We start from the raw sequence: 72,089 nt of genomic DNA, 5'->3' as shown, positions 1-72,089 counted from the left end.
GAGTGGACATGACTTTAGAGCTGCAGTCAAGTGGGCCTTTTAATTTTCTTTAATTCTCTGCCCTGAATTAGAGAGACTTAACTCACCTGGTTGGGCAACCTAGGCCACCCTCACAGAGAGCAAATCAGAATGCACCCTCTCTATAGGCAGGATGGCTTCAAAAGTGGGAACTCAGGAAGAGCAGAGCCAGACATACCCAGTACCTTCTCTCAAAATCATTAGTCAGGTTAGTCAGTTTTCTTCCTAGAGAGGAGTAGTGAGGAGGCAGAAAGAGAAAAGAGGTTCACTCTCTAACAGTAGACATCTGCCTGCTCTGACCTGTGGAGACCTGCCCCTTTCTGTCACATACAGTCCCCTTGGGACTGTGCAGAAGAGTTCCACTCCACCCCTGAGTGCAGAGATGGGCACAGGACCCAGACTTGACCACTCATGGTAGCCCATTAGCCTGGGCTGGGTACAGGTCTCAAATAGGGCCAGCCAGAGACCTCATATGAGATTGATATGTGGACAAAGATACTGGGTCTTCAGAGTTTTTCTTAGATTACAAGTTGTAAGGATATCTCTATCTCAATCTCTACCTCCCCACCACAAGCTGCCACACGGAGGGGACCCGTGGCAGGAGATGAGCAGAGAGAAACAGGGCCTAGAAGGAGGGAGCCTGGTGGCATTGTTTGCATCTCACTGTTCCTAAAGTGAGATCTTTCCTTGCACTTCCCATTTATATGAGCCAATATATTCCCTTTTTTGCCTATACTAGTTTGAGTTGGATTTCTGTATTAAAAAAAAAAGGCCTGTGTAATACAGTCTTGAAACATGAGTAGGCATTTCTAAGCTAAGAAGAGGAGGGACATTTTAGATAAGAGACACAGCCTAGGCAAAAGCTTAGAGGTTTGAAATGTTCAGTGTGGCTAATATAATGCCAAACAAAAGAGAGAATTGAAAATGAAAGGAAACATCTTATGTGGAACAATGTGGTAAACATCTCTTCCTAATAAAATAACTTTAAAAAATAGAAATAAGACTTCCCTGGTGGTGCAGTGGTTAAGAATCTGCCTGCCAGTGCAGGGGACACAGGTTCGTGCCCTGGTCCCAGAAGATCCCACATGCCGTGGAGCAACTAAGCCCGTGCGCCACGACTACTGAGCCTGCGCTCTAGAGCCTGCAGGCCACAACTACTGAGCCCGTGTGCCTAGAGCCTGTGCTCTGCAACAAGAGAAGCCACCGCAGAAGTGCGCACTGCAATGAAGAGTAGCCCCCACTCGCTGCAACTAGAGAAAGCCCCCGCACAGCAACGAAGACCCAACACAGCCAAAAATAAATAAATAAATAAATTTATTTAAAAAAATAGAAATAGAAGGACATTTTCTTAATGCAGTAAAGGAAATCCCAAACCAACAGTCATCATACTTACTCGCCTCGTAAATTGAAAATAAAACAAGGATGCCTGTTATTGCCATTATTCTTTAATATTGTCTTGGGTGTTCTGGCTAGTGCAATAAGATTTGAAACAGAAATAAGAGGAATCAATATTTGAAAAGAAGAGACAAAAATATGACTTGCAGATAATGTGGTTGTATGCCTGAGTATTCCCCAGATAAGAGGAATATCCAAAAATCAGTAGCAATCTTGTATGCCATAAATAACCAGTTAGAAAATACAGCAAAAGAGATCCTATGACATGTAAGAAATATATATATATAATGTTTTAAAATAAACTCAATGAGAGATACATATGACCTAAGAAAAACTATAAAACTTAATTGAAAAATATAAAATGAGTTTAATAAAGAGACATCTTTTGTTTCTGGATAGAAAAACTAAATATATCAGAATATTCTCTTAAAATGGATTTATGGATTTATTATCATTCCATTCAGAACCTCGACAAAGTTTTTCTTGAAACTCAATACAGTCAGTTCTGCTATAGGCAACATACGCATTTCTGAAAATCACCCAGCTATGCAAAATTGTGCAATAAAAGCCACATGGCTTATGGGTAAGATGGGGTTAGAGGCACAATACTACAAATCTTTGTCAGTGACACAAAAAAGATAGGAGATTAATCAAAATGGTATCACAGTTTTACACCAATTAAATGATAAGAAATGCGTGAATACTACAGTAAATATGGCACTTTACCTTGAAAAAGACCTAAAGTTTGCTTGTGGAAGTGGGCACTGAATGTTTTTAGCTTGTGAATTACTGTAAAGTGGTGGAAAGAGAGTTATCCGAAATTTGATGCAAAGTTGTGACACCAGAAGGATAGGTGGGACTGAAGTTCTCGTGGTGAACTGATGTAGCTGGTAGATGTCTGCAGAGTATGCATGTGTCCTGCATGTGTATTCCTGCACAGCCTGGTTTATCTGGGTGCAGTTTTCTGCATTCGTTTACTGTTTCCCATAGACCAAACTGCACATAAGCAAAGGCGAAATTTGCATTCTGCTAAAATTGTCGCCTCGGTGTATCAATCGCTTTGGAACAAAATCTCATTTTCAAAACAAGCAAGATAGCAGAAATGACTGTGAAATGACTGTTTCACTTTGAAAAATAAACTGCTTGGAGTACTTTGTAAAAGGAGTAAGTCTTGCCTTAACAAATGTTAAAATATGGTAAAGCACCCATTATTTAAAATGTGCTGGGAAAATAAACTAGAAACCACATAAATGTGCATAAATAGGGGAGTGGTTAAATAAATTATGGACCACCCCTACTGTGGAACACTAGACAGCCGTTTTAAAAAGTGAGGGGGGGCCCATGAATACTGATCTGGAAAGCAGTTCAAAATATATTTTCAAGAAAAAAAAAAACAGAAGAACATGTATAGTATAATCATATTTGTATTTTAAAAGGCTATCTGGGGACTTCCCTGGTGGCGCAGTGGTTGAGAATCTGCCTGCTAATGCAGGGGACACGGGTTCGAGCCCTGGTCTGGGAGGATCCCACATGCCGCGGAGCAACTAGGCCCGTGAGCCACAACTACTGAGCCTGTGCTCTAGAGCCTGCGAGCCACAACGACTGAGCCCGCGTGCTGCAACGACTGAAGCCCACGCGCCTAGAGCCCGTGCTCCACAACAAGAGAAGCCACCACAATAAGCCCACATGCCCCAATGAAGAGTAGCCCCCGCTCGCCGCAACTAGAGAAAGCCCGCGCACAGCAATTAAGACCCAACACAGCCAAAAATAAATAAATAAATAAATAAATAAGTTAACTAAAAAAAAGCTATCTGTATTTAAATTATGTGTCTATTTTCCTGTATAGGCACGGAATCTAGAAGAAAGCAAAACAAACTGTTAACAGGGGAGATCTCACAGTGGGTGGAAGTGGATTTTTATTTTCTCTCTCTCTTACATGTTTTGCTTTCGTAATTTTTAAATTAAAAACTAAATTTAATGTGCTGGCATAAAAGCAGACATAGATCAATGAAAAATAGAGAATCCAGAGCTATATGCTAGTATATTTGAGAATTTACTACATGATAAAGTAGACATAATCAGACAGTCGAGAAAAAATGACTAATGAATTGTATTAGGCCGACTGATTTGTATTTTGACAAAACTTCAAATTATTTATATACATAATATATATAATATCACATTTCATACACCAAAGTAAATTCCAGATGGATTACAGGGTTAAGTAGAAAAAGTGAGATATCATCTATAAGAGGGTGATCATTTAAAACTTTTAATTAAAAAAAATTCAAGCCTATGGATAATTTTAGTAGTGTAATGAATACCCATATACTGTTTACCTAAATTCACCAATTGTCAGTGTTTGCCACATTTGCTTTCTTTCTCTCCCTCTACACACACTCTCATGTGCATGCACGTGCATACACACATATGCACATTATTTTTGCTGACCCATTTGTGACACTTCATCCCTAAATACTCAGCACGTGTCTCCTAAGAACAAGGACATTCTCCTACATAACCTCAATACCATTATCATGCACAGGAAACTAGTACTGATACACTATCATCATCTAACACATAGTCCACATTCAAATTTCCCCAATAGCCCCAATAATGTCCTTTATAGTTGTTTTTTTAAAAATTAATTAATTAATTAATTAATTAATTAATTTATGGCTGTGTTGGGTCTTCGTTTCTGTGCGAGGGCTTTCTCTAGTTGTGGCAAGCGGGGGCCACTCTTCATCGCGGTGCGCGGGACTCTCACTATCGCGGCCTCTCTTGTTGTGGAGCACAGGCTCCAGACGTGCAGGCTCAGTAATTGTGGCTCATGGGCCTAGCTGCTCTGCGGCATGTGGAATCTTCCCAGACCAGGGCTCGAACCCGTGTCCCCTGCATTGGCAGGCAGATTCTCAACCACTGCGCCACCAGGGAAGCCCTATAGTTGTTTTTAAAAAATATCAAAGTTCCAACTGAGAAATATGCACTTTATAATGTCATGTCTCCTTTTTAAAAAATTTTTATTTATTAGTTATTTATTTTATTTATTTTTTGGCTGCGTTGGGTCTTCGTTGCTGCGCGCGGGCTTTCTCTAGTTGCGGCGAGCAGGGGCTGCTCTTCATTGGGGTGCATGGGCTTCTCATTGTGGTGGCTTCTCTTGTTGCAGAGCACAGACTCCAGGCGCTCGGGCTTCAGTAGTTGTGGCATGTGGGCTCAGTAGTTGTGGCACATGGGCTCAGTAGTTGTGGTGCATGGGCTTACTCTGTGGCATGTGGGATCTTCCTGGACCAGGGCTTGAACCCGTGTCCCCTGCATTGGCAGGCGGATTCGTAACCACTGCACCACCAGGGAAGTCCCAATGTCTCTTTAATCTAAAATAATCCCCCTGAATAAAGACGCAGACCTACTAGAGAATGGACTTGAGGATATGGGGAGGGGGAAGGGTAAGCTGGGATGAAGTGAGAGAATGGCATGGACATATATACACTACCAAATGTAAAATAGATAGCTAGTGGGAAGCAACCGCATAGCACAGGGAGATAAGCTAGGTGCTTTGTGACCACCTAGAGGGGTGGGATAGGGAGGGTGGGAGGCAGACGCAAGAGGGAAGAGATGTGGGGACATATGTATATGTATAACTGATTCACTTTGTTATAAAGCAGAAACTAAACACCATTGTAAAGCAATTATACTCTAATAAAGATGTTAAAAAATAATAGAAAAAAAATAATCCCCCTGCTTTTGTTTTTCTTTTGTCTTTCAAGACAGTTGCAGACTTCTGGCTAGTTGTCTTTTGTCTTGTCAAATGTCTGACAATCTGGATTGTCTGATTATTTCCTCATGACTAGATTCAGGTTAAAATTTTTTGGCAAAAATATGTCATGGATGATATGTATTGCTCATTACATCACATCTGGAGTGACAGAATGTCAATTTGTCCCATTATTTGTGAAGCTAACTTTGATCATTTGGTTAAGGTAGTTCCCCCTAGATCTCTTCACTGTACAGGTTCTGTTGTAGGCAGAATTTTGGCTCCCATGACCTTCTCTCCCTGTGAATGTGTTATATTACATGGCAAAAAGGACTTTGCAAATATAATTAAGGTTACCAATCCAAAGCAGGGAGACTGTCTTGGATTACCTCAGCGGGCTCAGTGTAATCACAGAAGCCCTTAAAAGTAGAAGAGGGGAGGTCAGAGAGATTCAAAGCAGAAGGATTTGATGCTTTAGAGCTTGGAAATGGAGAAGATCATATGTTAAGGAAATGGGACTTCAGTCCTACAATTGCATGGAACTAAATTCTACGAACAACGTGAATGAGCTTGGAAGTGAATTTTAGATGCTCTTCCCCAGAGCATCTAAAAAGGAATGCAGATACTTTGATTTTATCCCTGTGAGACCCTGAGCAAAGAATCCAGCCATGCAGTGCTGGACTTCTGACCTATATAAAGTGTGGAATAATAAATTTGTGTTGTTTTAAGCCTATAAATTTGTAGTAATTTGTTACAGCAGAAATAGAAAACTAATGTAGGTACCTTTCCTTTTGTAATTAATATGTAAACTGTGGGGTGCTATTTTGAGATCATGTGAATATCTTGTTTTCCATCACTCAAGGATCATCTATTGATTATGCTTATCTGAATCAGTTATTACTTTGGTGAGTACAAAATGGTGAGTTTTGAATTCTAGCATTTCTTGTAGATTTATTAGCTGGTGTTCTTCTATAAAGAAGAGCTTCCCCCTGCCATTTAAAAGCATCACTATGAACTTATGAAGTCTCTTAAAATTCAGTGTATTATCCAATACTATTAATGTTCTTTTGAAATTAAGTTTGGCAACTTCGAACATAAAATTTCAAAATTAAATATACTCACATTCTATGCTCAGCAAGTCCACTGATAGGTTTATACTCAATAGGAATGTACACATGTGTTCAGCAAATGATATCTACTAGAATGTTCATAGCAGTACTGCTTGTAGTAGCTAAAACCTGGAAAATAACCAAAAGTTGATCAACAAGGTAGAAGGAATAAATTGTGATATATTCCCACAAAGGAATACCATACAACTAAGAATGAATGGTCTACAATGACACACAACAATATGGATGAAACTCAAAAAGTTAATGTTGAATGAATTTCCTCAGTCTGGTAAAGGGTATATACAAAAAACCCACAGGGACTTCCCTGGTGGCACAGTGGTTAAGAATCCGCCTGCCAATGCAGGGGACATGGGTTCAAGCCCTGGTCCAGGAAGATCCCACATGCCGCAGAGCAACAAAGCCAGTGCGCCACAACTACTGAGCCTGCGCTCTAGAGCTCGTGAGCCACAACGACTGAGCCTGCGTGCCACAACTACTGAAGCCCGTGTGCCTAGAGCCCGTGCTCCACAACAAGAGAAGCCACCACAGTGAGAAGCCCACACACTGCAACAAAGAGTAGCCCCCACTTGCCTCAACTAGAGAGAAAGCCTGCATGCAGCAAGGAAGACCCAATGCAGCCAAAAAAAAAAAACCCACAGCTAGCCATCATACTTAATGGTGAAAACCTGAGTGCTTTCCCCCTATGATCAGAAGCAAGGCAAGGATGTCTACTCTCACCACTTCTATTCAACACTGTACTGGAAGTTTGAGCTAGAGCAATTAGGTAAGGAAAAGAAATAAAGGGCATTCAGATTGGAAATGAAAAAGTGAAACCATCTCTGTTTGCAGATGATATGATCTTGTATATAGAAAGTCCTAAGGAATCCATTAAAACACTATTAGAACTTATAGGTGAGCTCAGCCAGGTTGCAAGGTACAAGATCAATATACAGATATCAATTATATTTCTATAGGATCAATGAAAACATTTTATTTACAATAACATTAAAAAGAATAATATACTTGGGAATATATTTATCAAAAGAAGTACAAAACTTACTCTCTGAAAACTACAAAATATTGTTGACAGAAATTAAAAAGACCTTAAAAAATGGAAAGACATCCCATGTTCACAGTTCAGAAGACTTGATATTGTTAAGATGGCAATACTATCCAAATTAATCTATGGATATAAGGCAATATCCATCAAAATTCCAGCTGTCTTCTTTGCAGAAATTGGCAAGCAGATCCTACATTTCACATGGAAATTCAAGGGACCCCAGAATAGTCGAAAGAATCTTGAAAGAGAAGAACAAAGTTAAAGGACTCGCATTTCCAATTTCAAAACTTACTACAAAGCTACAGTAATCAAGAGTGTGGGACTGGCATAAGGACAGACATATAACTCAGTGGAATAGAATTGAGAGTCCAGAAATAAACGCTCACATTTTTGGTCAGTTGATTTTTGACAAGGGTGCCAAGACAATTCAATGCGGGAAAGAATAGTCTTTTCAATAAATGGTATTGGGACACTTGATATCCATTTGCAAAAGAATGGATTTGGACCCGTACCTCACACCTTGTACAGAAATTAACTCAAAAATGGATCAAAGACCTAAATATAAGAGGTAAAACCATAAAACTCTTAGAGGGAAACATAGGTGTAAATCTTTGTGACCATGGATTAGGCAATGGTTTCTTGCATATGACACTTAAAGCAGAAGCAAAGAAAAAATAGATAAATTGGACTTTGTCAAAATTAAAAATTTTTGTGTATCAAAAGACACTATGAAGAAAGTGAAAAGACAGCTTATAGAATGGGCAAAAATATTAGCAGATCTTATATCTGATAAGGATCTAGTGTCTAGACTCTACAATAAAAAGACAATCCAATTAAAAATGGATGAACGATTTAAATAGATTTTTCTTCAAAAAAGATGTCCAAATGGCTAATAAGCACATGAGAAGATGCTCAACATCATTAGTCATTAGGGAAATGCAAATCAAAACCACAATAAGATACCACCTCACACTTACTAGGATGGCTATGATAAAAAAAAAGATGGATTATAACAAGTGTTGGTGAGAATGTTGAATAAATGGAACCCTCATAATACTGCTGGTGGGAATGTGAAGTGGTGCAGCCTTTGTGGAAAACAGTGTGGCAGTTCCTCGAAAGATTAAAAATAGAGTTACCATATGATTCAGCGATTCTACTCCTAGGTATGTACTCAAAATAATGTAACACATATGTCCACAGAAAAACTTGTATACTAATGTTCATAGCAGCATTATTCATAATAGCAAAAAAAAAAGGGAAAGAGACAACCCAAATGTCCATTGGCTGATTAATGGATAAATAAATTTTTTTCCATACAATGGAACATTATTTGGCAATAAAAAGGAATGAAGTATGTACTTATACATGGTAGAACATCAATGAACCTTGAAAACATTATGCTAAATGAAAGAAGCTGGTTCACAAAAGACCACATACTGCATGCTTCCATTTAGGTGAAAATGTCTAGAAAAATAGGCAAATTTATGGAGACCAAAAGTAGAATTGTGGTTGCCTAGGGCTGGAGTGAGGGGTTTGGGAGGAAATGGGGAATGACTGGAAATGGGAACAGGGTTTCTTGTTGGGATGATGAATATGTATAAAATTGATTGTAGTAATGGGTGTACAGCTCTGTGGCTATACTAAAAACTAGTGAATTGTTCACTTCAAAAGGTTGAATTTTATGGTATGTGAATTTTATCTCAATTATCAAAAGAGTATGTACTATATGTTTCTATTTATATAAAGAACAAAAACAGGTAAAAAAAAAATCTAGGCTGTTAGAAGTTGGGACAGAGGTTGCCCTTGTCAGAAGGGAAAGTAGTTACTGGAAGGAAGCATGAAGGGGATTTCTGGGGCACTGATAATGGTTTGTTTCTTGATGTGGGTGCTGTTACAGAAGTGTGTTCATTTTGTGAGCATTCATTGAGCTGTACACTTATGATACCAGTGTGCACATTTCTCTGTGTATACCGTACCTCAATAAAAAGTTAAAAACTTTTAAGCTCTGTAACTGAAAGCAACAAACATAGGAAAATATTTGAATCGAATATTACAGAAGAAAGGTTAATATCTATATAAAGAATTAATTCTCATTTATAAGGAAAGCATCAGGACCCAAATAACTAAGTTGGAAAAAGAAAAGATATGAATAAACAATTTCCAAAAGAAATAGTAATTCTAAACAGAATGCACTTCTACTTTTATTTTATTAGCAAATGACTTGTTTAAATTATAGCTATGCTGGTGAGATTGTGGTAATGTTGCTTTGCTGTAACATGGCTGATAGCACTGTAAACTGATAAAAATCCTTTGGGAAGGCATGGTAACAAGTATCAAAATTTACGAATATGTTCATTATCTTTGACCCAATAATCCCAATCCTGGGAATGAAGCCTAAGAAAGTAATTCAACTAGAGACATTGTATTAATGAAGGTGTTTCTTAGAACAAAGGAAAACTGGAAACAACCTGAATAAATGTTTAAATGGTTAAGTAAATAATGGTACATCAGTGCTATGGAATATTATGCAACCACTAACAATGATAATTTTGAATACTAGAAGTAACTTGAAAAATATTTATTTGATCATGAAAACAGAAGCATGCAAAATTATATGATAATATTGGGTGGGTTTTTTTCTTTTTTTGCAGTTTTCATGAGTGTTAAATTGTTTTATAATAAAAACAAACAAAAAAATTCAATGTTTTGCACCTGGCCATTATACCACAAGAAAGAGATAATGAAGCTGGAGAAATCCATAATGGTGGAGGACATCATGGAACTTCTGGAAAAATAAAAGCTGAGGAAGGAAATATGGTTGAATTCTACAAATTAATGAAAGGGATAGGTAGGTGAATGAGAAGAGTTGCATAAAATCTTGGAACGCTAGAATTGGAGAGCACCTCCTAATGCTTCTAATTAACTGATCAAGTTTTTATTGAATAATTGAATGCCTATTAAGTCCACTGTTAACCTGCACATGCTAGGCTGGTCTCTACATGGGACCCTGACTTTACTTCATGCCTCAACCCCTTGCAAACTAAGAGGCCTTCTTTATATATCCCAGTCTGTACCAAGGACATCTTTCCCTGAATATTTACAGCAGCAGTTTGTCGATTAATCTCATAATTTAATCAATCACCTAATCTAAGTAACCAAATAATTATCATACACACTAAAGTATTATTCTGAATATGAATTAAGTTTTTATTGAATATTTCCCATGTGCCAGGCAGGAAGAGTTGATTTCATAATCTCATCTAAGCATCTCAACAACCCTGTGAAACGTGTATATTATATCCAAAAACTGAGGCTCAGAGATGTTAGGTAATTTGCTCAAGGCCACACAGCGTCTGAGCTGGAAATTTAACCTAGGTCTAACTCCAAAGACTGCACTCCTAACCACTAGGTAATACAGTTTCAATTGTACTGTGTGTGTTTTCTTTCCCTAACTAGATTTTTAAGACTACCAGGGCCAGGATTTTATTTTCTGTATCCTTTGTAGTCTTTTCATTGCTATGCTAGCTGCTATACACATAGTTGGTGCTCAATGAATACTTAAGGAAAGCCAAAACGGAGCTGTACCTAGCTGAAACTACCAGTTACTTCAAAAAGGATTTATATTTTAGATAGATTCATTGGTGACGTATTCATAATGGATTATTTAAAGGAAACAAGGATATTTAGGCCCATCCTTAATCCCTGAGATGTCTTGGTGGAAGAGAACCACACCTTCACAACCCTTGGTGCTCCGTTCTAAGAACTGATTAGGCTGGATGGGGTTTTAGGGTCTGACACCCGGTGTGATCTTTCTTTGATTCTTCTGCTCCTCTTCTGTTTCCCAGAAACTGCTAGCCTAAAAGGGCTTCTCTCCATGCTGGTGCTTCTCCTGGTTTGGCTTTGCATGCTGCCATGCCTCCTTTTCTTGTGCATTTAAATGAGGTATGGTACCCATAGAGGCCGGTATTGAAGTCCAGTACACCAGGTTTTACCAGTAAGGTGGTCAACAAATAATTATGGTGTATGTCAGGCAAGTTATGCCCCTGAGCCTCAGTTTACTCATCAGTAAAATGGAATTAAATAAGCTCCCTCCTCTAATATTTCAATATTGTCAGAATTTCATAGTTAATATTTAGTTTAACATTTATAGGTTGCTGGAGGTACACTATGGAGAGACTGGGGCCTAGAAATCTAGATGGGATTAATTATCTGTGTACAGGTGGTGGCTGAAATCATCTTCCATTCTCCTGCTGACTGCATTAGGAAACACCCACAGTTGAGGGTCAGGGCTGAGGGGTTGGCGTCAGATGGCTGTCCACAATCTGGTAGGGTCCTTGGGAAAGATTTCAGGGGTGAGGTAACCTCATGTAGAAAAGAAAGCTTAGTAGGAATGAGAGTTGAGTTGGAGACTCCCCGGTGCTGTTTTCCCCTCCACCTCTCACCCCCCTCCCCCACTCCTGCCAATCACCGATTCTGACTATCAAGGCACAAAGGTAGAAAATCCCCTGGGGTTTCAGGCCAGGAAGCCTCTTATTGTCCGGCTCTGACGCTGAGCGAGGAGAATGGGAAAAGGCTGCCCTCCCCCCTTCCTCGCTCCCTGCCACGCTGGTCTTGCTTTTGCAAGTGCGAAGCAATGTCAGGCCCCACGCAATCCCTTTTGCAAAGCTGGAGGGAGAAAGAGAGAGACAGAGAGAGGGAGGGAGGGAGGGAGGGAGGAAGGGAGGGCGGGCGAGAGAGAGAGAGGGTGTGTGTGTGTGTGTGTGTGTGTGTGTGTGTGTGTGTGTGTGTGTGTGTGTGTGTGTGTGTGTGTGTGTGTGTGTGTGTGTGTGTGTGTGTGTGTGTGTGTGTGTGTGTGTGTGTGTGTGTGTGTGTGTGTGTGTGTGTTGTGTAGCAAGGAGGATTGGGGGTGGGATTCCATGACGTTACCGGCTCCGCCTCCCGGTGTATAAAACGGGCGCTTGGCGCGCGACGACCCCAAGCAGCAGCTTTGAAGCCTGAGCAACCGAGCTCAGCAACCGCAACCGAACTCGGCAGCCCCAACCCAACTCGGCTGAACTCAGCCTCACCGAGCACTATTCGAGACGCTCCGCGCCCTGGGCTTGCGACAGCTCCCCGGTAAGCGTTGGGGGCCGACACGTGTGTCGGAGGGGGCGGGCGAGGGTCTGGGCATACCTAGGATTCTCTGGCAACCATGGCATGCAGTTGCATCAACACGGCCGTGACCTGTTGCTGGCGAGACCCCAGCCCTGGGAGCCAAGGCTCCCATTTCCACCTCAGCCCCAGACGTTTTCTAGATGGGGGCATAAGAAACTGGGAGCTGAGTCGCAGGGCATAGGGCGGAACCCCTCCTCTCGGGTGTGAGCAATTTCTGGCTGCTCAGGGGCCCCTCTCGGGGGGTGTCTCCAAATCTTTAGATGTCGAAGCCCCGCCTCACTGTTGATGCTTGCTGGTCAGCCTTGCGGGGCGGGAGGAAGTGGGGGAACATTTGCTTACCCCCCTGGGCGATGGCAGCGCCAGTTACACAGTGTGGGCTTGGAGAGGAGGGATGGAACTGAGTCGGTGCTCACTTTTGATCTGTAGCTGAGGTCGGTCCCCCCTCCCTCCGGGAGATCTAGGAACCTTGCTTATTTGAAGCCCTGGGGGCGAGCGCCGAAAAGGAATGTGGATATTGGGTGTGAGAAGGGGGTTCTCCCCAGAGCTGCTGGCCTTTCCTGGGTTGAGTTCTGTTTAATCCCCAAAGAGCCACAGGCCAGGGAAGGGACACAATTGAGCTTCTCTGGCTCCTGGGTTGGGGTCTAGGATAAACGCTATAGTTTCCCCGCCAAAGAAAGAAGAGACTAATATTGATTGAGCACCTACTAGGTGCCAGGCCACTGAACTGTAGGGAGCTTTCACATGCCTTTTCTGAAATTAGTCCTTCCACAAACCTGTGAGGTATTGTTATTCCTACTTGCATATGAAGAAACTGAGGTTAGAGGAAAAGTGACTTGCCTTTGTCCCTTCAACATCCTCCTCCCATCCCCCCCCAGCTCCTTTACTTGGTGGAGTGGGTATTGTAATTCACTCTTAGAGCTTAGGGATAATGAGCCCTATTGAAGGTCTTTTGTCTTGTTTTTCACCAGATCCTTCCTAGCATCCTCTTCAATTCCAGCTAGAATGCTGTGGCAGGCGCTTTGCAGATTTGGTCAAAAGCTGGTACGCAGACGTACACTGGAGCCAGGCATGGCTGAGACTCGCCTTGCTAGATGCCTGACCACTCTGGATTTAGTGGCCCTAGGTGTGGGCAGCACATTGGGTGCAGGCGTGTATGTCCTGGCTGGCGAGGTGGCCAAAGATAAAGCAGGACCATCCATTGTGATCTGCTTTTTGGTGGCCGCCCTATCTTCTATGTTGGCTGGGCTGTGCTATGCGGAGTTTGGTGCTCGGGTTCCCCGTTCTGGTTCTGCGTATCTCTACAGCTATGTCACTGTGGGTGAACTCTGGGCCTTCACCACTGGCTGGAACCTCATCCTCTCCTATGTCATCGGTGAGATGGTGGGGCAGGGGGGAACTGCACAGCCAGTGAAGGGGCACGGAGTCAGGAAATCTGGGTGGAATGGTGAAGTGAGGTGTTCATCATTCGCAGGACTTAAATATCCATAAATGCGTGTATTTGTTGGGGGGCTGGGAGGGTTGAAGGTGTGGAGAAATTGTTTGTTCTACTTACCTCTGTCTTGGTGTCCTTAATTGACTGGCTTTGGTTCTTAAAAGGTAAGAATAGGCGAAAATAGCAGGTATTCTTGTGAGACTGGTCTGGGGGAGGGAGGAGAGGAGAGAGGAAACTTGACCCCATGTTTCTGCCTCTGGTCCACCAGGTACAGCCAGTGTGGCCCGGGCCTGGAGCTCAGCTTTTGACAACCTGATTGGGAACCACATCTCTCAGACCCTGCAGGGGAGCATCTCACTGCACGTTCCCCATGTCCTCGCAGAATATCCAGACTTTTTTGCTATGGGCCTTGTGTTGTTGCTCACCGGTGAGGCAAGGGACAGGGACAGGGACAGCGACGGGGGTGGGGCTAGTGGGGACCAGGCCTGGGAGCTTGTGGAGGTGAGAGCAGTGAGAAAGAAGAAGCTGGGAAGGAAAGGTCTGCACTTAGAGGCAAGGAAAACAAAGCTTGGACTGAGGCCTTTCTTTCCCACAGGATTGCTGGCTCTGGGCGCTAGTGAGTCGGCCCTGGTTACCAAAGTGTTCACGGTGGTGAATCTTTTGGTTCTCGGTTTTGTCATCATCTCTGGCTTCATTAAGGGAGATCTGCACAACTGGAAGCTCACAGAAGAGGACTACAAACTGGCCGTGGCTGGACTCAATGACACCTATAGGTTAGGAGATTCAGGAGATGCAGAGCTGGGAGCATGACGGGGAACAGAGGGATCTGCGCTGAGGGATTCTGGATTGGCAGTGGGGAGGAATGGGAGCCTAGGCCTTGAAGGCCCAGCTAAATAGTTGGGCCTTAGAGAAAAGGAACAAGAGTTGGCTGAACACGCTCTTACCTTTTCTATCCCTTCTTTCACTTTAGCTTGGGCCCTCTGGGCTCTGGAGGGTTTGTGCCTTTCGGCTTCGAGGGGATTCTCCGTGGAGCAGCGACCTGTTTCTATGCATTTGTTGGTTTCGACTGTATTGCTACCACTGGTAACACAGTCATTCCGTTCCATCTGGGGCTTGGGCATCTGCGTGTGCTCAGGCGGCGTGTGGGTTGGAGTGGTAGAGGAGCGAGCCTGCTTCTCTGATTCAGAACCTTGTGCCCCTTCTTGTAGGGGAAGAGGCCCAGAATCCCCAGCGTTCCATCCCCACAGGCATTGTGATTTCACTCTTCGTCTGCTTTTCGGCCTATTTTGGTGTCTCTTCGGCACTCACGCTCATGATGCCTTACTACCAGCTTCAACCCGAGAGCCCCTTGCCTGAGGCCTTTCTCTATACTGGATGGGCCCCTGCCCGCTATGTTGTAGCCATCGGATCCCTCTGTGCTCTTTCTACCAGGTCAGTGTCAAACGTTTGTTCTCCTCTGCTGTCAAGAGTCTCGGGTGATAGCATTCCACACCAGAGAATACCCCTTAAAAGGCCCTTAAGAAGTCCCTAAAACGGCTGGGAGCAGAAGGTGGAGACTCCTTAAGCTCACAGTCTTGAGGAGAGAGATGCCCAGTCAACGCCGCTCTGGGCGTACTTCTCTCCAGCCTCTTGGGCTCTATGTTCCCCATGCCTCGGGTGATCTACGCGATGGCAGAGGATGGCCTCCTGTTTCGCGTCCTTGCCCGGATCTACACCGGCACACACACCCCCATCGTGGCCACTGTGGTCTCTGGCATTATCGCAGGTGAAAACTCGTCTTTGCCCTTCCCCTCGTTGTTTCACCAACTCCGTTCACTTTGCTCTTGCCTTCGCTCATGTTTTCTGCCCATCAATTTCAGCATTCATGGCATTCCTCTTTGAACTCACTGATCTGGTGGACCTCATGTCAATTGGGACCCTGCTTGCTTACTCCCTGGTGGCTATTTGTGTTCTCATCCTCAGGTGAGACTCCTTTCCTCTGCATACTGTGGTTTGGGTTTTGATTCTGAGATGAGGAGTGATGGGGATCTGCTCCTCCTTCTTCCTCTTCCTTCATCAACCTGACTTTCCTTGAGGAATACGGATATCCCTCCCTGCCAAAAAGAGTGGCTACCCGTAATGGTGACGAGGAAGGTTAAGCTGCCTGGGAGAAGATGGTATAGTGGTCAAGGGTTGTTCTTAATACTGCCATCTTCCTCTTGTCTCAGGTATCAGCCTGACCAGGAGATGAGGAATGAGGAAGGTGAAGTGGAGTTGCAGGAGGAGAAGATCCATGAAGCAGAGAAGCTGACCCTACAGGGACTATTTTGTCCACTCAACTCCATCCCCACTCCACTCTCTGGCCAAGTTGTCTATGTTTGTTCCTCACTGCTTGGTGAGCATTGGCATTTTTCTCTTGGGTCAGCACGATGGGAAGGAGGGGAGTGTGTGGCATTTGGTGGCTGAGAGAGGGTGACCCTCCTTGCAATGGGGTGCCTAATGTCTTAATATGTTGCTCTCAAAAACTGGTTTTGATGTTTCTCAACTTGACCCTTGAAGCTCTACTGCTGAGTGTCCTTTGCCTGGTGCTGGCCCAGTGGTCCACTCCACTGCTTTCTGGAGACCCATTGTGGATTGCAGTGTTTGTGCTGCTCCTGACGCTCATTACTGGGATCACTGGAGTCATCTGGAGACAGCCACAGAGCTCCACTCCACTCCACTTTAAGGTAAATGACCTCTTTTTTTCCCCTCCACCAACCCATCTTGGAAGAATAGGTTCCAGATACCTTACAGTCTCATACATATTCTTTCATTGGACAAGAAGGGAGAGATATAGGAGATACCTAGGCCAAAGATGTCTTCTCTGACCCTTCCTGTTCCATTTCCACAAATTCTGCATATTCTTGGAGTCCCATATGAGGTACACTACATGAATGGACACTGAAATACACAGCATGAGTAGGAGTCGGACTCTCCCTTTCCTGGCTTGAGTAGGTTAGGGATCTCTTTCTATATCACCCTGTGGTCTGTACAAAGAAGATTTTGCTTTGTTCCCAGGTACCTGCTTTGCCTCTCCTCCCACTAGTGAGCATCTTTGTGAATATTTACCTTATGATGCAGATGACAGCTGGCACCTGGGCCCGATTTGGGGTCTGGATGCTGATTGGTAGGTATCCACTTGGGAAGAGTAGGCCTCTCGGGTCTCCTTTCCTGCCTCCTTTCCCTCTTGGTCTTGAGTAGGAGCCCTATTAAGCCTTTACAGGCCACTATTTTCCCTACCTCACAGCTACCTTTCCCTACTAGGGTTTGCTATCTACTTCGGCTATGGGATGCAGCACAGCCTGGAAGAGGTTAAGAGTGACCAACCCCCACTCAAGTCTAGGGCCAAAACTGTAGACCTGGATCTCAGCAGTGCCTGTACACATTCGATTTGACATCATCACACCTGAATGCTGTCTGTTCTTCCTGCACAATAATGGAGAGTACTCCTGACCACACAGAGAGCTAGGCTTCCCATGGGATGTTGGTGGGGGAACACAGATAGAGCTCTGTATTTATTGTGGAGTGAAGGATGTGTCTGCCCTTTCTTGTCTTTTTTCTTTTTTTCACTCGTCTACTTTTTAACTGTATCTGTAGCTGCTCACTGGCTTTTAAAAAATTATTATTAAAAGAAACTAGAAATAGAAATTATGTCTTGTTCTTTGCTTGCTAGAGATGATATGGAGCCTGACTTTCAGTGTGGAGAGCTTCAGATAAGTGTCCTTTGTTTGCTCCCGTCACCACAAAAGTATCTGCTGTGCCTGTGTGTGCTTCTTGTTGGCTTGGGGTTTGAGTAGGGTGGTGTAAGTAGCCATCACGTCTAGTCACACTTCAAGGAACGATCTTGAGATATGTTTTCCCCTTGCTACACAAAAGGTTAGGTTCTGAATAAGTAGACAGCAACACTCGTCTCTGGGATTTGGGAGTGGACTCTGATCTCAACACTGGCATTGGTCAGGGCCTACACTGAGACCACTGTCTTCTGTTCCACCCCTTCTAGTTGGACCAGTCCCAGACTCCTATGACTGCCTGGACAACAGAAATTTTGGCTGTGGTGTTTAGTACTTCTGGGCAGGGGTGGACAATAGGAGAGGATGGGTAAAGGACTGTGTATATGTATAGCTACTGGTTGTTGTAAGGAAACAGAGGTTAGAGCTGCTCAGACCAAGAACTGTTCATTCCTCCATTTACTCAACAAACATATGAGGAGCTCCTGTAAAATGCTAGGCCCGTGCCGGGTGCTGGGGATACAAACATGAATAAAACATAGTCCCTGCCCTCAAGGAACTCACGATCTAGTGGGGGAGACAAGCAGGTAAACAGGAGGCAATGCGATTTGTCCCAGGGCAGGGGTAAGTGCCGAGAGCTGCAGAGGCACAAGGAAGGATGTGCTTGACCTGAGTGTACCCTGCAGCTTGTGGGATCTTAGTTCCCCGACCAGGGATTAAAACCCGGGCCCTCGGCAGTGAAAGCGCGGAGTCCTAACCACTGGACCGCCAGCGAATTCCCTTGAGTAGGTGTTTATGAAGTGGACTGAGGGGAGGGCTTATCTGCCAGTGATCAGTGTGCACAAAGCTGCGGAAGTGTGAAAAGGCGTACTGTATTGGGGGTATGACATATAGTTTAGTGTGGCTGGAGGGCAGCATATATGGGGTTGTGGTGAAAGGTAAGAGACCACGCGAATGGCCTGTATACCCTACCTAGGAATTCAGATGTTATCTTAAAATGGTGTGTGTGTGTGGAGCGGGGGAGGGGGTGTTGTCACTGAATGATTCCAAGCAAAAGGGTTGGTTGGATTTATTAGTCTGGCAGCAGCAAGGAGGATGGCTTGGAAGAGGGTGGGGGAAGTTAGAGCAGTGTGATAATAGCTGCCATTTATTCAGTATTTATTTTATGCCAGATACTGTGCATACAATCTCTTTTTAGTTCTTGCAATGACCCAATGAAGTAGATGTTATGGTAATTATTTTTTACAGATGAGGAAACAGGTTTGGGGTAAGAAATATGCTGTAGGTCACATAACTTGGAGTGATCAGGGCCGGGATACGCACCCAGTTCTGACTCTGCAGCCTGTGCTCTTTAGCCACTGTGTGACATTGCTAGCAGTAATTAGTTAGGAGAGCATCATAGTCATTTGCGCAAAATATTTCAGGATTTTTGGTCATTTGGATGTCGGAGGTAAGAAAGAAGTGGACGACTTAGATTTCTGGGTGAACTTTCTGGGTGAATGATCAAATTATTAGCCAAGATGGAGAGCGTAAGAGGAAGAGCATATCTGGGGAAAGATAAATTCAGTTCCAGATACGCTGAGTTTATAAACATGTACATGAGTTTAGCTTCATATAGGTGAAGATAGATACATAATCACCCATTGGAACTTGGAGCTAGGCTAGAGGTCTAGGCTAGAGTTACAGATTTAGGAATCATCAACTCAGAGGGCAAATGAGTATGTAATGGAAGCTGTGTGTGGGGCTAAAGATTGCCTTGGGGCAAAATAAACAATCAAAAAATTTTGAAGCACAAATGATATCATTTCCTTTATGTACAAAGAACTCATAAAAAATAAGAAAGATGAATAGCCTGATAGAAAAATGAGTACAGGATATAGTGTTCAGAAAAAGAATATAAGATACCAACAAATATAAAAAAAGATACTCAGCCTCACTCAACAAGAAATGCAAATTAAAACAACCATGAGAATTCAGTTCTTACCTTCCAGACTGGCAAAACAAATTTCGATGACAAGGCGTTGGCAAAAGTGAGGGTAAACAGGCAATCTTATGCATGATGGGGATATACATTCTTGTGACTTTTGCAGAGGGTAATTTGATGACAGCAGAATTAAAAACACATTCTTTTTGATCTGACAATTTCATTTATAGGAATTAAAAATTTACGTATATGAGGATATTTACAGTGACATTATTCATAATAGCGTAAAACTTGGAAGCTACCTGATGTGCACCGGCCAGGAACTAGTTAAGTTAAATTAATTCAGTGGAAGACATACAGCCATTTAAAAGATGAGATCTTGCTTTCCTGGATATAAAAGCTCAGTATAAATCTTGGTTAAGTAAAACAACATGGCATTTACTCAAAAAAAGAAAAATAAAGATAGAATTATATGTGCCAAGAGGTGATATGGAAAGAGCTCCAAGTCACACTTTAAGTAGAGACAAAACAAAATGGAACAAAAACCCCAAGGTGCAGAATATTTGTGTGAAAGAGCAAAAGAGGATGCATTTATACCTATTTTTTTTTCTGGAAAAATTAACCAGAAACCTCTGGTTTCTCCTCTGTACTTTTTCAGTTTTTCACCAGGTACAAACATTATTTTATTATTTTAAAAATTAAAAAGAAAAATTTTTTTTTGGCTGCACGTATGGGATCTTAGTTCCCCGTCCAGGGATCCAACGTGCATCCCCTGCGATGGAAGCGTGGAGTCTTAACCACTGGACCGCCAGGGAAGTCCCCAAACATTAGTTTTAAAATTCCTTTTAAAAATCATTATGATAGTAAAAGATTGGAGGAACTCTCACATTGAAGGGATACAGGAGGAGGAGGACTCAGTGTAGGAGGAGGTGGAGGACTCAGTGTAGGAGGAGGTGGAGACAGGAGAGTGATGTGGAAGTCTAGGGAGGAAGGGACCTCTCAGGAGCAGTCAACAATGCCAAATGCTGCCTAGAGAGCCGAGTTAAATAAGATGAGGGCAGAAAGGGTTCATTGGTTTTGTCAGTTAGTAGGTAATAGATCATTTCAAGAGCAGTTTGTGTCAGATGGTGGGGGGCACTGCAGTGGATTGTGAATGGAGGGTGAGGAAGAGGACCTGGGCTATAGGCGAGCATTTCAGGGCACCGCTGGAGGGAGCTGAAGGAGAGGTTTGGGTTTTTTGTTTTGTTTTGTTTCAAGATGGGCAATTCTTGCATTTACAGGCTTAAAGGAGATTGTCAGTGGAGAGAGCGATAAATCCCGGCACTACTGTTTAAATAAATCTTTTGTGAAGGAAGGAGTAGTTCTTTGATTTGGTACTCTAGGTCTTTTTTCATTCAGTGCCTTCTTTCCCAGACCTCAGACAGGTAAGTATAACCTTCATGAATTTTTCTCTTTTTGTGTAATTCCTGTACTATTTAAAAAAAAACACCAATTTTTAAGCTTAAATACACTTCTTTAAAAAAGAAAACATTTTACCACTATCATAAGTGGAAAACAAAGTATTTTCCTAATATACATTAAAATATCCAACTATTAAAAAATGTTTGGCTGTGCACCACCTAAAATAATCACATACACCATATTTTGGAAACAGTTAACACAGTGAATAATATCTCCGTAGGACACTATGCTTGAAGCTGGAGTAGAAAATTGCTTTAGGTGTGGTCTAATCTTGATCTCCTCAAGGAGCCAGAGATAAAATTGGCCCAAATAAGTACAGACACAAAGTGGGAAATAATAGGTATCCTAAGAGAGGTCTGAACGAAGTACCACGGGAATTCACATGAAGGAGTTCTGTGAAGTCTTCATGGAAGCTGAGGCTTTTAAGCTGTTCTTTAAAGGATGGGTAAAATATGTAATTTCAGATATGGTGGGAGAGCATTTCAGGAAGAGGGAACCTTGTGCACAAAGGCAAGAAGATGGGAAAGTTTATAATTCAGTTTGTCCAGAGCCTAGGATTTTGAGGTGGTGAAGTGGAAAAAGAAGGCAGGAAAGGCAGATTCCAGTCACTCCTGAACTCAGTGCCAGGGCCTGCAAGTAAGGGGCAGGAAGTGTGTGGATGGGAGTGTTATAATATGTGAAGGAGAGAGTGGGTCTGTGATTTGTTTCAATGAATTAACCTCAGCTACCTACTCATATGGTTATACCCTAGATTTTGCCAGAATGTCACCTCTGAAATCACTATTTCAAACATCAAATTCTCTGTCTACATCTTCCCAAGCTCCAGCTCATTTGCTCAAGTAACCACACTGCAACAATTCTTTGACCTCGTGAATCCTCCAATTCACTACTCCCCTGCTCCCCAGATACACCTTCTCTGTGCTTATCAGTTTCCTCCAATCTTTGCTTGTTCCCTTTACCACTTAAATTTCTGAATTTATTATCATTATCACTCTTGCGAATATCTTCACCTCACTAGGCAATACTCCAGAGTCCTCTCCACCCCACCCGGAGGAATCCAAACATCTTCTCCATACTTTCACCTGTGTAGCTCAGGATTGTTAGAGGCAATCACACAGCTGGGCAGATTAATGATCATCAACCTTGACCAGGCCCTCAAAGAGGATTTCTGCCAGAAATCATCTTTTTCTCTCCAATTCCCCTGCTCTCTGAAACAACTGTTTCTTACCTTCCTCACAGTCTTCAAATCTCTCCCTCCTACTCTCTGCTGTTGACTTTGCCTCATACTTTATTGCAAAGACGCACGCTCATCAGATAAAAACTCCCTCATCTTCCTGTGGATTTTTCTTTTAATGGAAATAACTTTTCTTTTTTTCCCCTAATGATAAAAATGTGTTCATTGCTGGACATTGAAAAACTGAAAGATATAAAGAAGAAAGTAAAGATTCTCCCAAATCCCAACACTCAAAGATAAACATTGTTAATATTTTGGTAAATACTCTTCCAGACATTTTCGTTCAAATATGCATACATAAGTGTTTATCTTTTCTGTGAGACCTTTTCAGTTTACGTATTAGTGGGATTGGTTGGTCGCTGTAGCCACTTCTGTCTCTTCCCATTCACACCCAGGTGGAAACCATCCCAATAGTTTTCTTAAATTGACGTATATAGTTGATTTACAATGTTCTGTTAGTTTCAGGTGTACAGCATAGTGATTCAGCTTTGTTGCAGATTCTTTTCCATTTATAGGTTATTATAAGATATTGGCTATAATTCCCTGTGCTATACAGTAAATCCTTGTTGCTTATCTATTGTATGTGTAGTAGTTGGAACTCCCTGTATAGTAGTTTTTTTAGTCATTCAAGTCTATAAAATTACACTTTTTAAAAATTAGTTAATTAATTGATTTTTATTTTTGGCTGCATTGGGTCTTCATTGCTGTGTGCGGGCTTTCTCTAGTTGCGGCGAGCAGGGGCTTCTCACTGCGGTGGCTTTTCTTGTTGCGGAGCATGGGCTCTAGGCACATGGGCTTCAGTAGTTGTGGCACGCAGGCTCAGTAGTTGTGGCACACGGGCTTAGTTGCTCCGCGGCATGTGGGATCTTCCCGGACCAGGGCCCCAACCCATGTCCCCTGCATTGGCAGGCGGATTCTTAACCACTGCGCCACCAGGGAAGTCCCTAAACCTTTTTGAGCAGTTCGTAACTTTTTTCTTTTTTTAAACTCAACGGTAGGATATAGGCATTTCCCAAGTTTTATACCTCTACGTTGTTTTCACAGCAGTGTTTTTAAAGGCTGTATAAGTATGCCACTATATGGTACTAATGTACACTAGGTTGTATAAATAGTCCACATTTAACTAGGTGAACACATAAGAGATTTACAACGCCTCAGTGAACATTTCTATTAATCTATCTTTGCAAAATTTTCCAATTTCTTCTTTAGGAAAATTCCTAGAAGAGGAATTGTTGGGAAACGGTACACACATTTAAGACTTTGATACCAGTTGCCAAACTGCCCTCCAGAAAATTTGCAGTAATTTGTACTCCTAACCAACAGTGCACAAGAGTGCCTGTTTTGTGCATCTTGTCAATTTGAGGTTTTGTTAATCTTTTTAACCTTTGCCAATCTGATAAATGAAAAAAATTCACCTTGCTTTATTATTTGCATTTCTTTGATTACTGGTGGGGTTGAACATCTCTTCATGTGTTTATTGGCTATTTATATTTCTTCCTGTGCAAATTGTCTGATCATGTCCTTCACTGATTTATGTGCTAGACTATTTGTTTTTTTAATTTTAAGAGCTCTTACTGTTTATCTGTTACATATGTTGAAAAAATCTTTTTCTAATCTGTGGTTTGTCTTTCAACCTTGCTTATAGTACCATTCAGAAGATTTTAATTTTTATGTGGTAAAACTTATCATTGTTTTTCCTTTCGATTCTGGTTTCAGGTCACGTTTAGATCTTGTCATGTTTATAAAATACTCACCCAAACTTCCTTTAGAAGTTTAATGATTCAATTTAATCTTTGATGAATCCAGAATTCATTTTGGTATATGAAGTAAGGCAGGGATCTGGTTTTATTTATTTTTTTAAATGGCTATCCAGTTGTTTCAATACTTTTTCTGGACCAGCTCTTTTCTCCACTGATTTGAATCATTTCTATATATACTCGGGCCTGTTTCTGGACTCTATTTTGTTCCATTTATCTGTCTGCATGCACTATTACCATACAGTTGTATTTACGGTAGTTTTAATATCTGGTAGAACAAGCCCCTGTCCCTTACTTTTTAATTACTTTTGTTTTTAGAATTTTCCAGACTATAATTGCATATTTACTCTGGAGGTGTTTTTCTTCTTTTAACAAGGTGTAATGCTACCTTCTGCACTACTTTGCATTCTCGGTTGCTTACTCTCTTTTAATCCAGTCTATTAATGAGAGTCTTAATAAGCGCTCATTAGAGTCCAAGCTGTTCACCTGCCTTATGCAACAATCTCTTTCAACATTTCTGCACTAAGTTGTTAAAGGGTTGCAGTGGAAAATTTATAGTTTATGCTAGGGGTAAGGTAAGATAATTTACCATGTGTTGAGTGCTGCTTAATGGTATTTTACTACTCACTCTTGCGTGTCCTCCCCAATATGTACCTGCTTCTTTTATGATCTCCTTTCCTCTTCTCTCTCTCTTTGACTTTTTTTTTTCTGTCTCTTAATTCTCATTTACTTGTAACATCTAGAGAGGCCATCTAGATCAAAACCAAAAACATTGGGGCTACCCATACAACATAAGGGTTTTTTACCCTTTCTGCATATTTTCCTTTATTCCACTGGCCCTTTCAGTGCAGTGGTGTCAGCTCAGTAAGTAGCCCTGACTTTGGAGTCTTATTTGCAGTCAGTATTAATCAACAGAGTCATTTGATTCCTGTATGCCTGATATAATTTTGGATAATATAATATCCATTCTACTACAGACATTATTAATCACTAAGAGGTCTAAAAGGACCCCTGTGGGCTTGAGAGCTGAGGTCTAATTATTGTCCTGTTTCTTCATCTATTCATCCATGAACAAAGGAGTTATGCTAGAGCCAGGAGCTTGGGTGGAATGATAGAAGTTGGGAGCCCTTAACTGCCAACCAGGAAATGGGGAGTGATAATGGGAACTAACATTCTTTAAGTACCTACCATATGCCAGCCACTGTTCTAGATGCTTTATGTACACTATTCCATTGAACCAGAAGCCTAGAATTACTTTTATTCCCGTCTTACAGATGAGGAAATTGAAGCGCTGAGATTCTAAGTAGCTAGCGCCAGCTCACGCGGTATGCAGTGCGTGAGGATTCGGTCAATTATGGGATACCACCAGACTTCTTCCCCTAATTTAGCAATCTAGGATTGTGAAATATATATCAAGTTGCAGGATTTAATAGAGAAGGATCCAAAAGAAAAGTAGTTAATAGCAGTACTTCCTGTTTTCCCCCTTTCCTTCACTATACTATGTGATCTAGATGCAGAAAATTTTGAAGAGGGAAAAGAAATTATTTTTAGAAATCCCATCTTTTCCACGATAAATAACGACTGACTCTGAGACTCTCAGGGTCAGGAGGCAACTCTGTTAGTGTTCCCAGACTTGAAGCCACAATCTCTTCTCTTCATCTTGTTAGCCAGCTCCACATCTGGCTTGACTGAGGTGCACAAGGCTTAAAAGAGGGGTATGTGAGGGAAGGGGTGGGAGCCTTGTTAATGCTTTGATTTGGCGTGTCCCCAAATTTGGAGGCCTCATGCCTTAACACTGCTGTCTCTGAGTGGAGATTTCAGTAGAGGCCAACTCCTTGGTTGCAAGCATCACTCGTAGATTTAGCTGGAATCAAACATGTTCACATATATATATTCCACACCATCCCTGAAACCATTTGTTTGGAGTTGGGTAGGACCCCCTGCCCTTGCTGTGAGCCTGCAGGGGAGTCACTGGGTAGTTTCCTTCAGATTTGACAATGGCAGGGCAGCAGAAATATGTCTTGGAACTACAGGGTTTTTCAGTCTCCTCAACTTCTTATATTTCTGACCTTTGCACTCTTTTTTTTAAAAATTTATTTTTGGCTGTGTTGGGTCTTTGTTGCTGCATGCGGTTTTTCTCTAGTTGCGGTGTGCGAGTTTCTCATTGCGGTGGCTTCTCTTTTTGCGCAGCACGGGCTCTAGGCACACGGGCTTCAGTAGTTGTGGCACGTGGGCTCAGTGCTTGTGGCTCTCGGGCTCTAGAGCGCAGGCTCAGTAGTTGTAGCCCATGGGCTTAGTAGCTCCACGGCATGTGGGATCTTCCCGGACCAGGGCTAGAACCCATGTCCCCTGCATTGGCAGGCGGATTGTCAACCACTGCGCCACCAGAGAAGTCCCTGCACTCTTGAATAACCAGTGGGCAACATTGTTTACTTTCCATTCCTTCCTCCCTCCCTCTGTCCCTCTTTCCCCTGCCTCCTTCCCTCTGTCCCTTTTTTTTCTTTAGAAGGCCTGCTCTCCTCTTTCCTGTAACCCTCGCCATCTGCACTCTTCCCGCAGTAACTGCAGTATGTTTCAGTATTGCACTATACTCCCTCACTTTCATTGATTCTCACCCCGGCCCTCTGAACTGCATCCCCAGAACTTCACGCCCGGACTGTGCCCAGAAACTCAGGCTTCGAGATGAAGGGAAAACGTCAACTGGGAGAGGCCTTTCATTGACATCACTATGGGGGGAGGAGCTTTCCAAGCGTCTTCACTGGCACTGTGGACTTGGTTTGCGCAGGGAGCACTGTGGCGTCGGCTGTCCTGGCTGAGGTGTACAGGTTAGTTGTTTCTAATTAGCAAGGAGATGCGGTCGTTAGGTCAACACTTTTTAAAGTGGCCCTGAGGCAGTGATTTTGAACTATGGAGCTGACTCTGCGGTGAAAGAAAACGGGGAAAGACAGGGTTTCGGTTTCGGGACTTGGATGAAGTATGGGGAGTGGTGCCCGGGGTGGGGGTGGGGAAGGACTGTCAGTGATTGGATGCTTAGAACGTACGTGCGGCGGGGTATGTGCGCGGCGGGGTATGTGCGGCGGGGACGGGAGATTTTGAACCAATTAGGAGGAGGCAATGAGTGCCAGGCAGACCAATCACAGGGTACCCCGAGCCGTGGTGTTTTTGTGTTGCAGGGCGGATTGTCGTTAGAAAAGAAGTCCGACGAAAATTTCTGGCCAGCCGGGTTCCCGTAGCTGGACAACCTGCTGCTGCCGTTCGTTAACTGCATTTTCTAGGTCTTAAAATTTCCTCAGCATTTTTTCTTTTGGATAACAACTAACAGGAAAAATTTGAAAAGAAATTTATTGAGAAGCGGGAGAATAAAGGACAGAATATTAAAATATTTTCTTATTTCATAGGTCTGAACCAGAGATTTTAAAATGGACGCCGCTGATGTTCGTTTCATGGACTTTAAAGGTATTTAGCTTTGCACTAGAAAATGTCAGACTGTTCGCTACCTTATCTAACATCTTCTGAATGTATTTTGTTTCCTAATTTTATCTCTTTGGCCTATCCACAGCTCCAAGTTTTCTCATTTAGGTATCGGAGAACAACATTGATGTCAAAGACACCGGAACCATTTTATAAACTAGCGTAGGGAAATAGAATTCACAATTCACAGCTTGTTTTCCCAGGATTTTTGTGGCATGCATAATAACACTGGTTTAATCTGAAATAGAAATCTACTGCGTTAAAAGTACATTAAAAAATTACGGCTAGATCCTGAAGTGCCTTTCCATAATCATCAGTTAAAAATAAATTATATCCTGTGTAGCTTTAGGTTTAAGAGCATTTTTCTGTATCTTAATTCTTTTGAAAATTGGTACTCTACGGATGATATTTGTGGGAGTTCTTAGTAAACAGAAACAATTCGATTGACTAGAACACCAGATTCCTCGACCATGCCAGATATGGGAGAGTTCACCATACTTCATTTTTTCTGGGGACATGATTAGACCTGTGGTACATTCGCATTCACATTCATATAATAATGAAATATGTTGTAACCAGGGTGGCTACAAATCTATGATTTAAAAAAGTTTAGGTCAGTGTTTTGTTAATGCTTGTCATTTTAAAACAACAGCAAAGCCCACTACCACCTACCTGAAGTTTTAATTTAGGATATACTATCTTAAAGATATAAGTATTGAGTAGGGATTAAGACTTTTAAGTATATGGTATTTGAGACCTGGTATTTACATAAATATTTGAAGCACACAGAAAAGTAAGGAGAATAATATAATGAACACCTGTAAAACTACCACTAAGTTTTGTTGAATCTTCACATTTTGTCATATGCTTCAGATATTTCACTGTTCCAAAGAACAAAAAGATTGAGGTGACTGTTTTTCATCATTTGAAATATTACATAAATTATATCATTTTGTATAGTTTTTTTTTCCTGCAACTTGTGTTTTTTGCTCAGTATTATGTTTTGGATATTTACCCATATGGATATTTTAGCTCTAGTTCATTTATTTACACCGCTGACTAGTAATAATACATTGAATGTAAGTGTACCACAATTTATTTATCTAATCTCAACAGTATTACAACATTGTGTTTTGTAGTGTTTATTAGGAGCTTTCAAAAATTTTTGACTGCCACCTATGGCAAGGAAATATTATATTTTACATTACATCTCAGTATCAAAAGTTTAATGAAATTATTTTACCCTTATTACACACAGCACACTATGATATTTCCTATTCTATGCTTTTTCATTTACAAAATGTTGGTTATGACTCACTAAATTAATTTATTTTTTGAGCACTAGTGGGTGAGGCTCTAGGGCAGTGCTGTACAATTGGAACACAGTGCGAACATAAATAATTTTATATTTCCTAGTACCACATTAAAAAAGGTTAAACAGATGAAATTAATTTTAACAATACAGATTATTTAGCTCAGTATATCCAAAATGTTATCATATCAACATGTAATTGATATAAAAATTATTAATGATATTTACATTCTTTTTTTTCTGTACAAAGTCTTTGAAGTTTGGTATGTATTTTATAGTTAAAGCATATCTCATTTTGGTCTTGCCACATTTCAAGCGCTCAATAGTCACATGTGGCTAGTGGCTACTCTATAGTGGCAGTGCTACTCTGGGGTGTACATTAAGAAGTTGCACTGCTGGGTCAAAAGCTACAAGCATGTTTAACTTAACAGATATTGCCAAATTGCTGTCCACAGTAGTTTTAACAATTTATACTCCCTCTTCTTTTCTCTTTCCCTACATTATTGCTAATATTTGGTATTGCCAGACTTCAGAAATTTTGCATGAGTGAAGGGTTTTTAAAATTAATTAATTAATTAATTAATTTAGTTTTGGCTGTGTTGGGTCTTCATTGCTGCGTGCAGGCTTTCTCTAGTTGCGGCGAGTGGGGGCTGCTCCTTGTTGTGGTGTGCAGGCTTCTTATTGTGGTGGCTTCTCTTGTTGCGGAGCATGGGCTCTAGGTGCACGGGCTTCAGTAGCTGTGGCACATGGGCTCTAGAGCGCAGGCTCAGTAGTTGCGGTGTGTGGGCTTAGTTGCTCTGCGGCATGTGGGTTCTTCCCGGACCAGGGATTGAACCCGCGTCCCCTGCATCGGCAGGCGGATGCTTAACGACTGTGCCACCAGGGAAGTCTGGTGGTGTTGTTTTTAATTAACATTTTATCTTGGGGTAATTTTAGATTTACAGAATAGTTACAGAGATAGTGCAGAGAGTTCCCAGATACCCATCAGCCAGTTCTATTTTCTCTCATGTTATCATATTACATGGGTGTTTTAATTTGCATTTCTGTCAACTAGTGAACTTGGATATATTTTCATAGATTTATTGACCATTTGAGTTTTCTTTTCTGTGTACACAACCTTTTCAGTCAGATTTTGTAAAAATGGACCACAAAGAGCCATGTGATGGCTTAGCTTATTTTCTTCTCAGGGAGAATTGACATAACATCCCTCTTTTTGTACCAACAATTCCAATCAATTTCAAGGCCAAAAAGGAATACAAATTGGTCTAAGTTATACTCACTGGGTCTAAATAATTGTAACTCCTTTTCTGCATGTCAGCTCTTCAAGTATTTGAAGGTAGTTATGTCCCCTGGGAAGTCTCTTCTTCAGATTCAGCATTTTTAGTTCTTTCAGTCATTTCTCATATTACATGGTTTCTAGTCCTCTCATCATTTTGTGTGCTGTCCTCTGAACATGCTCTGTTCTTTCCATGTTATTCCTTAAAGTATGGTACCCAGAACAGAACACAATTCTCTAGGTTCTATATGATAAGCTCAAAATAATCTTTCTCTTTAGATTTAGGAATGATCATCATTGTCTTTAGGTACCAATATAGCTAAGGTTGGTTTTTTTTTTTCTTTTTTTGGGTGGTGGCAGTCACACCACACTAATGACTCATTTTGAGCTTTTGGTCCCCAGAAGACCCTCAGTCTTTTTTTAATACATGCTTCTATTAAGCTACATCTTGCCTGTCATATATTGGTGCAGTTAGTTTTGGAGACATAAATGCAGGACTTTAATTTTTTCTTACATTAATGTCATTGCTATAACTGGAGGTTTAATTTTTGTTCCTGATTATATCTTCCGTCTTATTTGTTATCTGTTTCTCTTTCAACTTCTTCATCCAAATCATAGATAAAATTGTTAAATAGGAGAGGGCCAAGGACAGAATGTTATGTCATTAAAAACTTCACTTCAGGGACTTCCCTGGTGGTCCAGTTGCTAAGACTCTGCGCTCCCAATGCAGGGGACCTGGGTTTGATCCCTGGTCAGGGAACTAGATACCACATGCTGCAACTAAGAGTTCGCATGATGCAACTAAAGATCCCGCATGCCGCACTGAAGATCCCACATGCTGCAGTTAAGACCCGACACAGCCAAATAAATAAATAAATATTAAAAAAAATAAAAACTTCACTTCAGGTTGACATCAATTCATTAAGCAGCAAGCTCTGAGTATGCTTTTTAAAAAATATTTGTTTATTTTTAAATTAATTTTCATTGGAGTATAGTTGATTTACAATGTTGTGTTTGTTTCTGCTGTACAGCAAAGTGAATCGGTTATACATATACATATGTCCACTCTTTTTTAGATTCTATTCCCATATAGGTCAGTACAGAGTATTGAGTAGAGTTCCCTGTGCTATACAGTAGGTTCTTAGTTATCTATTTTATATATAGTAGTGTGTATATGTCAATCCCAATCTCCCAATTTATCCCTCCCCCCTCTTTCCCCCTTGGTAACCATAAGTTTGTTTTCTACATCTGTGACTCTATTTCTGTTTTATAAATAGGTTCATTTGTACTATTTTTTTTAGATTCCACATATAAGTGATATCACATGATATTTGTCTTTCTCTGTCTGACTTCACTCAGTATGACAGTCTCTAGGTCCATCCATTTTGATGTAAATGGCATTATTTCGTTCTTCTTTTATGGATGAGTAATATTCTATTGTATATATATACCACATCTTCTTTATCCATTCCTCTGTTGATGGACATTTAGGTTGCTTCCATGTCCCAGGTATTGTAAATAGTGCTGTAGTGAACATTGGGGTACATGTATCTTTTCGAATTATGGTTTTCTCCCAAAATATGCCCAGGAGTGGGATTGCAGGATCATATGGTAGCTCTATTTTTACTTTTTTAAAGGAACCTCCATAGTGTTCTCCATAGTGGCTGTACCAGTTTACATTCCCACCAACGGTGTAGGAGGAGGGTTCCCTTTTCTCCACACCCTCTCCAGCATTTATCGTTTGTAGATTTTTTGATGGCCATTGTGACTGGTGTGAGGTGATAACTCGTAGTTTTGATTTGCATTTCTCTAATAATTAGTGATGTTGAGCATCTTTTCATGTGTCTGTTGGCCATCTGTAGCCTTCTTTGGAGAAACGTCTGTTTAGGTCTTCTGCCCATTTTTTGATTGGGTTGTTTGTTTTTTTGATACTGAGCTGCATGAGCTGTTTGTATATTTTGGAGATTAATTCCTTGTTGGTTGCTTTGTTTGCAAATATTTTCTCCCATTCTGTGGGTTGTCCTTTTGTTTTGTTTATGGTTTCCTTTGCTGTACAAAAGCTTTTAAGTTTCATTAGGTCCCATTGGTTTATTTTTGTTTTTATTTTCATTACTCTAGGAGGTGGATCAAAAAAGATCTTGCTGAGATTTATGTCAGAGTGTGTTCTGCCTGTTTTCCTCTAAGAGTTTTATAGTATCCGGTCTTACATTTAGGTCTTTAATCCATTTTGAGTTTATTTTTGTGCATGGTGTTAAAGAATGTCCTAAATCTATTTTATTTTATTTTATTTTTTATTTTTTATTTTTTTTGTTTTTATTCCTGTTGGGATTTTTTTTTAACATCTTTATTGGAGTATAATTGCTGTACATGGTGTGTTAGTTTCTGCTTTATAACAAAGTGAATCAGTTGTACATATACATATGTTCCCATATATCTTCCCTCTTGTGTCTCCCTCCCTCCCACCCTCCCTATCCCACCCCTCTAGGTGGTCATAAACCACCTAGCTGATCTCCCTGTGCTATGCGGCTGCTTCCCACTAGCTATCTATTTTACGTTTGGTAGTGTATATATGTCCATGCCACTCTCTCACTTTGTCCCAGCTTACCCTTCCCCCTCCCGGTATCCTCAAGTCCATTCTCTAGTAGGTCTGTCTTGATTCCCATCTTGCCCCTTAGGTTCTTCATGACCATTTTTTTTTTTTTGGATTCCATATATATGTGTTAGCATACGGTATTTCTTTTTCTCTTTCTGAGTTACTTCGCTCTGTATGACAGACTCTAGGTCCATCCACCTCACGACAAATAACTCAATTTCGTTTCTTTTTATGGCTGAGTAATATTCCATTGTATATATGTGCCACATCTTCTTTATCCATTGATCTGTTGATGGACACTCAGGTTGCTTCCATGTCCTGGCTATTGTAAATAGAGCTGCAATGAACATTGTGGTACATGACTCTTTTTGAATTATGGTTTTCTCAGGGTATATGCCCAGTAGTGGGATTGCTGTGTCATATGGTAGTTCTATTTTTAGTTTTTTAAGGAACCTCCATACTGTTCTCCAAAGTGGCTGTATCAATTTACACTCCCACCAACAGTGCAAGAGGGTTCCCTTTTCTCCACACCCTCTCCAGCATTTATTGTTTGTAGATTTTTTGATGGTGGCCATTCTGACCAGTGTGAGATGATATCTCATTGTAGGTTTGATTTGCATTTCTCTAATGATTAATGATGTTGAGCATTCTTTCATGTGTTTGTTGGCAATCTGTATATCTTCTTTGGAGAAATGTCTATTTAGGTCTTCTGCCCATTTTTGGATTGGGTTGTTTGTTTTTTTGTTATTGAGCTGCATGAGTTGCTTGTAAATTTTGGAGATTAATCCTTTGTCAGTTGCTTCATTTGCAAATATTTTCTCCCATTCTGAAGGTTGTCTTTTGGTCTTGTTTATGGTTTCCTTTGCTGTGCAAAAGCTTTTAAGTTTCATTAGGTCCCATTTGTTTATTTTTGTTTTTATTTCCATTTCTCATAATTTTATTTTTTTTACATGGGACTGTCCAGTTTTTCCAGCACCATTTATTGAAGAGACTCTCTTTTCTCCGTTGTGTGTTCTTGCCTCCTTTGTCATAGATCAGTTGACCGTAGTTGTGTGGGTTTATCTCTGGGCTTTCTATCCTGTTCCATTGATCTATTTGCCTTTTTTTCCTGCCAGTACCATACTGTTTTGATTATTGTAGATTTGTAATATAGTCTGAAGTCAGGGAGCCTGATTCCTCCAGCTCCGTTATTCTTTCTCAAGATTGCTTTGCTCTTCGTCGTCTTTCGTGTTTCCATACAAATTGTAAAATTTTTTGTTCTGGTTCTGTGAAAAATGCCATTGGTAATTTGATAGGGTTTGCATGGAATCTGTAGATTGCTTTGGGTAGTATAGTCATTTTGACAGTATTGATTCTTCCCGCCCAAGAATATGGTATAGCTCTCCATCCGCTTGTGTCATCTTTGATTTCTTTTATCAGTATCTCATAGTTTTCTGAGTACAGGTCTTTTGCCTCCTTCGGTAGGTTTATTCCTAGTTATTTTTTTTTCTTTTTAATGCGATGGTAAATGGGATTGTTTCCTTAATTTCTCTTTCTGATCTTTCATTGTTAGTGTATAGGAATGCAAGAGATTTCTGTGTATTATTTTTGTATCCTGCAACTTTACCAAATTCATTGATGAGCTCTAGTACGCTGAGTATGCTTATTCCACCTGCCTGATTTGCTCTGGTACTCTGAGAATGCCTATTCAACCTGCCTGACAAAGCCTGGAAACTGTCTTGTTCTATACTTGGCTTTATCTCTAGATTTAGAATTTTGGTTCATCTCTTTGAAGGATTCTTGGGGCTCTCTGTGTATGAACGTCTGTTACCAACTCCTATTCATCGTTTTCCCCCAGCTTTATTGAGATATAATTGACATAATATTGTATAAGTTTAAGGTGTATGGCATAGTGATTTTTATACATGTATATACTGCAAAGTGATTATGGAAATAATGTTAGTTAAGACATCTGTCACCTCACATAGTTACAGTTTTGGGGAGGGATGAGGGAAATGGGTGAGGGTGGTCAAAGTGGACGAACCTCCTGTTCACCTTTAAGGCTGCCTTCTTGATGGTGAACAACGTTTGATGCCACACTATGCTATCCTGCTCCTGACCCACAGCCTCCAGGGATTTCAGGTCTGTAGTACTTCTTCTTTCTTTCTCTCTCCTCAACTTCCTCTTTCCTTTTCCTTTCCTTTTCTTATTCTTTCTTTCTTAGAAATTAACTTTATTGAGATATACTTTACATACAATAAAATTCACACACTTTAAAAAACAATTATTTATTTTTTGGCTGCATTGGGTCTTCCTTGCTGCATGCAGGCTTCCTCTAGTTGTGGCTAGCGGGGGCTACTCTTCGTTGCAGTGTGCGGGCTTCTCATTTTGGTGGCTTCTCTTGTTGTGGAGCACGGGCTCTAGGCATATGGGCTTCAGTAGTTGCAGCACGCAGGCTCAGTAGTTGCAGCACACGGGTCCTAGAGCACGTGGGCTTCAGTAGTTGTGGTGCGTGGGCTCAGAGTTGGGGTGCGTGGGCTTCAGTAGTTGTACGCGGGCTCCGTAGTTGTGGCTTGCGGGCTGTAGAGCACAGGCTCAGTAGTTGTGGCGCACAGGCTTAGTTGCTCCACGGCATGTGGGATCTTCCTGGACCAGGGATCGAACTCGTGTCCCCTACATTGGCAGGCGGATTCTTAACCACTGCGCCACCAGGAAAGTCCAAAATTCACACACTTTAAGTGTATAGGTTGATGCTTTTTTTTTTTTTTGGGCAAATATAACCTGTTTAACCACCGTTACAATCAAGAAATGGAACATTTTCATCTCAGAGAATTCTACCATACCCCTTTGCTGTCAATCTACCCACAGCCCTCTACCCCAGGCAACCACTGTTCTGATTTCTGTCACTGCAGATTAGTTTATAAATGAAATCATTCAGTATATACTCTTTTTTCCTATGGTGTCTTTCACTAAGCATAATCGTTTTGAGAGTCATCCATATTGTTTCATATATAAGTAGTTAATTCCTTTTTATTGTTTAGTAGCATTCCACTGAATGACTAGATCATAATTTGTTTATTCATCAGTTGATGGACATTTTTGACTATCATGACTAAAGTTACTATGAATATTCATGCATAAGCTTTAAGTGATTTAGGTTTTCATTTCTCTTGGGGAGAATATCTGGGAATGGATTTGCTGAGATGTAAAGTGCTTTTGTAACCAGGTTTTACCAGATTTTCTAGATTATTTCCTTTTTGGAGGACAGGTTTTGAAAGGCCCAAATTCTTAATTTAAGAAACAGTAGCATCTGGGCTGGGGGTGTTTCCTAAAACTGTCCTGCTTGATTCAGAAAGAAAAAGTTCCTCATCTTGACAAGCACCAGGACCATACAAAATAGAAGGTGACTTAACATGGGAATAGCAAAAAGTTGAGTGTTGTTGAATAGTTGTACCAAGATAATTCAGCCCAGTTGTCCTTCTCAACATGAGCGTTATTTCTTCTTAAAGAATGGCAACTGTTTTTCAAGCTTTGGAACTCCCTTTCCTGTTGTTAATTTGAAGAGAATTCTCCTTTTTCTAGATTTCTAACATCTTTGTATTTGCTATAATATAAACATCCTTATGGGCTATTCAAATATCCAAGTTTTTACTTTCTTTTTTCTGTTAAATCCATGACGACTGTTAAGGAAGTAGGTATTAACAATTTGTATCATTAAATCTTCAGAAGCCAATGACAGTATATACTTTAGACCAGCCCTGTACAATAGAAATATAATGTGAGCTACAATGTGATTTAAAAATTTCTAGTAGCCACATTTAAAAAGCAGAGAGAAACAGGTACAATTATTTCAAATAATAATAATAGTAATAATAATTTTGATACTATGTTTATAGCCCTACATATCCAAAATATTATTTCAACGTGTAATCAGTATAGAAAATTACTGAGATATTTTACATTTTTTATACTAAATCTTTGAAATCTGGTGTGTACTTTACAATTATAGCCCATCTCAATTTGGACTAACTACATTTCAAGTACTCAGTAGTCACATGTGGCTGCCATGTTAGACTGCAGATCTAGACTGAAAATTTTAGTAGGAAAACTCACTCAAGATAATTGACTTTCATTGAATCTCAAAGGACTTTATTCATTTGAAAGCCTCCCTCAAAAATTTTTTCCAAATCCTTTACATGCCACAGTGGGATGCTCAGATTAGGAGTGATGGAATTATTAGGAAGTGTCCCAAGAGTGTGCCATGTAGCTCAGAGTCATAAGCACAGTGTCTGTATGGCCTGTGCAGAAATCTTGTTGATATACTTGTTGGAGTCACCTGGTATGCACGTATTAGGTAGAAATAATATAGTTTATGAAATAAAGAGACGGTGTAACTAACAAAATGGAACTTTGTTAGTATACCATACCATGTATTTCAAGCTCTGGCCCCTACATACCTTTCTAATGGTGTTTCCTGTAACCTTCCTTTACCCTTTTCTCCAGCCATACATAACTGCTTATGGTTATTTGAACCCATTGTGCTTTCCACACCTGCATGTTTTTCCTTCTGTTTGGTATGTTGCCTGGCAAACTCGTAAGTGATCCTTCAAGACCCACCTCAAATAGCACTCAGTGAAGCCTATTCTGCCATCCCTATATCCCAGCTCTCAAACGGGTAGTTACTTAATTCTTCCTTTATATTTCTGTAGCGTCTTGCACTCACAGCACTTATTATATTGTAAGTTTTCTCATTTTAATTTCTCTTAATAGTGTGATCTGCGTGATGGTATAGACTGTTTCACTCATCTTTGTATTCCTAGTAAGGTCCCTAGTATCTGCCTGATATCAAGCATTCAATAAATGTTTGTTGTATTACCTTTTACAAGGAGAAATATAGACACCAGCCAAAGCAGAAAGTACAGTTGTTGTGGATTTTGTTCATGCTGTACTACTAATAGCTTTGATCTTGGGCAAGTTAATTAACTTCCCTGTAGCTTATTTTAATTAATTATAAAATTAGAGTGCGTTACTAGAATTTTAAGGTGACTTACAGCTCTAAAAAATTGGTTGATTGATACATGTTGGTTGATTGATACATTGGTTGATTCCACATACATCTTGTGTGGAAATGTGTGTAAGCTCCTCAAGGGAGGGACTGTGTCTTGTTTACATTATTCTTGGTGCTTAGCAAAATACTTGATTATCATTAAATGTTAATTGGATTAATGAATGAAATAACTCTTGTCTTTTTCATTCATATTGCCCACAAGGATAGTAACACTGTCACCAGGGATGATGCTATATATTTCTGATGATGATTTGGAAATGCACATGGGCTCAGATAAAACTTTCCTGTGTTATTCTGTCACCATCAAAAGCAGTTCATAAGATGCTTAATTGTTTATGACATATTGCTTAGCAATCCTCTAAATAACTAGTGCATTCTGTTAGGAATGAAAAGGCTAAAGATATCTTGTGTGGAAAATTAGCTGTCATTCATTTGGTTTCATTAAATATTTGACTTTTTTTGCAAGCAAGTTTTATGTGTATTATGTGTAGTTTACAATAATATAGAGATAAGAAATCACAAAGACAGTTGAATCAACTTAGGTTTCTTTCTTCCTTCAAAGACCTCTTTGGTGAGAGTTGCTATAATGTACTCAGCTTAGCTAATCCACTTCGACCTTCCAACTGTGTTGTTATAGTCTACTTATTGCATTCCCAACCTTTCCATGTATTGTTTTTGGTCTGATTTAGATGTGAATCTACTGGGCAGGTGCCTTGGATAAGTCTGTCTTCAGTGCCTAGTGCATTGTTAACACTCAGTAAACAAGTTAATTAATTAAGTTGTTAAACAGATAGAAATAGCCTTTGGTAACCATGGTAACTAAAACAAAGCAGATCTTAGCTGAATAGAAGACTCAGTCAAGAGCAGCAGGGTTCAGCTACAATGGGTAAGATGATGTAATGAGAATAAAAGAGTAATATATACAGATACTTTGTAAATATATACAGATGTTTAGGGGTAGGATTGGATGAATTGGCAAATTGAGATTGGTTATTGACCTTGCATTTTATAGGAGAGTGAAAGAAATAAAATACCAGATTCATTGCAACATTTATACAATGTGCATTTGGTTGAGAGGACTGAGTTGTGGCTTTTTTGAGATATTCCTCTTACTGCTATGGTTTGTTCAATGTAAGTATAATTCTACCCTTTAGTCTCTAAAGTTTAGTGCCCTGGATGTGACTGGATGTCTTTCCTCACCAGAATCAAGTTGGAAATTCCTTTTTTGGTTAGCATGATATAGTCAGCTCTTGCCTTTTTACCTCCCCCCACCACCCAGCCAGTTGCCCTCCAAAATTTTACATAGCTTTATCTCCTGATGAGCCCAGGCTTAGGTTTGCTTCAGTCCCTGAGCCAGTTCTGTACAGGGCAAGAAAGAATAACAGTATTACGTTGTAGGGAAGAGACTGGTTTGGAATGAAGTCATACTGGCCATCAGATTTGAGATTTAACATGCTGGGGGCATACTCTAGTCACCTGTTGAGCTTTAGAACTGTATCATTTCTGACTGTCATGATTTTCATGGAGCTAGCCTGCCCTGTATCCTTTCCTAGTTGCCCTCCAGGACCAAGATGCTGCTCAGAACTACAATACACTGCTGTGAATAATGCTCTTGGAACTATGGTTCATGCAGTTTCATCTGACTTCTGCATTATGATTCGCTGCTTGGATTCTCTTGTGCCACACCCAGTTTGTCAGTTGGGTCCTCCTGGAACATTGTATATGAAAAATGATCGTCTCTGACCATTAGATAGAAAGTATGATTTACAGTGTGGTTTTGTCTGTCACTAAACCTGTTCTGAGTTTGCTTGAGTTTTTTTGCCATGCCCTTTTGACACTGTTTTGGACATTTTGACTCTCCTCATTAAAAGTAGCCTCTGCTGGAATAGTTTTTCTTAGCTCACAATCAGAATTATAGTGTAGCACTCTGAATGGTGTTGGCTCATTTCTTTTCTCTCTATTTTTTAGTTGTCTCAGAGTCCTGGCAAGTCAATTCTTCCAGGCCTTTTCCAATAGGTCTAGTATAGTGGAAAGTACAGGATTTCAAATTAGAAAGCGTGAGTTCAGCTCCTAGTTTGCTACTTCCTCTTTCTGTCACCTTTGAGAAGTCACTATATTTTGTTATATCTCAGTTCCTGCATCTTATAAAAGTATCTCCCTTACAGAGTAGATTGATGATTAAATGAGAATGCATATTAAAAAGCTTTGAGACTGTAAAGCACTATGCAAATGTTAATTTTATTGTCATTTTTGGTTCTTTTCTCACTGAAGAAATTGCAAGTAATCATTGTGATTTGGAGTAAAATCTTGAATTGACCCTGGCAAGTCTTTGAACTGCTTTGGGTTTTGAATGACTGGTTGAGTTGATGGAGGTCACGGGGAGAGACTTGGCAGGACTGTTGATAGATTTTTTCCATGTTGTCACAGAAGCTCCCTTCCTCAAGGACAGGGAAGAAGTTTATTTTCTATTATACTGTACCTAGAATGCTGTCTACCTAATCAGAATTAATTGGTACATATTAACGTGGCTGCCTCAATAGAGTGACTCCCCAGTTTTAACTAGGATGAATCTCATTTAAATTAAATTGACTGCAATCATGTTGTAAATCATATTTATTTCAGTAGCCAGGAAGATAATTTAATCGTTTTTTTTCAAAATGTACAATATTGCCTGATATAACCTTAATACAGGGTGTTGTCTTCACATCTCAGGAATAGGCTGTATTTACAGAAGCTCTTTTCTGAGCTTCTCCCAGAAGCAAGTCTCTCCTTCATAGTGTAACTCTCAACCATTCAGCTATGTGATCTCTATTACTTACTCAGCTTTGCTGACTGCATTTTATCCTCAAGAACTGCAGTGCTCTCATTGCCTCAGCTGGTGTTAGTCAAGTTGCTCAACTGAATGACACTGAAAATATGTTTTGAAAGGACCAGAATTATTTTGACAAAGAATGAATTATATAAAATATTAAGAGAACATTCACAAATCAAAATTAACGCCTTCACAGTATCATATACTATGTAACTAGGAATTATAATTGGTATTCTAATAAAATATATTTCGATTTTTTTTAAAAGGAAGTCAAATTTAAAAATTTATATTGGGTTTTTTCTTTTCAAAAACATTTCAAGAAATCTGTTTTTAAAAAATATGTGGATTTTTAAAAACATCATTTAAAAACTTTCCTAGTTATTTTTTTAAATTGAGGTATAATTGACATACAACATTATATTAGTTTCAGGTGTACAACATAATGATTCAATATTTGTGTATATTACAAAATGATCAGCACAATAAGTCTAGTTTAACATCCATCACCATACATAGTTAGAAAATTTTTTTTGTGTGTTGATAACTTTTAAGATTTACTCTTTTTTTTTAATCATCTTTATTGGAGTATAATTGCTTTACAATAGTGTGTTAGTTTCTGCTTTATAACAAAGTGAATCAGTTATACATATACATATGTCCCCATATCTCTTCCCTCTTGCCTCTCCCTCCCCGCCACCCTCCCTATCCTACCCCTCTACGTGGTCACAAAGCAACGAGCTGATCTCCCTGTGCTATGGGGCTGCTTCCCACTAGCTAGCTATTTTACGTTTGGTAGTGTATATATGTCCATGCCACTCTCTCACTTTGTCGCAGCTTACCCTTCCCCTTCCCGGTATCCTCAAGTCCATTCTCTAGAAGGTCTGTGTCTTTATTCCCATCTTGCCCCTAGGTTCTTCATGACCATTTTTTTTTTTTTAGATTCCATATATATGTGTTAGCATACGGTATTTGTTTTTCTCTTTCTGACTTACTTCACTCTGTATGACAGACTCTAGGTCCATCCACCTCAGTACAAATAACTCAATTTCATTTCCTTTTATGGCTGAGTAATATTCCATTGTATATATGTGCCACATCTTCTTTATCCATTGATCTGTTGATGGACACTTAGGTTGCTTCCATGTCCTGGCTATTGTAAATAGAGCTGCAGTGAACATTTTGGTACGTGACTCTTTTTGAATTATGGTTTTCTCAAGGTATATGCCCAGTAGTGGGATTGCTGTGTCATATGGTAGTTCTATTTGTAGTTTTTTAAGGAACCTCCATACTGTTCTCCAAAGTGGCTGTATCAATTTACACTCCCACCAACAGTGCAAGAGGGTTCCCTTTTCTCCACACCCTCTCCAGCATTTATTGTTTGTAGATATTTTGATGATGGCCATTCTGACCAGTGTGAGATGATATCTCATTGTAGTTTTGATTTGCATTTCTCTAATGATTAATGATGTTGAGCGTTCTTTCATGTGTTTGTTGGCAATCTGTATATCTTCTTTGGAGAAATGTCTATTTAGGTCTTCTGCCCATTTTTGGATAGGGTTGTTTGTTTTTTTGATATTGAGCTGCATGAGCTGCTTGTAAAGTTCGGAGATTAATCCTTTGTCACTTGCTTCATTTGCAAATATTTTCTCCCATTCTGAGGGTTGTCTTTTGGTCTTGTTTATGGTTTCCTTTGCTGTGCAAAAGCTTTTAAGTTTCATTAGGTCTCATTTGTTTATTTTTCTTTTTATTTCCATTTCTCTAGGAGGTGGGTCAAAAAGGATCTTGCTGTGATTTATGTCATAGAGTGTTCTGCCTGTGTTTTCCTCTAAGAGTTTGATAGTGTCTGGCCTTATATTTAGGCCTTTAATCCATTTTGAGGTTATTTCTGTGTATGGTGTTAGGGAGTGTTCAAATTTCATTCTTTTATGTGTGGCTGTCCAGTTTTCCCAGTACCACTTATTGAAGAGTCTGTCTTTTCTCCATTGTATATTCTTGCCTCCTTTATCAAAGATAAGGGGACCATATGTGCGTGGGTTTGTCTCTGGGCTTTCTATCCTGATCCATTGATCTATGTTTCTGTTTTTGTGCCAGTACCATACTGTCTTGATTACTGTAGCTTTGTACTATAGTCTGAAGTCGGGGAGCCTGATTCCTCCAGCTCTGTTTTTCTTTCTCAAGATTGCTTTGGCTCTTCGGGTTCTTTTGTGTTTCCATACGAATTGTGAGATTTTTTGTTCTAGTTCTGTGAAAAATGCCAGTGGCAGTTTGATAGAGATTGCATTGAATCTGTAGATTGCTTTGGGTAGTATAGTCATTTTCACAATGTTGATTCTTCCAATCCAAGAACATGGTATATCTTTCCATCTATTAGTATCATCTTTAGTTTCTTTCATCAGTGTCTTATAATTTTCTGCATACAGGTCTTTTGTCTCCTTAGGTAGGTTTATTCCTAGATATTTTATTCTTTTGTTGCAATGGTAAATGGGAGTGTTTTCTTAATTTCACTTTCAGATATTTCATCATTAGTGTATAGGAATGCAAGAGATTTCTGTGCATTAATTTTGTATCCTGCTACTTTACCAAATTCATTGACTAGCTCTAGTAGTTTTCTGGTAGCATCTTTACGATTCTCTATGTATAGTATCATGTCATCTGCAAACAGTGACAGCTTTACTTCTTTTCTGATTTGGATTCCTTTTATTTCTTTTCCTTCTCTGATTGCTGTGACTAAAACTTCCAAAACTAGGTTGAATAATAGTGGTGAGAGTGGGCAACCTTGTCTTGTTCCTGATCTTAGTGGAAATGGTTTCAGTTTTTCACCATTGAGGACAATGTTGGCTGTGGGTTTGTCATATATGGCCTTTATTATGTTGAGGAAAATTCCCTCTATGCCTACTTTCTGGAGGGTTTTTATCATAAATGGTGTTGAATTTTGTCGAAAGGTTTCTCTGCATCTCTTGAGATAATCATATGGTTTTTCTCCTTCAATTTCTTAATATGGTGTATCACACTGATTTGCGTATATTGGAGAATCCTTGCATTCCTGGGATAAACCCCACTTGATCATGGTGTATGATTCTTTTAATGTGCTGTTGGATTCTGTTTGCTAGTATTTTGTTGAGGATATTTACATCTATGTTCATCAGTGATATTGGCCGGTAGTTTTCTTTTGTTGTGACATCTTTTTCTGGTTTTGGTATCAGGGTGATGGTGGCCTCGTAGAATGAGTTTGGGAGTGTTCCTCCCTCTCCTATATTTTGGAAGAGTTTGAGAAGGATAGGTGTTAGCTCTTCTCTAAATGTTTGATAGAATTCACCTGTGAAGCCATCTGGTCCTGGGCTTTTGTTTGTTGGAAGGTTTTTAATCACAGTTTCAATTTCAGTGCTTGTGACTGGTCTGTTCATATTTTCCATTTCTTCCTGGTTCAGTCTCATAAGGTTGTGCATTTCTAAGAATTTGTCCATTTCCTCCAGGTTGTCCATTTTATTGGCATATTGTTGCTTGTAGTAATCTCTCATGATCCTTTGTATTTCTGCAGTGTCAGTTGTTCCTTCTCCTTTTTCATTTCTAATTCTATTGATTTGAGTCTTCTCCCTTTTTTTCTTGATGAGTCTGGCTGATGGTTTATCAATTTTGTTTATCTTCTCAAAGAACCAGCTTTTAGTTTTATTGATCTCTGCTATCGTTTCCCTCATTTCTTTTTATTTCTGATCTGATCTTTATGATTTCTTTCCTTCTGCTAACTTTGGGGTTTTTTTGTTCTTCTTTCTGTAATGGCTTTAGGTGTAAGGTTAGGTTGTTTATTTGAGATGTTTCTTGTTTCTTAAGGTAGGATTGTATTGCTGCAAACTTCCCTCTAGGAAATGCTCTTGCTGCATCCCATAGGTTTTGGGTCGTCGTGTTTTCATTGTCATTTGTTTCTAGATATTTTTTGATTTCCTCTTTGATTTCTTCAGTGATCTCTTGGTTATTAGTAGTGTATTGTTTAGCCTTCACATGTTTGTATTTTTTACAGATTTTTTCCTGTAATTGATATCTAGTCTCATAGCGTTGTGGTCGGAAAAGATATTTGACACGATTTCAATTTTCTTAAACTTACCAAGGCTTGATTTGTGACCCAAGATATGATCTATCCTGGAGAATGTTCCATGAGCACTTGAGAAGAATATGTATTCTGTTGTTTTTGGATGGAATGTCCTATAAATATCAATTAAGTCCATCTTGTTTAATGTATCATTTAAAGCTTGTGTTTCCTTATTTATTTTCATTTTGGATGATCTGTGCATTGGTGAAAGTGGGGTGTTAAAGTCCACTACTATGCTGGTGTTACTGTCGATTTCCCCTTTTATAGCTGTTAGTATTTGCCTTATGTATTGAGGTGCTCCTATGTTGGGTGCATAAATATTTACAACTGTGATATCTTCTTCTTGGATTGATCCCTTGATCATTATGTAGTGTCCTTCTTTGTCTCTTGTAATAGTCTTTGTCTTAAAGTCTATTTTGTCTGGTATGAGAATTACGACTCCAGCTTTCTTTTGATTTCCCTTTGAATGGAATATCTTTTTCCATCCCCTCACTTTCAGTCTGTATGTGTCCCTAGGTCTGAAGTGGGTCTCTTGTAGACAGCATATATACGGGTGTTGTTTTTGTATTCATTCAGCCTGTCTGTGTCTTTTGGTTGGAGCATTTAATCCATTTACATTTAAGGTAATTATTGATACGTATGTTTCTATTAGCATTTTCTTAATTGTTTTGGGTTTGTTATTGTAGGTCTTTTTCTTCTCTTGTGTTTCCTGCCTAGAGAAGTTCCTTTAGCATTTGTTGTAAAGCTGGTTTGGTGGTGCTGAATTCTCTCAGCTTTGGCTTGTCTGTAAAGGTTTTAATTTCTCCATCAAATCTGAATGACATCCTTTGCTGGGTAGAGTAATCTTGGTTGTAGGTTTTTCTCCTTCATCACTTTAAATATGTCCTGCCACTCCCTTCTGGCTTGCAGAGTTTCTGCTGAAAGATCATCTGTCAACCTTATGGGGATTCCCTTGTATGTTATTTGCTGTTTTTCCCTTGCTGCTTTTAATTTTTTTCTTTGTATTTAAATTTTGATAGTTTGATTAGTATGTGTTTTGGCATGTTTCTCTTTGGATTTATCCTGTATGGGACTCTCTGTGCTTCCTGGACTTGATTAACTATTTCCTTTCCCATATTAGGGAAGTTTTCAACTATAATCTCTCGAAATATTTTCTCAGTCCTTTTCTTTTTGTTTTCTTCTTCTGCGACCACTATAATTCGAATGTTGCTGTGTTTAATATTGTCCCAGAGGTCTCTGAAACTGTCCTCAATTCTTTTCATTCTTTTTTCTTTATTCTGCTCTGCACTAGTTATTTCCACTATTTTATCTCCCAGGTCACTTATCCGTTCTTCTGACTCAGTTATTCTGCTATTGATCCCTTCTAGAGAATTTTTAATTTCATTTATTGTGTTGTTCATCACTGTTTGTTTGCTCCTTAGTTTTTCTAGGTCCTTGTTAAACGTTTCTTGTATTTTCTCCATTCTATTTCTTAGATTTTGGATCATCTTTACTATCATTCTGAATTCTTTTTCAGGTAGACTGCCTATTTCCTCTTCATTTGTTAGGTCTGGTGGGTGTTTGCCTTGCTCCTTCATCTGCTGTGTGTTTCTCTGTCTCCTGATTTTGCTTAACTTACTGTGATTGGGGTCTCCTTTTCGCAGGCTGCAGGTTCGTCGTTCCCGTTGTTTTTAGTGTCTGCCCCCAGTGGCTGAGGTTGGTTCAGTGGGTTGTGTAGGCTTCCTGGTGGAGGGGACTAGTGCCCGTGTTCTGGTGAATGAGGCTGGATCTCTTCTTTCTGGTGGGGAGGTCCACGTCTGGTGGTTTGTTTTGGGGTGTCTGTGGCTTTATTATGATTTTAGGCAGACTCTCTGCTAATGGGTGGGGTTGTGTTCCTGTCTTGCTAGTTGTTTGGCATAGGGTATCCAGCACTGTAGCTTGCTTGTCATTGAGTGGAGCTCGGTCTTGGCGATGAGATGGAGGTCTCTGGGAGATTTTCGCCGTTTGATATTACGTGGAGCTGGGAGGTCTCTTGTGGACCAGTGTTCTGAACTTGGCTCTCCCACCTCAGAGGCACAGTCCTGACGCCTGGCTGGAGCACCAAGAGCCTGTTATCCACACGGCTCAGAATAAAAGGAAGAAAAAAAGGAAAGAAAGGAGAAGATAAAATAAAATAAAATAAAATAAAGTTATTAAAATAAAAAATAAAAATAATTTAAAACAAAATTTTTTTAAGTAATAAAAAAAAAGGAAGAAAGAAAGCAGAGTGCAACCAAAGCAAACCAAAAAACAAATCTACCAATGATAATAAGTGCTAAAAACTATACTAAAAAACAACAAGAACAAAAAACACGGACAGACAGAACCCTAGGACAAATGGTAAAAGCAAAGCTATAAAGAGAAAATCACACACAGAAGCACACACATACACACTCACATAAAGAGAAAAAGGGAAAAAATATATATATATTGTTGCTCCCAAAGTCCACCTCCTCAATTTAGGATGATTTGTTGTCTATTCAGGTATTTTGCAGATGCAGGGTACATCAAGTTGATTGTGGAGATTTAATCCGCTGCTCTTGAGGCTGCTGGGAGAGATTTCCCTTTCTCTTCTTTGTTCGCACACCTCCTGGGGTTCAGCTTTGGAGTTGGCCCCGCCTCTGTGTGTAGGTTGCCTGAGGGCATCTGTTCTTCGCTCAGACAGGACGGGGTTAAAGGAGCAGCTGATTCAGGTGCTCTGGATCACTCAGGCCTGGGGGAGCGAAAGGTACGGAGTTTGGGGCGAGCCTGCGGCGGCAGAGCCCAGCGTGACGTTGCACCAGCCTGAGGCGTGCTGTGTGTTCTCCCGGGGATGTTGTCCCTGGATCACGGGACCCTGGCGGTGGCGGGCTGCACAGGCTTCTGGGAGGGGAGGTTTGGATAGTGACCTGTGCTTGCACACTGGCTTCGTGGTGGCTGCAGCAGCAGCCTTATCGTCTCATGCCCTTCTCTGGAGCTCCTTTATGCGTGCTCTGAATCGTCTCTCCTGGCACACCAGGAAACAAAGGGGCAAGAAAAAGTCTCTTGCCTCTTCAGCAGCTCCAGACTCTTTCCTGGACTCCCTCCCGGCTAGCTGTGGCACACTAGCCCCTTCAGGCTGTTTTCACGCAGCCAACCCCAGTCCTCTCCCTGGGATCCAACCTTCGAAGCCCGAGCCTCAGCTCCCAGACCCCGCCCGCCCCGGCGGGTGAGCAGACAAGCCTCTCGGGCTGGTGAGTGCTGGTCGACACCGATCCCCTGTGCGGGAATCTCTCCACTTTGCCCTCCGCACCCCTGTGGCTACGCTCTCCTCCGTGGCTCTGAAGCTTCCCCCTCCACCACCCACAGTCTCCGCCTGTGAAGGGGCTTCCTAGTGTGTGGAAACCTTTCCTTCTTCGCAGCTCCCTCCCAGAGGTCCAAGTCCCATCCCTATTCTTTTGTCTCTGTTTTTTTTTTTTTAATTTTTGCCCTACCCAGGTACGTGGGGAGTTTTTTGCCTTTTGGGAAGTCTGAGGTCTTCTGCCAGCATTCAGTAGGTGTTCTGTAGGAGTTGTTCCACTTGTAGATGTATTTCTGATGTATTTGTGGGGAGGAAGGTGATCTCCACGTCTTACTCCTCTGCCATCTTGAAGGTCTCCTCTAGTAGCCTTCTTATTTAAGTATTATTTACTCAATGTGTTGGTTTTAGGGCATTCTGTCTGAGCTTCAGTCTCCTCCGCCATCTTGAAGCTCCTCCCAAGATTTACTCTTAACAATTTAAAAATATACAGTATAGTAATAACTATAGTTGGCATGCTGTATATTACATCTCTATGACCTATTTATTTTATAACTGGAAGTTTGTACCTTTTGACTTCCTTTACCCATTTGGCCCCCCCTCCACTTCCGGCTTCTGGCAACCACCAGTCTGTTTCCTGTATCTATGAGCCTTTTTTTTTTTAAATGATTCCACATGTAAGTGAGATCATACGGTATTTGTCTTTCTCTGTGTGACTTATTTCACTTAGTATAACGCCTTTAAGGTCCATCCATGTTTCAGATGACAAGATTTCATTCTTTTTTATGGCTGAATAACATTTTATTGTATATATTTACCACATTTTTAAAATCAATTCATCGATGGAGACCTAGGTTCTTTCCACATCTTGGTTATCGTAAATAATGCTGCAATGAACATGGGGTTGCACAGGTCTTTTCAAGTTAGTGTTTTCATTTTCTTCAGATAAATACCCTGAAGTGGAATTGCTGGATCATATGGTAGTTCTATTTTTAATTTTTTGAGGAACCTCCCTACTGTTTTCCATAGTGGCTGCACCAATTTACATTTCCACAAACAGTGTTGAGGGTTCCCTTTTCTCCACATCCCTGCCAACACTTGTTATTGCTTGTCTTTTTATGATGGCCATTCTAACAGGTGTGAGGTGATATCTCATTATGGTTTTGATTTGCATTTCCTTGATGATTAGTGATGTTGAACATCTTTTTTTTCATGTACGTGTTGGCCTTCACTGTGTTTTCTTTGGAAAAGTGTCTATTCAGACATTTTTAAATTGGATTTTCTTTTGTTATTAAGTTGTATGGTTTCTTTATATATTTTGGATATTAAGCCCTTATCAGATATATGATATGCAAATATTTTCTCCCATTCTAAACTTTCCTAATTCTGTTATCAATATTTTGAGCAAGGGCTATAATATATATACTTCTCAGCCTAATGCTTACCTAATCTTAGAAGAATCAAGATATTTAATATTAGTCTTTCTATTAACTAATTTATGGGAGTAAGGAAGCTAGAGGTTTTTCTTTTCATATGTATCATTACTTGAGGCATATGAAATATGTATGGTATATTTTCCCTAATATCTCTGATCATGCAGTAGGTACTAAAGAGTCTATGAGCTTTAAAAAATGTTTGAGTGTATTTGAAAATAAGTTGCTTTGTGAAGTCTCTGTGTGAATCTATTTTCTGATATTTAACTGAAAACTTCTCTTTTTTAAAAAAATTTATTTATTTGTTTATTTACTTTTGGCTGCGTTCGGTCTTTGTTGCTGCACGCGGGCTTTCTCTAGTTGCGGCGAGTGGGGGCTTCTCTTTGTTGTGGTGTACGGGTTTCTCATTGTGGTGGCTTCTCTTGTTGCAGAGCATGGACTCTAGGCACGCGGGCTCAGTAGTTGTGGCTCACGGGCTCCGGAGTGCAGGCTCAGTAGTTGAGGTGCACGGGCTTATTTGCTTCCGCAGAATGTTGGATCTTCCTGGATCAGGGCTCGAACCTGTACCCCCTGCATTGGTAGGCGGATTCTTAACTACTGTGCCACCAGGGAAGTACTGAAAATTTTTCATTTAGCAGATTTATTGTTCGTTGTAGCAGGTTAAAAATCTGTTTATTGTAGCAGATTAAAAATCTTCCAGAAGGTGCTCTTATGTTATTGTTATGAATATTAACAACATTCTTGCTAGTTAATGCTCAGAAATGTTGCAGGAAATTAGAGACATGTAGGTTATGGAGACCTCTGTTACACGAGTTTGGAAAAACCTCAATTTTGATAATATGAAAGGCATCAATTATGGTTCTACATTATGTTTGGGTTTTAAGGAATTCTATGGCCTAATAAGATTCAGCTATATCGGGTCTGGAGCTTAAGACTATTTAGAAAATGGTGACATCATTTGTACAGATTCAATAACTGGCTAATGTTGTTGCTAATTGAGCATGTCATTTTTTTCTCACAAAGTAAGGTCAGGACTTCAGCGTATGTCTGTCTAATGCTTTAAAGTATTAATAAGTATTTTAGTTTTACAGGGCATGTATCTAAGTCTCCCTTCAGAATTTCTACATTTTGTAGTTTTGAAGACATTGTTAATGTCTTTTCTGTAGTTTTAAGATGACCTATAATAACATGACTATTTGTGAAGTCAATGCATTTTACTTTGAGAATGAGTAATGATGATTAAGGTATAAACAAGTGACTCCCAGGAAATACAAATTTTATTTGAAAATTATACTTTGCCTTTAGCTAAAATAAGCTTTGTCTCCAGTTTGGTTTTACTCTAAGGAGTATTGAAGTTTCTCCATGCTGTATTCATTTGACAAAAGGTCTAGGAACAGATTTCAGAATGATTTGCTACTTTCAGCCAATGGTGATAGTTCACAGCACTTTTATCATTTATTGTTATTTCAGAAATTGTTGAAAACCTGATTGTAGAAGACAGTTCATTTATGGTATGTGAGGCGATTGATAGACTCTTCGCGGACATAGCAATTATCAACAGCGAGTTTATGGCTGAAATACAGGACTCTGAGGTTGGTATTTTGTTTATAAGTTTTGATGATTCACTGTTTTAATTAATGTATAAGTAAAAAAATAGACTTCATGATTAACATGAAATCTAAATACATGGAAATCAAGCCTAATGGCACATTTAGGGAAAATAGTGTTTTAGAAACCAATGGAAAAATATGTCTCAAATTTAATATGTACTATTTAATCTGTCTAGGCTTCAGTTTTCTCATCTCTTAAAAGGAGCATAATAAAACCCACCTCCCAGTGTTGTTGTGAATAGTAAACAAAATAACATATTTAAGGTCCTGGGTGCATAGTAGTTAGTCGCTTAGTAATAGTTCTCGGGCTTCCCTGGTGGCGCAGTGGTTAAGAATCTGCCTGCCAATGCAGGGGACATGGGTTCGAGCCCTGGTCCTGGAAGATCCCACATGCCACGGAGCAACTAAGCCCATGCGCCACAATAAGGGAAGCCACTATGATGAGAAGCCTGCACACCGCAACGAAGAGTAGCCCCTGCTCGCTGCAACTAGAGAAAGCCTGTGCGCAGCAATGAAGACCCAACACAGCCAATAAATAAAATAAATAAATAAATAAAATAATAATAGTTCTCTTTTCCTTCCTTCTGCAGCAAAGTAAGAAACTACGTGGTACCTGGTAGTGGGGAACTCAGTTGACTATAAGCCTTCAGTGGTGCTTTTTTTGGGGTTTTTTTCTAGTGTTTAATTGGAGGTCTGTCACTTAATTTTGAAATTGCCTTGAGGTTCTGAAATACTTTTGGGAATGTTTACCTTGGGCAGATCCTTCCATTTTGGTGATTGCACATATGGAAAGGTGAGAATAAAGTTGTAATTATGTCTCATATATATATAACTTTATATATATAACTTTATTTATATAATTCATATGCCATATAATTTACCCATTTCAAGTGTACAATTCAATGATTTTTAGTATTTCACAGAGTTGTGCACACATCACCACAGTTAAGTTTAGAACATTTTCATCACCTCTGAAAGAAACCTTGCACCCATTCACAGACACTCTCCATTTCCTCCTCTGTCCTCCAGCTCTAGGCAACCTCTAATCTACTTTCCATCTCTATGGATTTGCCTATCCTGGACATGTTATATAAATGGAATCATACAGTACGTGGTCTTTTGGGACTGACTTCTGTCACTTAGCATAATGTTTTCAAGGTTCTTCCATGTTGTAGCATGTATCTGTACTTCATTACTTTTTTTTTAAATTCTAATTTCCATTTGAAAGCTTGAGTTTATTTATTGATTGATTGATTGATTGGCTGCATTGGGTCTTCATTGATGTGCGTGGGCTTTCTCTAGTTGCGGCGTGAAGGCTTCTCATTGCGGTGGCTTCTCTAGTTGTGAAGCACGGGCTCTAGGCATGCAGGCTTCAGTAGTTGTGGCACGTGGGCTCAGTAGTTGTGGCTCGTGGGGTCTAGAGCACAGGCTCAGTAGTTGTGGCGCATGGGATTAGTTGCTCTGAGGCATGTGGGATCTTCCCAGACCAGGGCTCAAACCCGTGTCCCCTGCATTGGCAGGCAGATTCTTAACCACTGCGCCACCAGGGAAGTCCCATGTACTTCATTACCTTTTATGGCTGATAATATTCCATTCTTCGGACATATCATGTTTTGTATATCCATTCATCTGTTGATGAACATTTGGGTTGTTTACACCTTTTGGCTACTGTGAATAATGCTGCTATGAACATTCATGTACAGGTTTTTATGTTTTTATTTCTCTTAGGTATATACCTAGGAGTGACATTGCTGGTCATATGGTAACTCTGTTTAACTTTTGAGGAACTGCCAGATTGTTTTCCAAAGTTACTGTACCATTTTACATTCCCACCGGCAGCATATCAGTGACCCAATTTTTCCACATCATCACCAATACTTATTATTAGCTTTTTGATTATAGCCATCCTAGTGAGTGTGAAGTAGTATCTCATTGTGTTTGTTTTATTTTTAATTGTGGTAAAGTATACATAATGTAAAATTTACCATCTTAACTATTTTTAAATGTAAAATTCAGTAGTATTGAGTACATTCACATCGTTGTGCAACCAATCTCCAGAACTCTTTTGATCTTGTAAAACTGAAATTCTATACCTATTAAACAACAACTCCCCATTCTCCCTTTCCCCCAGACCCTGGCAGCCACCATTCTACTTTCTATCTCTGTAAGTTTGACTACTCTTGGTACTTCATATAAGTGGAATCATACAGTATTTATCGCCTTGTGACTGGCATATTTCACTCAGTATAATGTCCTCAGATTTATCCATGGTGTAGTATGTGTCAGAATTTCTGCCTTCTTTTTATCCCCTCCCCCAGAATTTCTGTCCTTTTTAAGGCTTCATAATATTCCTTTATGTGTACATACCACATTTTGTTTATCTATACATCAGTCCATAGATACTTGAACTGCTTCCACCTTTTGGCTTTTGTGAATAATGCAGCTATGAACGTGAGTATACAAATATCTGTTCAAGTCCCTGCTTTCAGTTCTTTTGGGTATATACCCAGAAGTGGAATTACTGGATCAAATAGTAATTCTATTTTTTTTTTTTTCCTGAGGAACTGCCATACTGTTTACCATAGTGGCTGCACCATTTTTTTTTTTTTTTTGCTGCACCATTTTAAATTCCCATCAGTAGTGCACGAGGGTTCCAATTTCTCTACATCCTTACCAACACTTGTTATTTCTGTTTTTGGATAGTAGTCATCCTAATGGGTGTGTGGTGGTATCTCATTGTGGTTAATTTGTTTCCCTGATGGCTGATGATGTTGAGCATCTTCTCATGTGCTTATTGGTCATTTGCATATTTTCTTTGGAGAAATATCTATTAAGGTCCTTTGCCAATTTTTAAATTGAGTTGTCTTTTTATTATGAGTAGTAGGAGTTCTTTATATATTCCAGATACAAGTCACTTATCAGATACGTGACTTGAAAAATATTTTCTCCCATTCTGTGAGTTATCTTTTCACTTTCTTGATTGTATCCTCTGAAGCAAAAAAGTTTAAAATTTTGATGAAGTCTAACTTATCAAGTCTTTCTTTTATTGTTTATACTTTTGGTGTCATATCTAAGGAGGCTTTTCCTAACCCAAGGTCGTGAAGACTTACTGTTATGTTTTCTTCTGAGAGTTTTATAGTTTTAGTTCTTACCTTTAGGTTTATGATCCATTTTGAGTTTACTTTTGCATATCGTATGAGGAAGGGATCCAAATTCATTCTTTTGCATGTGGATATCAAGCTGTCCCAGTATGTTTGTTGACTGTTCTTTCCCCATTAAATTTGTGTTAGTATCCTTGTCAAAAATCAATTGACCATAAATATGAGGGTTTATTTCTGGATTCTCAGGTCTATTCCATTGATCTGTATGTCTGTCCTTATGCCAGTACTACACTCTCCTGATTATTGTAGCTTTGTAGAAAGTTTTGAAATTGGAAATGTGAGTCCTTTAACTTTGTTCTTCTCTTTCAAGATTCTTTTGACTATTCTGGGGTCCCTTGAATTTCTATATGAAATTTAGGATCTGCTTGCCAATTTCTGCAAAGAAGACAGCTGGAATTTTGATGGGTAGTGCATAAATCCATAGATCAATTTGGGGAGTATTGCCAACTTAACAGTATTAAGTGTTCTAAGCCATAAAATGGTATGTCTTTCCATTTATTGTTTAATTTTTTCAGCGTTTTTAGTTTGGAGTATAAGTTTTGTACTTTTTTGTTAAATTTTCTACATGTTTTATTTCTTTTGATGTTACTGTAGATGTATTGTTTTCGTAATTTAATTTTCAGATTATTCATTGCTAATGTAATTGTTTTTCATGTATTGATCTTGTATCCTACAACCTTGTTAAATTTGTTAATTACTTCTAAAGTTGTTAGTATATTTTTTTACATAAAAGTCTCTTTTTAGAATGCTCAACATCATTAATCATTAGAGAAATGCAAATCAAAACTACAATGAGATATTATCTCACACCAGTCAGAATGGCCATCAGCAAAAAATCTACAAACAATAAATGCTGGAGAGGGTGTGGAGAAAAGGGAACCCTCTTGCGCTGTTGGTGGGAATGTAAATTGATACAGCCACTATGGAGAACAGTATGGAGGTTCCTTAAAAAACTAAAAATAGAACTACCATACGACCCAGGAATCCCACTACTGGGCATATACCCTGAGAAAACCATAATTCAAAAAGAGCCATGTACCACAATGTTCATTGCAGCTCTATTTACAATAGCCAGGACATGGAAGCAACCTAAGTGTCCATCAAGAGATGAATGGATAAGGAAGACGTGGTACATATATACAATGGAATATTACTCAGCCATAAAAAGAAACGAAATTGAGTTATTTGTAGTGAGGTGGATGGACCCTAGAGTCTGTCATACAGAGTGAAGTAAGTCAGAAAGAGAAAAACAAATACTGTATGCTAACACATATATATGGAATGTAAAAAAAAAAATGGTCATGAAGAACCTAGGGGCGAGACGGGAATAAAGACGCAGACCTACTAGAGAATGGACTTGAGGATATGGGGAGGGGGAAGGGTAAGCTGTGACAAAGTGAGAGAGTGGCATGGACATATATACACTACCAAACGTAAAATAGATAGCTAGTGGGAAGCAGCCCCATAGCACAGGGAGATCAGCTCGATGCTTTGTGACCATCTAGAGGGGTGGGATAGGGAGGGTGGGAGGGAGGGAGAGGCAAGAGGGAAGAGATATGGGGACATATGTATATGTATAACTGATTCACTTTGTTATAAAGCAGAAACTAAGACCATTTTAAAGCAATTATACTCCAATAAAGATGTTAAAAAAAAGTCTCTTTTTAGATTATAACCTCTTTTTACTCTGTTAAATTGTTAGTGAAAAGACATTATGAGGTTCAGAGTAAGAGTCTGGTCTTATTTTGCAAGAAGGTCTGTTCGGTTGTAGAAGTGCCTTGAATTTTTCTTTCTGGAAAGCCTAATCTTCATATTATTTACTTCTGTTTGCTGCATATATTTATTGTGTTTATCATTACACATTTATATAAACCTAGCACAAGTCTTGCCACATATTAGGTGCTCAGTATATATTAGCTGAATAAATCTGCATTTTGTGAATATGCAGTGTTTATAGTCAGAATTAATCTTACCCTTTCTTTTTTTTGCAATGTCATATTTTTAAAATTAAAAAGAATTTTGTTGAAGTATAGCCGATTTATAATAATGTGTTAGTTTCAGGTGTACAGCAAAGTGATTCAGATATATGTTCTTTTTCAGATTCTTTTCCATTGTAGGTTATTACGATACACTGAATATAGTTTCCCGAGCTATACAGTTGGTCCTTGTTTACCTGTTTTATATATAGTAGTGTGTATCTGTTAATCCCAAACTCCTAATTTATCCCTCCCCCACCTTTCGCCTTGTGTAACCATAAGTTTGTTTTCTTTTTTTTTTAATATTTATTTGTTTATTTATTTTGGCTGTGCCGGGTCTTGGTTGCAGCACTTGGGATCTTGGCTGCAGCGTGTGGGATCTAGTTGCGGCATGCAGACTTCTTAGTTGTGGCATGTGGACTTCTTAGTTGCGGCGCACATGCGGGATCTAGTTCCCTAACCAGGAATTGAACCCAGGCCACCTTTATTGGGAGCACAGAGTCTTACCCACTGGGCCACCAGGGAAGTCCCATAAGTTTGTTTTCTATGTCTGTGAGTCTGTTTCTGTTTTGTAAATAAGTTCATTTGTATCATTTTTTTTTAGATTCCACAAATAGGTGATATCATATGATATTTGTCTTTCTCTGTCTGACTTAACTTCACATTATGCACATGGCATTATTTCATTCTTTTTTTTTTTTTCTTTGGCCATGCTGCATGGCTTGTGAGATCTCTGCTCCCTGACCAGGGATTGAACCCAGGCCATGGTAGTGAAAGCCTGGAGTCCTAACCACTAGGCCACCAGGGAACTCCCTCATTCTTTTTTATGGCTGAGTAACATTCCATTGTGTATGTATGTATGTACACACACACACACACACACACACACACACACACACCACATATTCTTTATCCGTTCATCTGTTGATAGACATTTAGGTTGCCTCCCTGTCTTGGCTATTGTAAATAGCACTGCTATGAGAATTGGGGTATATGTATCTTTTCGAATTAGAGTTTTTTGTCTTCTCTGGATATATGCCCAGGAGTGACATTGCTGGATCATATGGTAACTCTATTTTTGTTTTTTTAAGGAACTTCCATACTGTTCTCCATAGTGGCTGTATCAATTTACAGTCCCACCAACAGTTTTCTCCACACTATCTTTAGTATTTATTATTTGTAGACTTTCTGATAATTTGTAGTTGCCATTCTGACTTGTATGAGATGATACCTCATTGTAGTTTTGATTTGCATTTATCTAATAGTGATGTTGAGCATCTTTTCATGTGCCTGTTGGCCATCTGTATGTTTTCTTTGGAGAAATGTCTATTTAGGTTTTCTTCCCAATTTATTTTATTTTTAAAAAAACGTTTATTTTTTATTTTATTTTATTTTATTTATTTATATATTTTTTAACATCTTTATTGGAGTATAATTGCTTTACAATGGTGTGTTAGTTTCTGCTTTATAGCAAAGTGAATCAGTTATACATATACATATGTCCCCATATCTCTTCCCTCTTGCATCTCCCTCCCTCCCACCCTCCCTATCCCACCCCTCTAGGTGGTCACAAAGCACGGAGCTCATCTCCCTGTGTGCCCAATTTTTGATTGGGTTGTTTTTTTGATATTGAGTTTTATGAGCTATTTGTATATTTTGGCAATTAAGCCCTTATCGGTTCCATGATTTGCACATATTTTTTTCCGTTCTTTAGGTTGTCTTTTCATTTTGTTGATTTTTTTTTTTTGCTGTGGAAAAACTTTTAAGTTTAATTACGTCCCATTTGTTTATTTTTAAAATTTTTTAAAATTAATTAATTAATTTATTTTTGATTGCGTTGGGTCTTCACTGCTGCATGCGGGCCTTCTCTAGTTGCGGCGAGTGGGGGCTACTCTTTGTTGTGGTGCCTGGGCTTCTCATTGCAGTGGCTTCTCTTGTTGCGGAGCATGGGCTCTAGGCGTGTGGGCTTCAATAGATGTGGCACACGGGCTCTAGAGAGCAGGCTCAATAGTTGTGGCACATGGGCTTAGTTGCTCCGCGGCATGGGGTATCTTCCCAGACCAGGGCTCGAACCCGTGTCCCCTGCATTGGCAGGCGGATTCTTAACCACTGCACCACCAGGGAAGTCCCTAATTTGTTTGTTTTTGCTTTTATTTCTTTTGCCTTGGGAGACAGATCTAAGAAGATACTGCTATGATTTATGTCTGAGAATGTTTTGCCTATGTTCTCTTCTAGGAGTTTTATGGTGTCATGTCTTATATTTAAGTATTTAAGACATTTTGAGTTTATTTCTATACATGGTATGAGGGAGTGTTCTAACTTCATGGATTTACATGTGGCTGTCCAGCTTTCCCAATACCAGTTGCTGAAGAGACTGTCTTTTCCCAATTGTATATTCTTGCTTCCTTTGTCTTTGTCATAGATTAATTGACTATAGGTACATGGGTTTATTTCTGGGCTCTCTATTGTGTTCCATTGATCTCTATGTCTGTTTTTGTGCCAATGTGACCACTATTTTAAATGGCTGAATAATATTCCTTCTAGTGGATTTAGCATATTTCATCTGTGTATTTCTTAATTAATGGACACTTATGTTGTTCAATAGTGAAATAATTTTTCACTATTGTAAATAATGATGTGTGGAACACTATTCAGTGCAGAGGTGATCCCCTTCATATTTTGGATTATTTCCAAAGGATAGAGTCTCAGAAAAGCAATTACTGTGTCAAAAGATATGAACATCACAAGCACTGAAATTGAAACTGTGATTAAAAATCTTCCAACAAATAAAAGTCCAGGACCAGATGTCTTCACAGGCGAATTCTATCAGACATTTAGGGAAGAGCTAACACCTATGCTTCTCAAACACTTCCAAAATATAGCAGAGGGAGGAACACTCCCAAGCTCATTCTACGAGGCCACCATCACCCTGATACCAAAACCAGACAAAGACGTCACAAAAAAAGAAAACTACAGACCAGTATCACTGATGAACATAGATGTAAATATCCTCAACAAAATAATACTAGCAAACAGAATCCAACAGCACATTAAAAGAATCATACACCATGATCAAGTGGGTTTTATCCCAGGAATGCAAGGATTCTTCAATATACGCAAATCAATCAGTGTGATACACCATACTAACAAATTGAGGGAGGAAAACCATATGGTCATCTCAATAGATGCAGAGAAAGCTTTCGACAAAATTCAACACCCATTTATGATAAAAACCCTCCAAAAAGTAGGCATAGAGGGAACTTACCTCAGCATAATAAAGGCCATATATGACAAACACACAGCCAACATTGTCCTCAATGGTGAAAAACTGAAACCATTTCCAGTAAGATCAGGAAGAAGACAAGGTTGCCCACTCTCACCACTATTATTCAACATAGGTTTGGAAGTTTTAGCCACAGCAATCAGAGAAGAAAAAGAAATAAAAGGAATCCAAATCAGAAAAGAAGAAATAGAGCTGTGACTGTTTTCAGATGACATGATACTATACATAGAGAATCCTAAAGATGTTACCAGATAACTACTAGAGCTACTCAATGAATTTGGTAAAGTAGCAGGATACAAAATTAATGCACAGAAATCTCTTGCATTCCTATACACTAATGGTGAAATATCTGAAAGTGAAATTAAGAAAACACTCCCATTTACCATTGCAAGAAAAAGAATAAAATACCTAGGAATAAACCTACCTAAGGAGACAAAAGACCTGTATGCAGAAAATTATAAGACACTGATGAAAGAAATTAAAGATGATACAAATCGATGGAGAGATATACCATGTTCTTGGATTGGAAGAATCAACATTGTGAAAATGACTCTACTACCCAAAACAATCTACAGATTCAATGCAATCCCTATCAAACTACCAATGGCATTTTTCACAGAACTAGAACAAAAAATTTCACAATTTGTAGGGAAACACAAAAGACCCAGGATAGCCAAAGCAATCTTGAGAAAGAAAAACGGAGCTGGAGGAATCAGGCTCCCTGACTTCAGACTATACTAAAGCTACAGTAATCAAGACGATATGGCACTGGTACAAAAACAGAAATATAGATCGATGGAACAGGATAGAAAGCCCAGAGATAAACCCACGAACATATGGTCACCTTATCTTTGGTAAAAGAGGCAAGCATTTACAGTGGAGAAAAGACAGCCTCTTCAGTAAGTGGTGCTGGGAAAACTGGACAGCTACATGTAAAAGGATGAAATTAGAAAACTTCCTAACACCATACACAAAAATAAACTCAAAATGGATTAAAGACCTAAATGTAAGGCCAGACACTATCAAACTCTTAGAGGAAAACATAGGCAGAACACTCTATGACATAAATCACAGCAAGGTCCTTTATGACCCAGCTCCTAGAGCAATGGAAATGAAAGCAAAAGTAAACAAAGGGGACCTAATGAAACTTAAAAGCTTTTGCACGCAAAGGAAACCATAAACAAGACGAAAAGACAACCCTGAGAATGGGAGAAAATATTTGCAAATGAAGCAACTGACAAAGGATTAATCTCCACAATTTATAAGCAGCTCATGCAGCTCAATATCAAAAAAACAAACAGCCCTATCCAAAAATGGGCAGAAGACCTAAATAGACATTTCTCCAAAGAAGATGTATAGATTGCCAACAAACACATGAAAGAATGCTTAACATCATTAATCATTAGAGAAATGCAAATCAAAACTACAATGCGGGGCTTCCCTTGTGGCGCAGTGGGTGGGAATCTGCCTGCCAATGCAGGGGACACAGGTTTGATCCCTGGCCCGGGAAGATTCCCACATGCCGCGGAGCAACTAAGGCCGTGTGCCACAACTACTGAGACTGCGCTTAAGAGCCCATGCTCTGCAACAAGCGAAGCCACGATAACGAGAAGCCCGCACACCACTCGCTGCAAGTAGAGAAAGCCTGCACACAGAACAAAGACCCAACAGAGCAAAAAAAAACAAAAACAAATAAATTAATTAAAAAAACAAAAACAGGAAACTACAATGTGATATCATCTCACACCAGTCAGAATGGCCATCATCCAAAAATCTACAAACAATAAATGCTGGAGAGGGTGTGGAGAAAGGGGAACCCTCTTGCACTGTTGGTGGGAATGTAAATTGATACAGCCACTATGGAGAACAGTATGGAGGTTCCTTAAAAAACTAAAAATAGAACTACCATACGACCCAGCAATCCAACTACTGGGCATATACCCTGAGAAAACTATGATTCAAAAAGAGTTGTGGCTTCCCTGCTGGCGCAGTGGTTGAGAGTCTGCCTGCCAATGCAGGGGACACAGGTTCGAGCCCTGGTCCAGGAAGATCCCGCATGCCGCGGAGCAGCTAAGCCCGTGCGCCACAACTACTGAGCCGGCATGCCACAACTACTGAAGCCCACATGCCTAGAGCCCGTGCTCTGCAACATGAGAAGCCCACGCACCACAACGAAGAGTAGCCCCTGCTTGCCGCAACTAGAGAAAGCCCGTGAGCAGCAACGAAGACCTAACGCAACCAAAAATAAATAAATAAATATATTAAAAGAAAAAAAAAAGAACCTAGGGGCAAGATGGGACTAAAGACACAGACCCACTAGAGAATGGACTTGAGGACACGGGGAGGGGGGAGGGTAAGCTGGGACAAAGTGAGAGAGTGGTAGTGTATATGTGGACATATGTACACTACCAAATGTAAAATAGATAGCTAGTGAGAAGCAGTCACATAGCACAGGGAGATCAGCTCGGTGCTATGTGACCAGCTAGAAGGGTGGGATAGGGAGGGTGGGAGGGAGGGAGACGCAAGTGGGAAGAGATATCGGCACATATGTATATGTATAACTGATTCACTTTGTTATAAAGCAGAAACTAACACACCGTTGTAAAGCAATTATATTCCAATAAAAATGTTAAAAAAAAAAGGTATGAACATTTTTTGGCTCTTTTTACATATTGTCAAATTGCTTTCCAAAATACCCAAAATGGCAGCTTTAAGCTGTTTTCCTCTGCATGTTTATTTTTCTACCTAAATACCATTTGTTCCTCTGGGAAATTTTAAGTCAGATATTAACTCCATGTGCTTTTGATGAAACAAATCAAATAATATTTCATGTGAAAGTCATCATGAGGTCAGCTGTGGCATTGGGATACTGTGTGAGAGAGATGGAGATGAGCATGATAATTAGCTGCAGAATAGTAGTGAAATGATGGCCATGCTAAATAAATAATCCATTTAAAGGGAAGCTCATCAGGGAAATGTGGAATTGTAGGGTGAAAAAGTGGTCTTGAGGAAATAAACTAAAATACAATTGTGCACCGTTATTGTACACAAACTGAGTTTAAAATTTTTTTCCAGTTACTCCTCTTAGTCGTATTACTACCAATATGATTATGATAAGATAATGGTATATAGCTTCTATCATAGTCAATATAGCACACCGGGAGACTTAGGCCAGAGCTATGGCATATTGGTCTGAGGCAATAGTAGCACCCAAGAACAACTATTGCCTTCAGAGCTTTCTTGCCAGAAACCAATCTACTGCAAATTTTATTCTTGAGATACTATGAGCTTGATTTATTTTTCCATCCAGTTGACTATGTTCCACCTGATAAAACCAGAAGAAGCTACTAGAATCTTTGCCCCCATAGTCCCTAGAACAGAATATAATAAAACAACAAATCTTATTATTTTAATATGTATTCTGTATTTAGCACTTTGGCAGGTAGTATAAGTGCTACATAAATAGAGTGAGATATGATCTTTGATTTCAAGGAGTCTAGTTGGGAAATAAGAGTAACAATAAAAACAAAGAATAAATCATACACAGTAGCATAGTTAATTGCTCAGTTATGTAAAACTTAGTTAATATAGGAATTCAAAGAAGAGAGAGACCAATGAAGACTGTAATGGTTGCTGAAAACTTCATGTATGTTCTTGGTGAGGGTGAATTTGGATTTGAGTTACATAAAGATCATGGGAGGAGGCATATCAGATGAAGCCAACAGTATGAATAAAGGTACACAGGAATGAACAAGTTGTGTTCATGGGACAATAAGATAATTGCTCTGTGGGTAAGTTTTTGGGAGAAAAGTTAAAATGGGACTAGATTATGGAGGACCTGTAAATGACTCACAATAGTCACATAAACGTGAAACATGCACGAAAGAAAATACCATTGGAGGTGGACAGTATTTTAAGTGGCTAAGAAAATGTTTCTGTTGTACAGCTTGAAGAAATGGCAGTAAACCTGTGGAACTGGGCAGTTACCAAGAAAACAGCTTTGGGTTTAAGTGAAGAGCAGATCGCTAAAGGTACGTATATGTTTTGTGACTCATGTTATGAGTATTCTTTATTATACATTAGATTGTGTTCCTGCAGTTTAAATAATATTTTGACCTGTTCTTAGATGCAGATTTGTTAAAAGAAAACTAAACAAAACAACCCATAAGCAGTGGTTTCTCAAGCAAACCCTGCCTTGGTTTTGTGGTTTTGCAGAGCTTAGCTCCTTATTAATAGAAATTTAAAAGCGTAACTGCAAGAAATAGTCTGGTGGTGAACAACAGAGATGATTAAAAATGAGGCGGGAAAATGAGAACTTGAAAAATTTCAAAGGACACGGATTATTTCCTTGGAGAAGAGATGATCAGAATCTTCAGGATTCTGAAGAACCATCAAATAGTAGTTTCTCCTCTCCATTAGTAAAATAATGAAAAATGTTGCTATGTGAGGAATTCAGATTAAAAAGTCTATAAAGAATAGTTTCTTCATGAGGTGGGTTAAAGAACATTGGACTGAGTTACTGAGAAAAATTATAGAAGTTTTTTGTCAGAGCAAACAAGGATAACAACAACAAAACAAAACCCCAAAACCATATTCAGCTGCTTAGATGTATTAAATGTGATCTACTGTCTGGCAGAGTTTGAGTGCTTTAGCTAAATGGGCAGGGTCTAGTGTGCTGACAGTTACTGATTTCCAACAAGGATAGGGACAGTTAATGCATTTATGGAAATATGTCCCATTATAAAGGATACATTGAGGCAACAAACCAAAAGGTGAATCTGTGGAGTGCTTGGCTTGTAGACAAATGAATTTTGTCTGTATGCAACAAATAGAATTTAATATTAAGTATTTATCTTTATGAATATAAACCAAACTGTATACAAGTTCAGTGTATGTATAGGGTAATTAGTGGTTGATATAGTCAATAATATACTTACTTTTTAGCCCACTCCTCTATTAGGATGTTTAGAGAACGGTTCTGTCTCTTTAACTCTCAGATAAATGTTGACATCATTGCTGCTAGAAGCCTTAGATCTTGTAGTTGTGAGGAGGGAAGAGTTGGAAATTCATCTGTGGGAGAAACTTACTACACAGGTGAACTGTGTGATGTTAAAATGCTTTAATTCTAAACTTCTCCCATTCTGCATATCAAGGAACATTGCTCTGGCTGTTTTTCACTGCTTGTCAAATAGTGGGGATTTGGTAGATGAAGTGGGAGCTGCAGCCCTAGGACCTTTCCTAATGTACTTACTCTGCATGTAGCAGTTCTTAGATATTTGGGTGCTTATTATGTGTATAATACTTTTAGGATACAGTGGAAAACAGGGTGTAGTGCAGGAAGCCTCTGATTTTAAAAAGTTTTATTCTCAAAATCTGTTGATTGGAAGATATTTTGTCTCAAAAACAAATTCAGTGTGCCTGGATTGTGGTGTGTTCAAAACGTCATTAAGATTTATGCACTACAATTTATTATTATTAGGAAGAATTATGGAACAATGAACAGAAATAGGAAAGGCAGAAGTAGTGGAATGACTCTTAAACTTTAGTTTTAGACCTGTTGTATTTGAGGTGACAATAAGGTTGGAGATGTGAGGCTGGAGCTTGTGAGAAAGGTCAGGCTGCCTCTAGATTTGATGGTTATTCACATGGAGATGACTGTTGAAGCCACAAGAATTGTTGAGTTCTCTGAGGGAGAAAATAAAGAGCAGTGGTTCTTAGATACTGATATAAATGAGAGTCACCTGTGGAGCCTTTTAAAATACAGATGCCCAGGCTCCACCATTGGAGGTTTTGATTTGGGGGGTTTAGGATGAAACCTGGGCATGTCTGTAATTTGAAAAAATTTCTCAGGAATTCTCATGCATACCAAATATTAAGAACCAATGGTGTTGAGAGAACAGAGTACTGAGATTTTAACCTTAATTCTTCCAGTTAAGGACTGGGAAGAAAAAGAGCAAGGATAGGAGACCACAAGTAACAGTCAAAATATTCTAGAGGAGACTCACTACCCACTTATTGAGTACATACTCTTTTATAGGGTTGTCATACCATGTTATGGCAGGCAGTAGGTGAAAGGGACAAGGTAAGACTCCAGAGCAAAAATACCAGGCATACATTATGCTTGCGGATTTAGGAAGGAATGGGTTAAAGCTAAATAAACAGTAAAAATAAAGAATTCACAAATGCCAGAGGATGCAAATCTATATGTTGCTTAAAGTCAATTCAGATATCAAGCTGTGGGCACTGATGGAGCAGAGTAAGGCAGATGCAAGGAGTCAGTCAGCAAGCACCTAACCAAGATGTTTATAGTATAGAGGGGCCAAGAACAGGCTGATGAGAAGACAAGGGTAGAGCAACAGCAACAAAGAAAACATCTTTATACTGAAGTAGCATTCTGTCTGAGCCTCAGGTGCCTTTGGCCTGAAGGCTTATTGGTGATAACTATACACAGCTGGATCAAGAATGTGGGGCTGGAGCAAAGTTCTTAGACTAAGACATTTCCCACAGAGGGACACTGCTCAATGCTGAACCAGGATAGAGTGAGGCATAGGAAGTAGTAGTTTTCAAAAAGGTTATTATGATCATTGTGAAATGTTGCTGTGAAGTCAGGGAAGGTGATCTTTGGGAGTGCAGCTTTAGTAAAGTGGTAAGGATGTAAAACAGATTGCAGGGCATTAAGGAGACGAGGGAATAGCAATAAAACAGATAGTAGGTCATTCAGTTCAAGAAGTTTGACAATGAGAGGAAGAGGAGAAATGGGAGGGAAGCTTGAAGCACAGTGGGGTTAGCTGAATTTTTTCAAGGAAGGGAGATGGATATATTTGAAGGTAGAGGGGAAGGAGTAAGTTGAGAGGGAAGCACTGAAGATATCTTTGGAGAGGGAAAATAATTGAGATCAGGGTCCTTGAGAGTACGGAAGAATTAGTAAACTTTGAAAAAAATAAAGGAAACATTTTCAAAACTGGAAATGCAGGACAATGTAAATATATGTTTAGAAATTATTTTACTGAAAGTTTTTTTCCCAGAAACAAATTAAATTTGTTGAGGGATGAATAAATTTTACATTTTATAATGGTTAATAAAAATTTGACTACTTCAATTACCCGTAATTTAAGCTGGGCAAATCTTCTCTTTTTCATTGGAATATTAATTAAAAATGGTATTAGCATAGGTAGAATGGCTGCTGAGATTTAATAACATCAAGGCAACTAGTTCAGTTATATGTGAAGTCATCTTTAAAAAATTGGGTATGTTTTATGATGAAAGAAACCACACAACTAAAGAGGTTACAATTATTCAAACTTTCCTACTTTCAGGGTAAATGAACTGTATAATGAAGATATCTGTATTTTCTAAGTTATGCTTCAAGAACTTTTACCTCATCTGCAGAAAATATATTTAGACAGTTTCACATTTTAGGAGAATAATCTTAAACCATTCTGATGTTCATAAATTTTGTCAGATGTTGAATAGCTTTAGATTCCAATTCTACTTAGAATTATTTTGCTGCCAGCATGGTACATACAAGAGCATCATGTGAGTCTTTGGGATTTAAGACAGGCAGAAATTAAAATTTGAAAATTAGATATCTGTCTGACTAAAGCATTAAGCACATGATTCATTTGGTAATTTTCAGGTCATTTACTTTTGATAATTGATTTTTTAAAAAGACCTTTAAAGTTCTTATTTTTAACAACAAAAGTGGTTTCACTTCACTCCTCTTTTCTCTTTATGTGTGTGTATAAAAGGCAAATGAATGTTTTGTGTTTATGGGTATCTAATTACCGTTTTGCAGTACAGCATGTTGCTTGCAAGTTGCAGTGTATGTGTGAAGGCTCAGCTGCTTCAGAAGAAGCTATTCGAAGACAAATTTTGGTAAGTCCTAATTAAATCAGGAGAAAGTGCAGATGCGGTGAGAGAGTCATTACTCCTGTGTAGATGGTTGAAGTTAGTGTAAAGCTGGAAAGGGGTTATATCCTTTAGTTCTAGCAATGTTACTTTTATAATAATTATATCTATTACAATTAAAGGTCTCAACAGTACTGTAGTTGTTATTACAGTGATTCAGTGGACTAAATATTGAACTTATAATTCAGGATTTATGAAAATAAGGAAAGTAATAAAAAGTAATAGTTTTCTGCTCCATCCCTTTCTATCCCCTGTCTTGCTTCCTAGAGGCAAGTATGTTTTTTTAGTGGAAAATATTTTTCCTAGTGTTTTATAACAATATTTTATTGAAAAGCTCAAATGTACACATGAAGCAGAAAAGATAGTATGATTCCCCTATTTACCTATCACTCAGCTAGAGTAATCATCAACTCATGACCACTCTTGTTTCTTCTATATCTCCTCTAACAGCAAACCCCTGGCCCCATGGATTATTTTGAAATAAATCCAAAAAAGCATTATTTTGCCCATAAATATTTCAGTACATGTCTCTAAAAGACCGGATATCTTTTTTGTTCAAACCCAATACCCATTATCATACCTGATAAAATTTAATAAAGATTTTTCTAAAATCATCAAATATCCAGTCTTCCCTCCCCCAACCCTTCCCACTTACCTCCCCCCCCTTCTTTCCAGTTGGTTTTTTAGAATCAGGATTAAAGTCCACACCTTGTATTTTGTTAATATGTTCTATAGTTTACCTAAATTCTGGATTCTGATAACTGCATCCTTATGGTGTTATTTAATGTAGTACTTTGTCCTCTGTTTTTCCTGTAAACTGGTAGTTAGATTTAGAAGCTTGATCTGATTCAGGTTCATTTTTGTCAAGAATTAATTCATAGGCGGTATGGTGTACTTCCATCAGGAGGCACTAATGACTACTTGTCTCTTTTCTGTTGTGTTAGTGTCCTTTGATGATTATTGTCCCCAGATCCATTATTTCTGTGGGGGTCTGCATATTCTAATTCTGTAGTTATTTTGTTTATTAACTGGAATAGAGAGAAACTTTTATCAACTATTTGGTTACTCTGAAGTATATATCGTATAAGAAAGTCCTGACTCTTCCCCTTTATTTAACAGTTTTCAGAATAATGAGTTGGTTCTGTAACATCCTTAAATGATGACTAAGTGGGTTTTTTTAAAAAAGAGTATTACTGTGAACTCATGGATTTTAACATATTTAATGACTTTCAATCCATTGTAGTTATTATTCTTATTGAAGCACAATGTCCTATTTTGGGCTGGAAGGAGCCTCTTTAAGTGATTCTGAGTCCTTTTGGCACGACCTCAGCAGTCTTTAATAGTTTCATTTGGTTTCTGATATGACAAGATATCCAGGCTTATCTTGTATAGTTCCTACCCTAGACCTGGAATCAGCCATTCCTCTAAGGAGCCCTGTTTTCTTTTAGTGGAGAACGTTGTTTAGAACCCACAGTCTGGACGTCACAAATGCTCATCACTATTGCATTGGTTATGGTTTCTAGACCTTTTTAGTGGACAGAGCTATGACATATATATTTTTTTAAGAGAGAAAGTATATAATGAGTTCATACTGATATTTCCAATTGATATTTAGGATTATAGGGTTTTACTTAGCTTCTTGATTTTATATTTGTGTGCCTTTGGTGCTAAAAATCTTGGTGGCTAACATTAAAGTAATGAATAACCTCTTTTATCCTAGAAAATGTATTTTTATAACAGTTTCAGGATATAGCAATATCGATATTATTACTAAGAATGATTTCTAAAAACGTTTAGGAATTTTTTTGCACTTTTGTTCTTAACATATATCTCACTAGGGATGTACAGTCAAAATATTGTTTTAATATTATTAAAATATCTTAAAATTACCTGAAATAATTCCTTTCCCTATGATTAAGCTATCAACTTGATACATAGTTAGGTTTATTTGCTTCTGCTTGCTTTTGATTTTTGTGATTGCTCCCAGTTACCCATTTGGATTGAATTTTGTTTTATTTTATTATTTATTTATGGCTGCATTGGGCCTTCGTTGCTGCACCCGGGCTTTCTCTAGTTGTGGTGAGCAGGGGCTACTCTTGTTGCAGTGCCTGGACTTCTCATCGCGGTGGCTTCTCTTGTTGCGGAGCACGAGCTCTAGGCACGTGGGCTTCAGTAGTTGCAGCACATGGGCTCAGTAGTTGCGGAACATGGGCCCTAGGGTGCGTGGGCTTCAGTAGTTGTGGCTTGTGGGCTCAGTAGTTGTGGTGCATGGGCTTAGTTGCTCTGCGGCATGTGGGCTCTTCCCGGACTAGGGATCAAACCCGTGTCCCCTGAATTGCCAGGCGGATTCTTAACCACTGCACCACCAGGGAAGTCCCTGAATTTTGTTTTATAATTATGTAAAATATTGACATGGTTCTGAAGTCAAGTCAAATCTAAAGGAAGTATATTCAGAGAAGCCTAGCTTCTATCTCGGTCCTCTTTACTCTGTTCCCTCCCTTCTCCTGTCGGTAACTATTTTGTTTATTTTATTGTTTATCCTTTTGATATGTGTGTATGTATGCATGTATGTATGTATATATGTATTTTATTGAAGTATAGTTAATTTACAATACTAGTTTCATGTGTACAACATAGTGATTCAATATTTTTATAGATTATACTCCATTTAAAGTTATTTCAAAATAATGGCTATATTTCCCTGTGCTGTACCATATACTCTTGTTGCTTATTTATTTTATACATAGTAGTTTGCATCTCTAAACCCCCAACCCCTTTCTTGTCCTTTCTTCCTTCCCTCTCCCCACTGGTAACCACTAGTTTGTTCTCTGTATCTGTGAGTTTGTTTCTGTTTTGTTATATATATTTGTTTGTCTTATTAACCTTTTAGATTCCACATATAAGTGATAACATAGATTATTTGTCTTTCTCTCCTTTTGTTTTTTTTTGAAACTTAAAAATATTTATTAATTCATTTATAATAACAATAATCAACATATTACGTGTCAGCATAAATCACGTTTTTAACAGAAAATATCTATTTTCTAAAATGAGAAAATATATGAGAAGGGTGACATTGTTTTGCATTAAGTTGTTTTTACATAAAGTTACATCTTTTTTTTTTATTCAAACAGAAAGTCACAAAAATTATCATCCTCATCAGTTCACTCAGTCCCATGTAATTAATTTTTTTTTTCATCTTGATCTTTTGTTAGCACTTTCATGAATTCAGTTTTCCATTAGAGTTCAGAAAATGCTTATTCATTCAGTTCAGCAGTATAGTGAGTTACCAGAAACCTGGACTTATCAGAGTCTTCTCCATGAATTCCTTGAAGATGAAACCTTTTATAGGAACATTTTTGCAAAAGAATCAGAGTTCATGCAGAACTGTCTGTAAATGACAAAAGACTTAAAAATGACTACGGTTAAAGATTTGATGAAAGTTCATAATAATGCAATTGACAAGGAAATTTAGTTATTTCTGAGATATACATTTTAAAGTAATAACTAGAATTATGACTTATAACATTATACCAGAACATATAAGATTTCTAGGAATTTCACGTGATATCTGGAACATTTATATTAACATATTTCCATACAAATAACCCAAAGAAAGTTTAGTATTAGTTTTTTTAAAATTTAATTTTATTTATTTTTTTATACAGCAGCTTATTAGTCATCAATTTTATACACATCAGTGTATACATGTCAATCCCAATCGCCCAATTCATCACACCACCATCCCCACCCCACCGCGGCTTTCCCCCCTTGGTGTCCATACGTTTGTTCTCTACATCTGTGTCTCAACTTCTGCCCTGCAAACCGGTTCATCTGTACCATTTTTCTAGGTTCCACATGCATGTGTTAATATACGATATTTGTTTTTCTCTTTCTGACTTACTTCGCTCTGTATGACAGTCTCTGGATCCATCCACGTCTCAACAAATGACTCAATTTCATTCCTTTTTATGGCTGAGTAATATTCCATTGTATATATGTACCACATCTTCTTTATCCATTCGTCTATCGATGGGCATTTAGGTTGCTTCCATGACCTGGCTATTGTAAATAGTGCTGCAGTGAACATTGGGGGTGCATGTGTCTTTTTGAATTATGGTTTTCTCTGGGTATATGCCCAATAGTGGGATTGCTGGATCATATGGTAATTCTATTTTTAGTTTTTTTAAGAAACCTCCATACTGTTCTCCATAGTGGCCATATCAATTTACATTCCCACCACAGTGCAAGAGGTTTCCCTTTTCTCCGCACCCTCTCCAGCATTTGTTGTTTGTAGATTTGCTGATGATGGCCATTCTGACTGGCGTGAGGTGATACCTCATTGTAGTTTTGATTTGCATTTCTCTAATAATTAGTGATGTTGAGCATCTTTTCACGTGCTTCTTGGCCATCTGTATGTCTTCTTTGGAGAAATGTCTATTTAGGCCTTCTGCCAGTTTTTGGGATTGGGTTGTTTGTTTCTTTAATATTGAGCTGCATGAGCTGTTTATATATTTTGGAGATTAATCCTTGTCTGTTGATTCATTTGCAAATATTTTCTCCCATTCTGAGGGTTGTCTCTTCGTCTTGTTTATGGTTTCCTTTGCTGTGCAAAAGCTTTTAAGTTTCATTAGGTCCCATTTGTTTATTTTTGTTTTTATTTCCATTACTCTAGGAGGTGGATCAAAAAAGATCTTGCTGTGATTTATGTCAAAGAGTGTTCTGCTTATGTTTGCCTCTAAGAGATTTATACTTCCCGGTCTTACATTTAGGTCTCTAATCCATTTTGAGTTTATTTTTGTGTATGG

The 72,089-nt window shown here is 39.2% G+C and overlaps 2 protein-coding genes across 2 annotated transcripts; both read left to right on the top strand.

Moving 5' to 3' along the window:
• The first annotated feature begins 12,279 nt into the window (after window positions 1-12,279).
• On the top strand, window positions 12,280-17,579 carry SLC7A3 (solute carrier family 7 member 3). The gene is made up of 12 exons (XM_036839069.1): window positions 12,280-12,448; window positions 13,456-13,859; window positions 14,188-14,346; window positions 14,515-14,692; window positions 14,890-15,002; window positions 15,128-15,350; window positions 15,545-15,684; window positions 15,779-15,881; window positions 16,127-16,293; window positions 16,458-16,624; window positions 16,956-17,064; window positions 17,202-17,579. The coding sequence occupies exons 2-12, from the start codon at window positions 13,490-13,492 to the stop codon at window positions 17,330-17,332; spliced, it is 1,860 nt and encodes a 619-aa protein (XP_036694964.1). The 5' UTR covers window positions 12,280-12,448; window positions 13,456-13,489; the 3' UTR covers window positions 17,333-17,579.
• Window positions 17,580-26,782: 9,203 nt separating this feature from the next.
• Window positions 26,783-67,275, top strand: TEX11 (testis expressed 11). Its single transcript, XM_036839071.1, has 5 exons — window positions 26,783-26,866; window positions 27,440-27,497; window positions 50,814-50,935; window positions 63,320-63,404; window positions 67,169-67,275. Exons 2-5 carry the CDS (start codon window positions 27,461-27,463, stop codon window positions 67,261-67,263), a joined length of 339 nt encoding a protein of 112 aa, XP_036694966.1. The 5' UTR covers window positions 26,783-26,866; window positions 27,440-27,460; the 3' UTR covers window positions 67,264-67,275.
• Window positions 67,276-72,089: the final 4,814 nt, after the last annotated feature.

Source organism: Balaenoptera musculus, chromosome X, assembly GCF_009873245.2.
Source record: "Balaenoptera musculus isolate JJ_BM4_2016_0621 chromosome X, mBalMus1.pri.v3, whole genome shotgun sequence".
Taxonomy (NCBI): domain Eukaryota; kingdom Metazoa; phylum Chordata; class Mammalia; order Artiodactyla; family Balaenopteridae; genus Balaenoptera; species Balaenoptera musculus.
This window is presented reverse-complemented; position numbering and strand designations above follow the sequence as displayed.

What these genes read in the sequence shown, in the direction of transcription:
- SLC7A3 (XM_036839069.1), top strand. Translation starts at nt 13,490, where the DNA reads ATGCTGTGGCAGGCGCTTTGCAGATTTGGTCAAAAGCTGGTACGCAGA. An exon ending in ATTTGTGTTCTCATCCTCAG is followed by an intron (nt 15,882 to 16,126) that starts GTGAGACTCCTT and finishes CTCTTGTCTCAG; the next exon opens with GTATCAGCCTGACCAGGAGA. An exon ending in TGGGGTCTGGATGCTGATTG is followed by an intron (nt 17,065 to 17,201) that starts GTAGGTATCCAC and finishes TTTCCCTACTAG; the next exon opens with GGTTTGCTATCTACTTCGGC.
- TEX11 (XM_036839071.1), top strand. Translation starts at nt 27,461, where the DNA reads ATGGACGCCGCTGATGTTCGTTTCATGGACTTTAAAG. An exon ending in CTGAAATACAGGACTCTGAG is followed by an intron (nt 50,936 to 63,319) that starts GTTGGTATTTTG and finishes TCTGTTGTACAG; the next exon opens with CTTGAAGAAATGGCAGTAAA. An exon ending in TGAAGAGCAGATCGCTAAAG is followed by an intron (nt 63,405 to 67,168) that starts GTACGTATATGT and finishes ACCGTTTTGCAG; the next exon opens with TACAGCATGTTGCTTGCAAG.